Source organism: Dryas octopetala, chromosome 1 (assembly GCF_963921425.1).
Source record: "Dryas octopetala chromosome 1, drDryOcto1.1, whole genome shotgun sequence".
In the NCBI taxonomy this organism is placed as follows: domain Eukaryota; kingdom Viridiplantae; phylum Streptophyta; class Magnoliopsida; order Rosales; family Rosaceae; genus Dryas; species Dryas octopetala.
Window position 1 is genome coordinate 4,051,839 of NC_141366.1, and position 69,280 is coordinate 4,121,118.

The window sequence follows — 69,280 nt, forward strand, 5'->3', positions numbered from 1 at the left end:
ACTATGATTAATTTGAAAGAGATATCTATGATATTCACAACACAACAAGATAACATTCGAATTTAGGTTTTGCATTTTGCATGACATGAATGCATAAAAGAACTTCTTGTTTTTTTTTTGGTCCAAATAACCTACTTATCTCATCCCGGCCCATCTTCTAATTCCCTTCCATCGTCATACAGTCCAGCCCACTTCCATTGGCCAGCTAGCCCAACTGCTCTTAACAGTCCAAAACTCCAAATTTATTTATATTTTTGTTCTGCCTTATATATATAAACAAAAATCCCTAAATTAAGAAGTGCACAAATTTAAAGTGAAAATATTGCTACCCATTTTTTATAGTCTATTACCATTTTCTCTTTGGACGTAAGATAAAATATTTACAAAGTGTATAGTTCTTTTTTTTTTTTTTTGCCATGATTTACAAAGTGTATAGTTAGTTGTTAAAATTTAAGTAATTTTATTCATACATAAGTCTTCAACTAAGATTTTAGTAAATTTTTTAAAAGAGTTACAAATTTTATAGAATTTATCAAAATTTAAAGGGAGTGACTGAAATTCTCATAATAAAGGTTATGTGAATAAAATTCATTTATATTTACAAAATTCATAAATTTTTTAAAACACCTAAATTTATAAAAAAAATCTATTAAAATATGAATAGATGAATAGATCACACTTAAATTTCTATGAAATCCATTAAATTTTTAATTGAGAATACTTTGTTCTACTTTTAAAATTCATTAAAATTTGAGTCCATATTCCGACTCAATAGTCTGTTTGTGATTGAGTGAGTTGGGTCACCGGAGAAGCCCAGTTACTTCGGCATTTTTCTTCTTCTCATTCTTTTTTCTCTGCGCAGTTGCTTTCTTTTCCTTTTTTTCTCCGAGCTCTCTCCGCGGTTGAATTGCTGAATAACAATTACACAATTCCAGAACCAGGTACGAACCCTAGCTTCCCCACCATTTTTGCTTGTAGAATTTTAACTGTTAACACTCTCATTCATGAAATTATGCATGAATTTTACCATTTTTTCCTTCAACTGCAATTACGCGGGCTGAGAATACATGAATCCAATCAGTTACCAAAAAAACCCTAGAATACAATATATTTGTTTAATTGTAATCAATTTTGAACAGAGAGTTTGGGATTGTTCTTTTCGTACTTGATTTTTGATATTTGATTTTTTTTCGTAGAAATGGAAAATTGAATCCCCAGTAGCAATGTGGTAGCAAATGTAAAGTAGTATTCTTTTGGGTAATGGACGCCAAGGCTTTAGCAAAATCAAAGAGGGCTCACTCTCAGCAACATAGTAAAAAACATCACCCAAAGCAGAAAGCAAAAGCCCCAGTAGATGGGGGTAAGGCAAATGATGCTGGAAGTGGAAAGCAGCCATTGGGCAAGCAAGTTAATGAGAAAACTCCCCCTACTCAGAGTACATCTGGGCTGCCCTCGAATTGGGACCGTTACGAGGACGAATTCGATTTGGGTTCAGAAGATGCATCAGGTCATGGTCTGAATCCAGCCTCTGATGTTGTGCTGCCAAAGAGTAAAGGTTCAGACTATCGTCATCTGATTGCTGAGGCACAGTCTCAGTCTGAATTGGATGTTTATTCGGATTCATTTCCTTCTTTGGATGATGTTCTAGCTGGTATGCTCTTTTGTTCTTTGTGATTATTAGGTTTAGTTGTGTACAGCTGCATAATCTGGGACATTCATAGTTCTAATAGATAAGTTATGCAAGCATATTGGGTTGACCCTTGTTGATTTGTTTCTCATACTAATTTTGACTTGTACATTCAACTTGGTTTCTGTGTCCTTTATTAAAATTGCTCTTTGTCATGCTATCTGTGAAGAACATAGGGAGGCAATGGTGGAGGGTCCTCCATTCCAGAGTTGGTTAAAATAGTAGAAAATACCTTAACTTAAAGTTTGCTGAACCATCTAAGTACCCACTGTAGGATGTAACTAACGATTAGTATCCAATAATTCACTTGAATCACCTTTCAAGTTGTTTCCTGCACTTTTTTTTTTTTTTTTTTTTTCAGCTACATTGTTTTTTTTTTTTCCCCAGTTTTTTATACGCTTTAGTTCTGGGTGTGCAATTTTTTTTTATCAAGGTGAATGACATTATATTTTTTGCTCAGGTGTGTAATTTATAAAGTCTTAGTGTAGTGAAGCAATTGCTTATTGCTCATATGATCGCCAGGTTGCATGTCCAATTCCTACCTGAGTAGCATACAGCTTTCTGGAATTGTCATATGGGAATTGGAATATGAAGCAAAGCTGACAACATTATCATATGAAGCAAAGCTGACAACATTATCATATGTCTTTGTATTTGACAACAAGAAGCAAAGCTGACACCATTCCCAATTGTCACTCATTATCATATGTCTTTGTATTTGACAACAAGAAGCAAAGCTGACACATAACTTGCATAGTATTGTGTGTGTGTGTGCAGGGAAAATTCTACGGCCCTTCCAACTGGGCTACCCCTACAACTGTGTGTGTGTGTGTGTGTGTCTTTGTATGTTCATATATATAATATCAAACCAGCTTTGGTAATTAACTCATCCTAAACCATTAGATCCAAGATTAAAACACTCCCATTTAGAGTGTATTAATCCTGACCATAGAAAGAGATCTAACCACTCAGGATTAGTTACTTATATTACTACTTACTAGATTCTCTGTATGTGATATTGCATATTTATTGTTTACTCTCGAGAAAGATCCTTATAGTTCTAAATTCTAATATTACTTGAATTTTCATGCATTATAATCAGGGGACTGGAATAAGGGGATAGGGTCTATGCTTTCAGTGAGGGGACAGAGCATTCTATCATGGACTGGAGATGATAATTTTTTTGTGGAGGATAAGACTGCTGCACATCACGAGGTAATGCATATTTACATTCTTATTATCAACATGAAGTTAAGCCAACGTTATTGCACATCTAATATATATATGGAGAGAGAGAGAAGAGAAATTCTCTGATAAAGTTCTTAAACAAGGATTTGTTTCTCAGCTGCTAGATCATATATTAATGATCAACATGCATTAAGATACATCTCATCTACTGTGCATCTCACTTGTTTATATTTGATCTAATGGCTAAGAAACAGATCCTGTATTAAAGGACTTATTAGACAGTGATTATTTATTATATATGTATGTGTGTATGTACGTATGTGTGCATCTCAAAGCATCTAACGGCTGAGAAACATATTCTTATTGAGAGTCCTGATTAGACAATCATTATATATACACACTTATAAAATTTGATCTCCTGCTTACTGGTAGCAGGGAATCAATATTCACAACTGTGGAATCAAAATTGAACGGTTGATATTCAAATCTTACTGAACTACTTTTCTTTTGTAAATAAATGTAAGCTGTTAGATTTTGATCCAATGGTTGGCGAGTATGGATTTCATGTTCACCAATGAGGAACAGATCAGGACTGTATATATATATAAATGACAAACTGGTTGTATACTACTTGGTATGTAATTGTTACAATGAACTGTATTTAAGGTTCCACTCCTGTATGTGGTGAATATGCATTCAATTTGCATACGCAACTTGAATGTTGCATTTGTTTTTTTTATGATTATATCAAAGTACAAAGTAATACCATGGTGGTTGGCCTTGTAATTTATCATGCAGCTTATGGCTATGTCATTAATTGGAAACAAAGGTTTTATCCTGTGTAGAAACAAAAGGAATTCAAAAATTAATATTTGTGGGGTACCAGCACTGCATTTGGAGTTTTAACAAAATTTTAGTTACATTAACATTTTTCTTTATAATGGGATTGCCTTCCCAGTTCCCAGCCTTTTGCATGACACATGTGTTTTAGGCATTTGTGTCATTTATACTACTGAATTTTAACTGTAGCTGAGTGTGACATAAAGATAACAATCTTGACGTCCCCTCTTGGCCTGTGCACATATGATCAGGTTATGATGATTTTTCTTGTTTCTTGTTTCTTTTTGGGTTTCTAGTTTATGCTGGAACCAAGTATGGGAGAAGAATGATATTCCCTGTTTAATACCCACATTCCTCTTCTCTTTCCTTTTGTATGACTATAGCCTAGATTTACTTTTTCTGTTTTGTTTGATTTTTTTCTTTTTCTTTTTCTTTTTCTTTGTCTTTTTACAGTTTGTTAATCAACCTGAGTTGTCATGTTGGATGAAATACTTGCATCTGAAATTTTTTAGGTTTGGATGTTGCAAACGAAAATAGCCATCATACCTGTGTTGTGTAGTCATGATAGAATCTTGAAGTTTCTTGTTTGACATGAGGCAATATGGTTTGGGTTCTGGTTATCAAAGAGAGAAGAACTTACCTGCACCCCAGGTTTTACCACCTGTTATCCCCATCCCCCCCTCTCTCTCTATCTCTCTCCTCTCTCTATTTCTCTCTCTCTTTCTTTCTCTTTCTCTCTCTCTTGTGATACCACCTATCCCCCAACACAGGGATAGGTAAGTTATTCTCTATCAAAGAATGTGTCCTACATGCTTTCTGTCAAGAATGCAGTCCTTGTTCACCAAACTGCCTGAATACTTATTTGTTACTTTTTTTTCGCTCTCTCTTCCTCTCTTGAATAGATCAAACCAGCTAAGGTACCCTGCTGGGATTTTAATTATACATATAAAAATAATATATAATGTCCCATCAAACAATCTTGTGGGTTCAAATTGTAAATTAGTAGTAAGTAAAAACATATTCTTACTTGTAGCATGTTCTTAATTGTATATAATGTCCCATTAGACAAATGAACCTTTTTCTGTCTGGTTGTTTATTTAAGCTATGCACTATTTTTCCTTTTCTTATTATTTATTGGGGTTTTACTTCTGCTCCAACCCACCTCAGCTTTTATTTATATCTCTCATGCAGGTGTCATTTCTCTCCTTGAATTTGCATGCTCTTGCAGAACAACTGGAAAAAATAGACTTACCACAGAGGCTTTTCATTGAAGCAGATCTATTACCACCAGAGCTGGTATGTTTTCCTTTCCTCTCCCCCCACCTCCAAAAAAAAAAAAAAGTGCAGGTATACATGAGAATGCACGTACTGGGTTTGCACCACTTTTACTGAAGTTTTTACCTGTGAAATTCCAATGATATTTTTTTGATCCATCTTCTGGGATAATTACGAAATCTGTATTTTGGTCTTTCTGTATGAAATTTCTATATCATTTAAATTGCCATCTAAATTAAGCAGCTTCATGTAACAATTAAAATTTTGAAGCAGTTAATTGTAGACTGCAGTGGACTTCATTTGTATTGTTTGCTGGGTTTAGAGACAGAAATGCATTGCAAGGTCATGAGGGGCCCTCACATTGGTGACAACATAATGGTCAAAATTTGAAACTGCATGGCCTGTGGGTGCAAGTAATACTTTTGAGTAGTAGTGACTAATGGTTAAGATGTGGGATAGTTACAGTAGCAGATTATTTTTGCATGGCTGTGGGAGCTAGCAATAAGGAACTTCACATTAGCACATTGGCATCCTCATAACTTTTAGAACTTCTGTTAGATGTCCGTTAATAAATGTCTGTTCTTTGAATTTCAATGTTATATGCTACAGATAAGTGACAATGACATAACCTTGTTTATGCAACAGCATGTGGAGGGACTAGAGGCAACCTGCAGTCAGTCTTCTGACCACCAGATGCAAGCAACAAGCAATAATGGAGCAGCCCAAGGAATATCTGAAGAATCAACCTTGAGTGATTTTTCAGAGAAGGCTGAGGTTGCAGATCAAGATATTGAGATTCTGAAATCTGGTTCTCCTGGCAGTGGGCATCTAGACCCAACCTTGCCTAACCTAGGATCAGCTTCAGTACAGCAGGTTAATATTGATCCAAGTAAACTTGGCAAATCCGATCATCAAAGCAAACCACCAGAGTCCAAAACACAAACCAGTGTGCAATCTTTTGCAGACGTCCCAAAAGAGAAAGTCCCCACATTTGAGGCATCATCTGCAGAGGCAGAACTGGATATGCTTCTTGACTCATTTAGTGAGACCAAGATAAGCGATTCATCTGGTTTCAGGTTTGCTACTACTTCTGTTCAACAAGAAGCTTCTATGGATCCACGTCAATTTCCAAGAAAAGGTCCAGATTCATCATCAATACCCGTGACTGCCAACCTTGATGATGCGCTCAATGACTTAATCAATGAAACATCCATAATGATTAACCAAAGTGGTCCATCGCAGCCCCAGGAGGGAAGGGCTGTCCATGTTTTTCAGTCTTCCTCTCATTCTGGAACAAAGTCCAAAGAATTGGATGATTTTGATTCTTGGTTGGATACAATTTGATTTTTTGTAGCATAGAAACTGTAGCTGTAATCTTGTACTTGGTTTGTTGTCTCAATTGCTTTACATTTTCATTTCTTTTTTTGGTCATTTGTCCTAATTGGTGTTGAGGGTCAGTTTTATCCTTTCTTAATGCTTGGATTTCTAACAGATGACTTGGATTAAAAACTAAGGATTGGCAAGACAAAGATATCCCAAACTCTGAAAACAGAAAGTGAAGTAGCTAGTAAAAGAATTGAACTTGATTCACTACTACAACTTGTCTCGAAATCAGCATGGCAACAATTCCTATAAAATCTACACAAGAAAATAAATTGAGAGACAGAAAAATCAAAGCCACAAGGCCCCAGCTTGTTTCAAAATGGGAACCAATTCCCCAGAAATATGAGCAGCAATGACTGTTTCCAACCCCCCAAAGAAGGCACCACCAATGAACACAGCAGGAAACATGAGCAGCACCTCAGCCTTTGAAATGATCTGGAGTTCCTTCCCAACACCAACCTCGTCCTCCTCATCGACCTCGTACACTGTCGGGTTGACGCCGTGGCCGATAAGCAGGCGCCTCACCACGTGCCCCATGCAGCAGCCGCGCCTGGAAAAAACAATCACTGCGTTCTCCGACACCATGTTTTTGATCATCCTATTGGCTTTGGCTTCACTACCACTCACCACCGTTGTTGTTGTCGGACTACGCCTGAGCTGGGGTGCTACTGTTGCCGTCTCATGCGGGCCCCACGACTTGTATGGAATTGCTTGGTGCATTCTCGATCTTCTATATATATATATATATATGCTCAAGTTAACTTATAATTTAGAGAGAGAGAGAGTTTAGAGAGAGAGATCAGAGAGAGAGAGAGAGTTGGGTTGGAGTGGTATGTATCATATATGTAGCCTTGTAGGTAGTAGCTAGGTGTGTGCTGAAATATAATTATGAATATATGATATAAATGGGAATGGAAGGCAGACTTGAAAGAGTCTACGTCAACGGCAGTTAGGCATATTTGCTTACGGGCTGCATAAGTCATTAGGTGTTGCCTGACGTCCACATTCTGTCATTTTTTGCTTCTGCATACGCACCTCTACGTCATAAATTCGAATCATTTTTCTCCCTAACCTCAAAGTCTTTCACTCTGACTTTAGTAGTGTTTGTATAATATAGACTATAGTCACACATTTAATGGTAAAATTTTAGATATGTTATTTAATTTATAAGCAAGAGAAAAGTGAACACTGCCAAATCCACACTAAGGCAAAATGGGTCAATTCACCACATTAATTAACTTTCTTTCCCTTCATCTTAGATGCTTGCTCCCTTGAATTGGTTGTATTCCTTAAGAAATTGGGGCAATGTGTTTGGCAAAATGCCTCAAACAACTTGTCATAGTGTGTTTTTTATTTTATTTTATGTATTAAAAGTTTTGTGAATTAATAATTAAGAGCTTTTTGTTTAGAAAAAAAAATTTAAGAACTTCTTCATTTTGCTTCACATAATGAAATTTGTTTGGGTCCGCCACTAAAAGAGGCTAAAGAGCCGCACATAAGCATGAGGAGGATGATGCATTAAATCGCAAAACACATATTATATATATATATAAATGCTCTAGAGCTAACAAGTTAGTAAGATAATACGGTGCTAACTATCTTTTTGGGTCCACTACACAATGCAATCTCATAATCCAAACCGTTCATATTTTAGGTCTTCATTCAAAGATCAACTTTACAAAAAATCAACCAAATCAGAAATCATTTAGCCATTTGATTGTCATTACAATCATTTCATGTTTTATTGAAAAACTTATGTTCGTCTATTTACATGAGCACAATTAGCTTGCTAATAGTTGACTAAATGATTCTGATTTTGTTGATTTTTTACAAAGATGATCTTTGAATGAGAATCTAAAAAATACACGGTTTGGATTATGAAATTATATTGTGTAGTGGGCTAAAAATGATGTTTAGTGTCATATTATCTTACTAACTGGTTAGTTCTAGAGCACTCCTCTATATATATATAATAAAATTTTGCAATTCAATAATTTACATTTCTCATATTTATATATGTTCATTTTTCCATGCTTATAAAAGAATTAATGAAAAAATCTATACATTAATAAAAAATATAAACTCATCAATATCTAATGTGAAAAATGTTACTACACTATACGGTGACTGTATTATAAAATTTCTAAAAAAGATCATGCAATGATCTAACACTTTTTAGTGATTAATTGGTTTTTGAGGAATTATCTGAAAAGTAATTGTTTGAGTCATTAAATCATAATGTAGGTGTGACCTCATCAATCTGATCATTATTTGGATTAATATGAGGTGCATGAGATGGACTGTTTTTGTCCATTCCTTAATTTCTTTTTTCTTTTGTGTGAAGTCAGAAATGTATCATAACGCATATATACGTGTAACGGTATTGAATTGCATTCTGTCTCACTCAAAGCTCTCTCTCTCTCTCCCTCTCTTCTTGGTCCATTTATATATTGTCTAAATGGAAAGCATGTAGATCTGAGTTGTGATCGAAAACGATGATAATAATAATGTGATTCAAACAAGGTGAGGACCATAGAATTTATAAAGAAAACCGTGTTGTTGTAATAGTAGTACGTAGAATACCACTGAAATTCAACGCACCAAGTGTACACGGTGTGTCATAAAGCTGTCTTCATATTAAAGCAAATTAAGAAAAACTCTATTTTCTATTAGGTCGGTTGTCGGTGTGACAACAGAATTTTTTGCCTCCCTTCAATTTTTTAGATAAACTGACTCGTAATTTACACGTACGTGTTGCATCATCGTCATGTAATACAAAGTATGATTAGTAGGATAATGATTAATACACATAAAAATTTCACCAAAAAAAAAAAAGAAAAAAAGATTAATACACATAAATTTGATCCATATATGGTTGTGTGATGTCACGGGAGGGACCACCACGTGGCATGGAAAACGCATCTTGACGTCACGAAGTTCGACCATGTCCTTCCAAATCAATACTAGTCTGCCTTCATGCGCCACGTGGTTAAGCTGATGACCCCTCCCGCGTGTTGACGCATGTAATTACAAATTTTATCTCGCTCCCGCCACGTGTTTCAATAGCTAGTGGGGGCAATCGTCTGCTTCTTCATTGACCCGCACTAAAATGCCACGGTTCTGATCAGGGGTGTCGTCTTTTATCGTTTTTATTCACGTCATGGTAAATTGATTTTGGGCGGCTGCACATTGTGTTGTTTCCATTTTCTGTTAGGTTTTTTTTTACCGTCATTTTTATTTTGCAAATTTATATTGCCACATCATTTAATAGTATAATGATAAGTCACTTCGATCATCTTATTTGGAGATCCATAGATGTAATTAAATCCAAAAGACTAAAATCTTTGCAAAAATATTTGTAAAAGTATTTGTCTCATAACTTGGACCCATTAAATTGTCTCATAACTTGGACCCATTAAAATTATATATACAAACATATTATCATACGAGTGTTCATTAATATTAAACTATATATTACACAATTCAAATAGGCACTCACGACTTTGTGCAATTAATTACACACTTATGGATGACAATAGAGTAACTATACAAACTTATTCAAATTTTAAATTATGGCATTTCAAGGATTTTAGAATCTTTAATCTCAGGAATTTTAGGAGTTTTAACATGTTTGAGACGGTAAGGATGTTTAGGGCGTCTAGTACGTCTATTAGGAGGTTTAGGAATTCTAGTTTTTCCTTTCATGGCATTTATAATTCTAGGAATTTTAAGAGAATCGCCATAAGAAAATGATAAGTAAAGGTGAGAATGAGTGTTAGAAAGTAAGTGAGATGAAGAAAAGAAGGAGAAAAACTTGGGTGGGACTTGGGAGAGTCCTACCACATCATGAGTTTGTACTAATACGACCAAATGTATGATCAATACCATTATAATCTTCATAGCTAGCCTCCTTGTGCCAATTTCTTCGAAATACGTACGATTCCCTTTTGTCTAGCTCTGAAGATTCTGTGTCATTTATAGGGTTTGTAACTTATGCATGGGTAATGGGTTGGTGCGTGTTGTCACAAAGAAATTTTATTTATTTTTTTATTTTATTTTTTTATGTTGTTAACTGCTTGATTGTTCCAATGGCCAAAAAAAAAAACTGCTTGATTGTTCTATAAGAAGGTTGAGGAGGCAAAACCTGAAAAGCGAAATGAATGGGTGTCCAACGTACGTGAGTTACAATAAGAAGAGTCAAACTCCGATTTTTTTTTTTTGTAATCGAGAATTTTTAGGGCCAGCTTTCGCACACAAGACTAATCTCTTAGGCCGGTTAAATGCAGACAATCCACGCCGGGTCTAGAGGATTCACAAGAAATTTTACCTCCCTTACTGCCTGGCTTCAAGGGTTGAACTAGAGACTCGAACTTGGGTGCTTGGGTTTACAGCTACACCTTCGAACCAACTCCTCCAACACCTTGAAGGCTTGAAGTTAAAGTCAAAATCCATTTTAAGAAAAAATAATACATAAATTTCTTTCCCTGAGATTATGCTTGAAAGGGATTTTATTTTATTTTTTCTAAATAACGAGTCCTATTTGTAGCTAAAAAAAAAAAATTATGAGTAATATATTGGAAAAGGATGGCTATTTTATTTTATTATGATTAAGTCAATTGGCTCAAACAATTCGAGAAAAATAAAAAATGTCTTTCAAACTCAAGAGCTCCGGCGTGGACATACTCGGGCATAGAGCTGTCTAGTTAGTGTTATAAAGGTCCAGCTTTTCTCTCTAGGAATGACTTTTAATTGAATGAGTAAGGCTTAATTTGGGATTATTGTGAGAAAAAGCAGCTGTGAAGTAAATCAGTTGAATGTTTGGTAAACTATATTTTTCAAAAGTGTTGAGTACAAAAAGCAGTATGAAGGTGTTTGGTAAATTGTAATGTAAAACTGCTGTGGTTATTTATAATTAGGCCCCGTTTGGGATTGCGGTAGAGGACCCAAAAGCTGCTGTGGATGACAATTCTCAATCACCTACAGCAGTTTTGGTGTTTGGTAAAAAAATACAAAACTGCTTTTCCTCACAATTCTCAACTCCTCACAACAAAAGTAGAAAGCATGTTTCTAGGTGCTTTTGAAAGCTGCAGTGACTCACAGCAACAATGAATATTTTATTTTATCCATAATACCCTCATTGATTTATATGATTTTTATTTGTTTATTTTAAATTAAAAAATATGTCCATTGTTAGTTATATTTTATAGTGATAATTAGATATTTTATTTATAAGATTAAAATTATAATATACCTAAAAAAATAATAGGCATACTTATTTGATAATGTTGTTCTTAGAAAAATTAATGCTAATAAAAATTTGTAGTAAAAAAACATATTATTTTTATTAAACAAATAAGTGAAATGCACTTTCAGCATCATGTCCATTTTAGTAATTATACACAGTCACAGCATTTTTATATTAACATTTACCAAACACTTTGATACTGTTTTTTGCACTCACAACACTTTTGAAAACATAGTTTACCAAACACTCAACTGCTTTACTTTACAGCTGACTTTACTTCACAGCTGTTTTACTTCACAACTGTTTTTTCTCACAGCAATACTAAACTAGCCCTTACTAAAATAAGGATATTATGGGTAAAATAAAATTTTCATTATTGTTGTGATTCACTGCAGCTTTCAAAAGCACCTACAAACTTGCTTTCTATTTTTGCTGTGGGGAGTTGAAAATTGTGGGGTAAAACACTTTTTCATTTTTTTACCAAACACCAAAACTGTTGTGGGTGATTGAGAATTGTCATCCACAACATCTTTTGGGTCCTCCACAACAATCTCAAACGGGGCCTAAATACATTATTGGGTTAAATACACTGATGCTAGCACCTGACTTTTATCGATTTCCTATTCGGGTCTTTTAAACTTTAAAATTTTCTAATTGAGTCTTTAAATCTTGATCCCGTAATTCTAGCTTTGAGAAATTATAAGGATTTAGGTCCAATTAATAACCAGTAATACATAACACATTTTGGTCTTTCCGACTAGCAAAGCCCTATTTGGGTCAAATAAAATAATATTGAGGCCTCTATATTTTTGGCTCAAACACATAAATTTCTTATTTCATTTAAAAAAAAAAAAACACACTTACATTTCATATGCTAGATCCACCAAATATGGAAGGCCAAATAATATTAAAGCTACATCGCCCTTTATATAATAATATATTCGCATCTTATTGTTCTTTGGTTTTTTTTTTTTGGTACAAATATAGCAAGCACTCTATGCTCTTTTTTTTTGTAAAGCAAAGAAAGTGTATAGCACTCGATCTATGCTTTTTTTTTTTTTTTTTCCGCCAAAGAAATACTTCATATTAAAAGCAAAGTCACAAAGATAGAACACAACCAAAAGAAACCAACTAAATAACAAACTGACAAAGCACTAAAATAAAAGAAACAGAGATCAACTAGCTAGAGATATCAATCGATCTATGCTTTTAAATAAGTAAAAGCGACTAAAAATTTGTCTTCCAGATGCTGTTGCACGCCCAATACACCCTTGTATGTCATCAATATTATCTGCTGCAATAAGTATGCCAGAAGAATTAACCATACTAATTGAAAAATTGTGCATATATATAGTATCCTAAATAGAAAACCACAAAAAGTAAATTAATGTATCTTAAGATTAAATAAACAAAGAGTAAAATCACAAAAAGTAATTGTATTTGCACAAATTTAAACGAAATAGTTCAATGAAATGAGGCTCAAAAGATGATGATGACAAGAGAATTATTACTAATTTTTAATATTATATGACATTTTATGAGTGGTTGGTCTTACGGTAAGTATAATGATATGGTATGACTGTCTTACCTAAATATCTTTCAAACTATATATTTTACACAATTACCTTTGTAGATTATACATAAATTTTTTCTTATTGCTACGTACTCTACAAATTTTGTTTGCTGTAGCAACTAGCAAGTAACGAATTCTGATTTTTCACGTTCTATGCTATAATATTGGTGTTATATTTCAAATTAAATTTTTAAATATATGTCGAAACTTGAAAGAGCTCTGGAGTTCAAATCTCTCTTTCCAAATAAATATTTTTGTATCAGTTTTTAAATGTTTATTAGGGGGAAAAAACTTTGCATACTGCTACATCAGAAAAGCAATAATTTATGATCAATAATATTATTCAGAGAACTTCGATCTTTTTCAATTGTTACATATGAAATTTTAAAATATCCCTTTTAATTAAAGAAATTAAAAAATTAAGGATAGTAAGTCATTCCACATTAATTACCCCATTTTTAATTAATTGGCTCCTTCTTCTCCTCTTAATTTCTTCTTCCAACCCTCATCCCACATACCTCACATCCTCTCCTTCGACTCTAAACCCATTACATTGCACATCTCTTAAGTGAGCTCTAGAGGGTTCAGTTGTAGTTAACATGTTCATATTATGATTGTAATTTATCAACAATTAATTAGGTGGATTATGATGATAATGTAAAGCAGTAACTTTAATTTCATGAACTCAAAATGAATCTCATGCCACTTGTCTAAAAGCTGCAAGTGATCGAAATATAGATAGAACAAAAGTCTAGTAGTGAGGATGAATATATATATATTTTTCCATTGTGAGAAAGAGAGAGCCACTTACCCCTGATTCGAATAAACTTTGCACAATCAATTGCACACTCATAGATGACAACAGAATAGTCGTACAAAGTTATTGTCAACTTTACAACAAGCCCTTTCAGAAGATTTACGAGGAGTTTTAGGTTTAGGATGTGGTGGAGGACGTTTTTCATAAGGTGGAGGATTTCGTTGTCAGTCGTTTTCTAGGATTCATTTTTCTTCTTCTTCTATTGGCGGTGCCACCAAAAATTTTAGAAAATTGAAAAGAATCAGCATATGAAAGGGATGGATGAAGGTGAGAGTGAATTTCAGAGGTGAAGTGAGATGGAGGGAGTGGGAGAGAAGGAGACTCTTCCTCACTCGCTTGCAGTACTGTTGCCAACAAAAGTAAAACCAATACCATCATCATCTTCATTGCTAGCCTTCTTAGGCCAATATCTTCCATATATACTTCTCTTTTGTCTCACTCACATAAGTCTCTGTTAGACATGCATGGGTTGGTACTTGTTCTTATAGAAACAAATTTATTTATTTTATTTTATTTTGTTATGGCCGGAGTTGTTGCTTCTTGTTCTATAACAAGGTTGAGGAGGCAATTAATCTAGCTTATTCTATTTTACTTTATCTGCAGTTGAGTATACATATAATTATTTTTTTTAAGTTCAAAAAAAAAAAACAACTACTCCTATAGTCTTATCTAAGAAATGGATGATTTGTTTTATTATATTCTTTTATTTCTTAATTTATTTTTGTGAAAGGATTTATTGTTAAGTGACTCTTTGTTACTAAGAAAAGTAACTCTTTTTCATATCGATCTCTTGCATAAGTTGATTATGACCTTTTATTCATGTGGGTAAGTGCCTTTTTTTTTTTTTTTTTTTGTTGAATGGGTATGTGCCTATTTTATTCTTTTTTGGTCGAATGGGTATGTGCCTATTTCAATATATGAAAATTGGCATGATAGCACTTCATGTCAATTTCTTCTCAATCAAAGGTGTTAAAATCTATATGCATATTTTCCAATGACCATTTGGTCTAGTAGATGACACTCAGTCTTCTATGCGTGACAGAAAGTCGTGAGTACAAATCTCATAGACGACGATTGTATCCACACTACCTATTCAAAGAAAATTTTGGTCCATGTAGTTTGGATCTTTATTCACTTGAGTCCTTATACTTTATTTTTTTTACAATTAGGTTTATGTAGTTAGCCAGCTTTAACAATCAAGGTAAAATATTCAAGGATTCTTTTATTCACTAAATGGAATTTGAGAGAGAGAGAGAGAGAGAGAGGCCCTTAGAGGTGGAGTGGGGGAGCGAGGGGATGGGTGGCTGGAGTTGGTTTTTCTTAAATTTTTTAGTTTTGGTTTCTGGGAAAGAAAAAGAAATTGGAGAGTTGCAGACAAGGGAAGAAAAAAAAAGGGAAAGAAGAAGGAAGAAAAAGGAGAAAGAAAGAAGGAAAGGAGAAGGGGGAAAAAAAAAAATCCTTTTTTCATTTTTCAGTTTTTTTTCTTAAAATATTTTATTTAAAATGAACAAAAATTTTGTAATTTTTTATTATTTATTTGTCTACGTGTGCGCCATATGTGCGCTTCGTCATCGCCATGTCAGCAAGGCTAACATAGATTAAGACGGAATTAAGTCGAAGGGTCACATTGAAACACGAAGTATACTATCAGGTCACAAATTGAGACAATTGAAATGAGAGGGAGTTAATTGAGATTTCGTTACAATATCATGGTGCAAAAGTAGTAATAAGCCTTTTTTTTAAATAAGGCAGATCAAAAATATAATAAACTAATAACTGTTGGTCGATCAAGTAAAACCCCAAAATCGCATAAAAATATATTTATAGAAGCATACCTGTCTAAAATAGAAATATCTTTTCGTTAAATATACCTGTCTAAAATAGAAATACCAACACAAACACAAAAGTACAAACATAGGGAATCACATTCTCCCTTCGTTCCGTGACGGTTACAACGAGACCGACTCTATTACCAATCTTAGGTAATGAATCAATTGGCAAATGTATGTCAATCTATTACGAATGAAATGTACATATTCACTGTTACCATAAAACCAGAGAATTTATTCAACCTATATATACTAGGCACCAGTTTGAATGAAAGCCCAAGAAGCTACCAAAGAAAATCAGAACGGACAGCGATATTCATCAAGAAATAATGAAGTAACATTTAGGACCCGTTTGGCACTGCTTCTTAGAAGCACTTTTATTTAGTAGCGCTTTTATCAGAAGCGTTTATGTTAAGAAGCACATATAAATTTTTATAAAACTTCTAAGTTGTTCATGCAAAAGCACTTGAAAGTGCTTCTTGAGGAAGCACTTGTCAGGTGCTTCTCAAAAAATCCTTTAGAAGCGCTTTTATAACTCAGAAGCACTTCTAATTATTTTTGCCAAACGCTACCAAAAGCGCTTTTACTAATTTAAAAGCGCTTTTGACAATTTTAAAAACAGTACCAAACGGACCCTTAGAGACCAGGGCAATATGAACATCAGATATTATAATTATAACATCGGAAATACCTAACAGTAACTGCATCTTAAAAGTTTCAATCTTTGGATCTCCCACTGACAGCAGCTTGACATGCCAACTGGCAGTACATCAAAAGAGAGTAATATTTTAAGGTCCACTGCTCAACTCTTTTTAAGGAAATATTTCCACAATTTAACATCCCAAAATGAAATGATTACAAGTCCAACCTGCAGTGTTCTATTTCTTCCCCTTGCTCTCCAAATTCATCTTCTGAAGGTTCAGCAACAGATCCTCTGAATTCAAGAAAGCTTTGTTTGCTGAATTTGAGATGGTATGCGCAATTTCCCTAGCAGCTTCAATCTTCCTCAGTGTGATAAATGCCGGATTGTTTGCAATAGCTTCACCAATCAGCTTGGCACTTGTGGCCTCACCCTGGTCACCACGGAAAAAGGATTGAAGTAAATATCTAAGTTTAAAAGGGATGCCCATATTCATACATGCAATTGACCACTAGAAGGTAAAACCATCAAACATTGTCATTTTATGTTCATTTCATTCTGTAAACAGAGTACTACGACATATTTGCATAAACTCATTCTATAAACAGGGTTTTATGATTTATTTCTAAGGAAAATCATCCATGGGGTCTGCAATAAAAAATTGCTGATGTTATTGAGCTATGATTAGGATGCAAGGGCCACCATTATATTATGAACCAGAACTGAATCCATTAAAAATGCCAATCATTTCTTAATAGGGAAGAAATTTTAATTTATAGATATAAGGCAGTGGGTTCCCAGGGATTCTCCATAACTTTCCTCGGGCTATATCCATCAGAACCAACATTGTTGATATAATGGCTGGTAAACTTACATTGAGAACAGTAGATATTATCTAATTTTGAGAATTTGTTCTAACTCACCTCTGCTCTGATGATAGCACTTTTCTTGTCTTGTTCAGCCTTTTCCACAACAAATTTAGCTCTCTCAGCTTCTTGTGCAGCCACTTGTTTGGCCTCAATTGCAGCCGTGAACTCCCTTCCAAAGGTGAGGCTGGTAATTGACACATCATCCAGCGCAATGTTGAAATTGGCAGCCCTTTCAGTCAAAATCTTCCGTATTTCCCTACTAACAGACTAAACATGACAAGGAGAATCAACACCAAGGCAACACTTGGAGCAGTATTATCTTGAAAACCATCCAAGAATTGATGCACTAAAAAAAGGTATACAACTTCCAAGTAACTAGAAAGGAAAAGGAATAGCATATATAACCAGAACGCAAGGGCTAAGAACATGAATTGTTAGCACCTTAAATCCACATCATCATTAGTGTCATTGTGTTTAACTAATATACACTAAAATATACCCATCCAAATAAACAGTCAAACATCAAGCTTTGCTCCCTACCTCTCTCTGAGTAATGAGCTGGCTGGCATTATACTGTGCAACAACAGCTTTCAAAGTTTCATGAACGATAGAAGGAAGGACTCTCTCATTGTAATTCTCACCAAGAGTTCGATAAACTGTAGGCAGCTGGTCTGCTACAGGACGAGTAAGAACTCGAAGCCCAATTTTCACCTGTACAGCACAATGAGAACAGAAGGAATAACATTGAGGACAAGGATTCTGGACAACAGAAATGGAAACCATCTATAATTAGAAATTGATGCCAACTACTTGCTGATGAAAGGTCATGTTTTGAACACGGGATGCAGGTTTTAAATGTACAAGAGGAATACAGCTAATGCTAAAAGTGAAAAATTGGATCCCCCAAAAAAAGAGGACCAATATACTAGAATATTTTCCTTGAAACAAGAACAAAAAATTATCATTGCGCTTTGCATATATAAAAGCGAATACAGATTTTCTTATAGAAGAGCTGAAGTGCAAAATGATAGCAATATATATATATATATATAAATATCTAGGTGTATGTTTCTGCCACATAATTTCTGGTTTGAATTTCAAAAAGTTTGGCCTCAAAAAACCAATTATGACAAAAAATTATTAAAAACAAATTCGCACAATACAAAAATACACTTGCATTGAATCTTTTAAATTCTGATCAGAATAAACAAATATAACAAATTCCACTTTTGAAAAGAAACAAGAAAAGAAAAAATTCATGAGTAAAGCTCCTGCTCCCCAAATCCCAAACATGTTACCCCCACAAACATTGAGTTGCAAGGATGAAAGAAGAGTTCAAATGATGATTGAACCTAAGACAATAGAGCAATCAAAACATGATGAGTAAAGTTTAAATGTATAAAGATGCTTTATTGTTATACATCAGTCATTATCGCAGTTGCTGGAGATCACCTGGAAATGGTACTGACGTGTACTTGGTGATAGGAATGGTGTCTCCCAATATTCTATCACATTAAATATGTGCAACCACAGAATTGAACAAATTATTTGAACATATCTTACAAACAATGAAGGTGTCAAATTTCATGTTACAGAAACAAAAAGAAAATGTATCAACCATTTGGAGATCACGGCTCCCAGAAGTACTCTCCACCAGATGAGGTCGTGCACGGACATCGTAAATCACCGGCCTCTCAAACCATGGAATGATAATGTGTGTCCCCTCTGGATAAACCTGTGCATGCAATGCATTATTACACAATACTAATATATTACAAAGAATAAACAAGAAGGCAAAAGCAAAAATATTTTACAAGACATGGATGATAAATAGACAAATTTATTAACAGTAAATGAACAAATTGTTAGATCTAGGATATGTTTGACAAGACTTGAACAAAAACAAAAAGAAAAGGACATGTTTGACAATGAATTTTACAAATTGAATCATAAACCATATTGTCAAAGTTGGATACCCCAGTTGGTGAAAATTTTTCTTGATAAAGGATACCATCATCAAGGGAAGTTTCTCTTATCTGTTAAAGGATTATACAGGAGGTATCTTAAATATATTTCTGCCATCATTGCTGCAGGATCTCTGCTGTTACTATTGATAGGATTACTTATCTATGTTAGAGTCATCTCGATGGACAACATATAAGCCCATATAGAGTTATTGAACGCCAAAAGTTGATGTTATAAGGCTTTGAATCAGGCCTTTTTGAAAAAAATTAACCCAAAAAATACCTGCCTTTATGACCTTGCACTAACTGACTTCTAAAAGTTAAATCATTTAGGAATCAACAAAAGTACGGACTAAAGCCAATCATGGAATAAATAAATATATGAATTAAATTAATCATCATCCAGAAAACAAAAATTTGAGAGTCCAGATAGAGTGAAAGTGACCTTTTATAAGTATCAAATTCAAAATTGAATGCACATGCACCATAAGTATATACGTTTCTACCTAGACAATTGTTAGGAAGAAAAAAGAACCACCCAAATGTACAGGATAAATAAATTAATACAGCAAAACTCTTCTTATATATATCATGCACATCCAACTAATAGAAGATAAGAAATTTGCGGTCTACAAAAGTCATATTATATGGAATAATAGGAGACAAGAAAGTTGCACCAATAACCTTATCTTTGATACCCGTTATACGGTTGAAAACAATGGCTCGATGTCCTCCCTCAACATTGTAGAGACTGTTGGCAGCTGCATACAAGCCAAGCCCACCAATAATTCCCACCTTAAGCAATGTAGGACTTGCACCACCTCCTGGCACCTTGGGAACCTTAACGTTTTTGAAATTCATATTCCTCCTTGCTGAGAACATATTAAGAAGCAATGTCGTAAATGAAAATGCACCGAAACTAAGAAAATTAAGCCAAATATTCATTCATTGGCAAAGAAGTCTAAAGGATGGGGCAAGCACATATTAGTCAAACCAATGAATTACTAGAAGGGAACCACTACATAAACAAAGCAGATAAACTGAAAGCCTTCAAACTCTACTCCTTGAAAGCAGTTCCATCAAAACAAATTCATGGAAGAAAAAAAAGAATAAAAAAAATCCTGTTTACTTCAAGCCTTTGTAAGTGCTAGAGATGAAGAATAAACGAACAAATTCCGCTCATCATCCAAAGATTACAACAAAACTTCGTTTGATTTAAATAGTCAAAAAAGAGACTAGGAAATATGACTATCTTCCTCTTATGACACATTTTACTTGCCACTGCACGGTAAGATATTGCAACATTGAAAAAGAAACTGAAAAATAGCAAATTACGATTTCCATTTGATTTCTCAAGTCACAAATCATAAATACAATTACAATATATATTTCCCAGAACTCTCATCCACCCAGATGACAATTTCTAAGTTCAGCACTTCAGCTCCCTACTGTTTATATATTCCCTGGAATTATCATCCCACTAATTTATTTTCAGTCACTTGAAATTTAATCCAACGTTTTCAGATGTCTTGAGGCGCAACCCTTTTCAGATTTGAATTATTATAAATTAAGAAACATAAAAATATATATTAGCTGCTAATTCTAAACCAAATCTACAGCAAGCATGGAGAGCCCACTAACTAAAGAGGTCCGGCAGGCGTGGGTTTAGACTCATGGTTATAAATTTTATAACAAATAAACAAGTATAAGAAATGAAACCCTTTTAGTCAATCCTGCTCCACATTGTTTCCTTTTAACAGATCACGCTAAAGCTAGCTACACCCCCCACACAAACATGAAAATGGCGACAAACCAACCACCACACACCAAAACCCAAGAATCGCAGAGCACGAAAGGTTTTGCAGAATCGCCAAAAACGAAAGCAAAAGAATCAAAAATCAAAACAAGGAATCGTGGAATCGTAGTTATACCTGAGCGATAGGGCTGCCGAAGATAAACAATCGACGCTGTGCGCAGAGAGAAAATGGAGCTTTTATGGCGTTAGAGAATGACTTGTTGGACCCAATTTTCCCAAGGGTTTAGGGTTTACCGACTACGAACGGGAAAGCAAGAGGTTTAGGGCTTTACGGGATATAAAGCGTAAGGACCAATCAAGATTATGGGCCAAGCTCTGCCCTTGTTAGAGTGACTTCACGGGCCAAGTTTTAGGCCCATTATCTATTTTCTTGGATTAATTGTTTTTTCTTAGGGACTCCTATAGCTATAAGCACCCGAGTGTTTGTTTATCGCCTGTATACATAATTACGTTTATCGCCTATTATAATCTTAAGAGTTAATTATATTTACATCCCTTGAGGTTTATTGTCTTTTCACATACATTCTCTGAGGTTTCAATAATTATACATACACCCCTTGATGTTTTAAAACTGTTGCATATAACCCCCTACAAGAAAAATAAATAAATAAATAAAAAATATTTGTATTTAAGTTGGACTTTACATCTTGAATAATTTTATTAGGCTATTTAATCTCTTAACATACTTTTTTGCATAATTTTTCATCATTTTCGTCTCACTATAGGGGGTTATATGTAACAGTTTTAAAACCTCATGGGGTGTATGTGTAATTATTGAAACCCCAGGGGGTGTATGTGAAAAGACGATAAACCTCAAGGGGTATAAGTGTAATTAACTCTAATCTTAATTAATACCTCACTTACTGGAGAATTTTTACACTAGGTGATCCTCACCACTTAAGCGAATTATAATGGCCCTTATGCACATATTTTCATTTTATAACATTTACTCACCACAGACACAACCATTTTTTTTTTAGAGGTACTCAACCAAATTTTCCAATATCCTAAACCGAATCTTATTAAGAAAATAACTTTTCATTTTGTTAGACCAAAACCCAGTGTAGTTCAAAGTGGTTTTGATTTTTTTATTATTATTATTTTGGCTTAATTAAATTATATTTAATGGTCATATCGAAACTAATATTTTCACCCAAATCGATTTTGGTTGGGTTGGGTTGGTGCGAATGTTCTTTCAGTCGGCTTTGAGTACTAACACATTCAACCCAACTAGGTCGACTTGGTCTTCAAGTTGAGCTCTAACTCTATCCAATCCAACTCATGCTTGACGGTACAATATATACGTCATGACAACTTGTAACACTCTAATTTTTATTTTTTTATCTAAAAGAAGGAGAATCTGAACTTTTGAGACCTCTCTCAATATTAGAGAGAGAGAAATACCATTAAACTAACTGCTAGTTGGTTCCAACACTCCAACTTATAGGATTAAAGTCATTAAATGAGTTCAAGTAAAGTTCTTTTAGGATTTAGTATTGATTTTGCATGTTCAAAGTTTTACTTGTGTTTTTCTACTACAAAGGCCTTAGTTTTGTTCAAGTTTAGTTATATGATCTATTTAATTTAAACCATAGCTCATATTTAGTTATGTGCAACTATTATTTTCAAGGTTACATGGTTTACTTTTGAGAAAAATATACATACACGTGAAATGTTTAGTAGGGGTGCAATTCGAGCAGAGTAAGGGTTGGAATGTCAACCTGTGCTCAACGCATGCTTTATATTTGGATTCGGGTTCGAGGTCAAGTTTAGTCAAGTTGACAATAAATGAACCCAACCCATAAATACCATATTTGAACACAAGTTAAGGCTTGGATTAGACTTAAGGTCAACTTTCAAAATTAAGTCATGGGTTGAACATTATAGTCACATGTTTTTTAAAAATATCACTCTTTGTTTTTTCTTACAACCTTTTAAAAAAATGACCAAATAATACCATAACAATACCACAGTTATGGAATTCAGGCTTGGACAGACATGATCTCTAGTTCTCTACCCATGCTCAATCAAAAAATGATTGGGTATGCATTCAGGTTCTGGCGCGCATTTCCTTTCTCAAACCTACCCACATAGGTTCAAAATTTGAGTTGGGTTCGAGCGGGTTCAAGCTGACTCGACCCTAGCTGCAATAAATTCGATATTGCTCAATGCTCATGCACTCATGCACTCATGCACTCATGCACTCATGCACTCATGCCCATGTGTTTAAGTGTTTTTCATTAACAAGAAAAACAAAAAAAAAAAAAGGAAAGAAAAGAGTTACATTTCTTCCTGTCTTAAATTCCACCACATCAGTGGCCACATCAGCAGGCACTCAGAAGTCAAAAGCCACCACCACCGCTAACATTAGAGATTCTTATTAAAGTATTAAACAACATAAAACGGCGTCGTCTGCCATGAAACACATCCCCCAGACAAAAATAAATAAATAAAAAAATAAAACCATAACCATAACCACAAACAAACACAAACACAAACCATCCTAATCTGCTCTTCTTCTTCTTCTTCTTTCTTCCTCTGTTTTTTTTTTGGTCCCTGAAGATCTCATTTTCGTTTTCGACAAAAACAAACCCACAGAAAACCAAACAGAGAGAGAGAAGTGGGTAGTAGGTGGGTGGTGGTGGATGGCAAAGACCAATAAGTTCACGTCCATAAACTTCAACCACATCTACGAGAAATCCACCAATTCCAATCCCAACAGCACCAATCGAAGCCCCAACAACCCAATCAAAACCCCATCTTCTTCTTCTTCTTCCTTCTCATACTCCGCGATTTCTTCACCCAACAACAAGACCCATGGCCGCATGCTCGTCCTGACCCGACCGACACCCAAATCCATCTCCATCCCACCACCCATTTCACCCCAACCCCAACCTCAGTCTCAACCTCAGCCTCAGCCTCAACCCCAGCTTCAATCGCAGCCTCAGCAGACCCGACAAGATCCGATCCGGTCCGACCAAGTTTCCGATGCCATCTCGCTTCGTCCGTTAGGCCGGACCGGCTCCAGTCCGCCCATTTTGTCTCCTGTTCCGGGTCACGAGAGGGACAAGGAGGCTACAGGCTTGGTCACGTCGCCGAAACCGGACAAGTTTGTTCCCCCGCATCTTAGACCAGGTTTTGTGGCCAAGGAGGACCGGTCCAGACTGGATGTGATCCGCGGGGCGGGGCAGAGGCATTCTGGGCCTCCGATTCGGTATGGGGAAGATGGGCGGCCCAAGTCGGGTGGTGGGAATGAGAGGATGATGAGGGGTGGCGGTGACTCGGATTTGGCAATGATGACTCGGCCGAGAACGAGTGGGAGCCGGCCGAGTTCCACTGGATGGTAATGGCTCTCTTCCTTATTTCTGTCATTTCTGGCTTTTCTAAATTTATTACATCTGTCATCTTATTATTATTATTTTTTTTGTCTTTCATGGTTGGGTATGTTTCATACTTTGCTTCTGAGAATTTGTTTGCATTTATGTGAACATGGATTTATTACTAGTACTGATTATAGAGGTTCTTAAGGGACATGTGGACTTAGGCACTTAGCCATCATTTGTTCTGTTTAATAAATGTGAGGTTAGGAGAATGATATAGAAAATAGTAATAATAATAATACACCAAAAATATGTCAAAAACAATAAATAATAATACAGCAAAAGAAAAGGAGAGAAATTAGTAATAAAAATAGTTGTAGTTTGATAGGTTATGCATGATTCAATGATAAGAACTCCGTATAATGGAGTACCCTAGATCTGATTCCATTAGCTTTAGGATGCAAGCTTGTTTGATGTTTGAGAAATTTATGTAATGGAGAAAAAACATCATGCCGAGGTTTCTCAATTTGTGTTTTCTTGTTTACTTAAGATAATAACCTGAGAAATTTGGTGAAAGAATATTTCAAATATTACAAGATCAGCTGATCATGCCTTTACAATCTTATTTTTGGGGGTGTCAAGGGCTCTTGAAGGCATGGATGGCTAGGCCTACGGGTGAAATTGAGTAACTTTCTCCCTTAACGAGAAGCATTCTGACATATACTGTTGGTTTAAAAATAATGTCCGGTTGTTAATACTGGTACTAAGAAATTTGAGAGGTTAAGAATCTCTCTCTTCAGACCAAAAAAGAAATTTTTTTTTTTGAGATTTTAATGCTTTTGCTAAATTTGGAGAAAGGTCAATGCAATATTAAATACTTCCCATTTTTCAGTGTTAAAGAAGTAAATGTTGGCTATCTCCCTGTGAAAACTATTTATAGGAAAACTAAATGTACCAAGCATTTAATCAAAAAGTAAGGAGCTATTACTCTAGCCGTCAAGTTTAAGCAGCTGGGCTTTGAGTTTTGAGGTTCAAATGTGTATATAAAAATGCTGAAGGTCAGAACTGGATGCAGAACAACCTTCCGAAACCCTGTTTCGGGTGGGGACCATTGAATTATGGTCTGGTATGCAATCATAACTAGCTTGAGCTAAATGCTACCCCAATTTTTCAAAATTTTAAATACGTTTCTTTTCTTGTTTTTGATTTGGAAAATAGTTGTTTGATGCTTTGATTTGGAAATTAGCATTCTAGGTTAAAGATAACTCCATTTTTTTCAATTAGCGTTTAGTGATGATTGCTTGTAGAGGAGCTTATTTTGCCCTAGAAAATTGTTAGTTAATGCGTTGCACTGCACTTTCCCCTTCTCTTTTGATTCCTCGGGTACTTACATGAAAGAAATAGCCGTCATTTTCGGGGAAGTACATGAGTTTCCCATGGCTTTATGTGAAGTAATGCTGTTAACATAGCTTATTCTATCTTAATTTGATTTGGGCTTTTCTGTTGAGTGATTGGCTGAAGATATAAATATTGCCTTTTTACAGATTTTCCTACAAGATTGAATTCTTTCCTGAGGACAAAGATGGAACTCTCAAGGATATGACAATGGGATTTCCATAGTGTCTAGCTGCTTTTGTTCCTCTGGAATTTGTACTGACTTTCCAAAGATTCATCAGAATTTCAGTTAGCAAACAATAGGATTCAACCACGCTGCATCGTGCCTTTTGACCCCGGATAACATCAATCGTTTTGAAAATTGATGTGTTGTACAAAAAAGGAAAGGCTTGAGCACCCAAGCCCCTTTTTTTTTTTTTTCTGCTTGGTAGTTGGCTCTGTTTTACAATTAAAGAAGAGACCAAAGTGTGTATGGGATATGTATAATCTACATGTGTGTTATTTATTATTAACTGCTTTTGAAGGTGAGCATCATGTTTGGTTGCTGCCATTGCATTATTCTTTGCCTTGTACTTTAAACACCAAATTTTGTGAAAATTTTGTTTGTTGCCATATCTTGTTTGGATTTCATTTTGCAGCTATCATGGTTTGGCATTACCGCATTTTCATATATTGAAAATAAGTGCTTCTCAGGATATGGTTTGGCATTCAATGAAAAGCTATTTTTGCTGTCTGTTCCCTTTTCCTTAGAAACTTGAAAAAAATCAATTTCAATGCTGTGGTAGTCTTTACATCAGCTAGATATTTTGATATGTAGGCAGGTCCAAGGAATTTGTGTCACCTTCTAACTAGCTCTTTTCGATGAAGCTAGACATTGTTGTTGCATTGGCTATCACGGTGGAGTTGGTTTGTTCCATGTGGGTCTGGGGATTTATGGAAAAAAAAAACTTTCTTATATCACGGGTGTATACACTCCAACACAATAGGTGTATATAGCAGTTGTAGGTTTTACTAGTCTGTCATATGATCTTAGGACTATGAGGAAGCTCTTGTTATAAGTATGGAATTAATTATGAGTGCAATTCCATATCCTTAAGCGGTAAAATAGGGATTAATCAATAGATTAAGAAAATGTAGGACAATAATTATAAAACATTCAAACTTGCACGAAAAAATCTTGAAAATCAATACACACCAAAAGAAAGGAGTCCCATGCCACATGGTGCATTGAATACCATTATGGTTTAGTGTTTTCATCTAGGGGTAAAGCTCAATAAGAGACCTGAGACCCAGCGTGTGAGCTATGTTATAGTGAGTGAAGCCAGCAGCCAAAAAGAGCTTCTCCCAATCAGATTCAGTACGCTCTTTGCCAGTGAGGCAGACCATCATCAACATATCCCACATCAGTTGGGTTTCACTTGACTTCTTGTCTATCTTCTTCTTCTTGTTATCAACACACACAACTATATCTACGATGATAACCTTGCCATCTGACCCTCCATTTTTGCTCACAATTGCTTCTCTACACCTCTTCAATATCTTCACACTTTCTTCATCACTCCAGTCATGCAGAATCCACTGATCAATATTAATTGTCATACATTAATTAATTAGACACCCATGTGTCAGTATATATATTATATAATGATAAATACACACATTTACACTTTTACTTATGAGTTATGGCTCTAGAAAAGAAAAGGTGATTATGATATACGGTACTTACTTTAATTTCTGCAAAAACCCATATGAAATTGTGCTGGACAATATTGTACTATACTACTGTAATAAACCCTATTAGATGGGATTGTATTGCATTTTGCCGAGTTTTTAAGACGCTTTAGCACAACTTAAAAATGTCGTAATTTAGATCCATATATGCGGGGAATACAAATAGAGTCTAATCTAGTACAATTAAATATAGTCCAGTCTAGTCTGGAAATAATTAATTCATTCAGTGATACGTACCTTGAGGAAAATTGCATTAGCTGGAGGTATTTCATCAAACATGTCTCCTCCAACAAAATCCAAGTTGTGAGTCCCTTGCATGTCAGCAACAACATGTGGGAGATCAAACACAGTGCAATTTATGTTTGGGAATGCATTGGCAATGGCCTTGGCCATGGTTCCAGTACCACCTCCTACATCAACCAGAGAATCGAAACCCTCAAACACTCCTCTACACTCTTTGATCATGGCCTTTGCAAGCAAGTGTGAGTCAGCCTCCATTGCCTCATTGAACAAGTTACCAAACCTTGGCTCATTAGCAGCCAACTCCCAAAAGGGCCTCCCATGTTCCATCTCAAATGCGGTACTGGCAGCAGGAATGTCAGTACCATTCTGGAGCCAAGTGCTCATTAAATGCCATGGGGCAATCACTACCGGGTCGAGTATCATGAGCAAAAACGGCGTCGTGCTTAGTGGCCCGCCCTTGAGGAGAAGCCTTGACGCGGGAGTGAGGGTATACAAATCTTGCTGTTTTGCAAAGAAGTCGGAGTGGACTAGGATGCGCATGAGGCGTTGGACCAAGTGAGCTTTGGAAGGGTGGAGATTTAGGGCAGCAACAAGGTTGGAGAGAGTTATGGGTTGGCCATGGTTGTGAATCACATCTGGGATGCCTAATTGGACTGCACATTTTAGTGACATGGAGTTTATAAAGTTGAATATGTGATTCCACACATGAGCTTGAGCTTGAAGAAGCTCATAATCACTTGTAGCACCCACTTGATCACCATTACTCAAACCCATGTGTATATATATGTAGCTCAAGATCAAGAGTGTATCGATGTTGTTTGATATATTCTTGTAAATATTCTGAGAACATGGATACGAGGATCGGTTTATATAGCTGTTGCACAACCCAGACAAAGTAAGAAAATAGTAGGGTAAATTACAATTTAATATCTCAACTTTACCTAGAATTTCAAGTTAGTATCTCAAGTTTAAAAAATTACAATTTCATGCTTCAACTTTCATTTTGTTTCAAGTTAATACCTCCGTTAGTCTTGCCGTCAAAAATGCCGTTATCTGATGACGTGGCACACCATTAAAGATTTCATTTCAATTTAGTACTTCAACTTACCATGTTTTTCAAGTTCATACCTCAAGTTAAAAAACTTGCAAATAAATAAATATTTTTCAGTTTTTATCTCAACTTCACCCCAATTTTGACCCATCAAATCTTCATCAAAATCAACAATTTTATACTCATTTTGAAGCTATGAATCTCCTCTTTATAACCATATAGAAATAATTCAAAAAGAAGCTATGAAACGTGAAAGAAGTAGTCACAAATTAGGCTACCCGAAATTGTCAATTTGTTTGGAAAATTTGGCACTTTCGAGTAGCCTACTTTGTGACCAATTATATTGGATTTCATAGCTCTTTTTTGCATGATTTTTATATGGTTGTAAAGAGGAGATTCATAGCTTCAAAATGAGTATAAGATTGATAATTTTTGTAGAGATTTGATGAGTAAAAAACTAGGGTGAAGTTGAGATAAAAACTGAAAAACATTTATTTATTTACAAGTTTTTGAACTTGAGGTATGAACTTAAAAAATATGATAAAGTTGAGGTACTAAATTGAAATAAAATCTTTTAGTAGTGTGACACGTCATCAGATAACGGCTTTTTTGACGGCAAGACTAACGAAGGTATTAACTTGAAACAAAATGAAAGTTGAGGCATGAAATTGCAACTTTTTGAACTTGAGGTACTAACTTGAATTCCAAGATAAAGTTGAAGTATTAAATTATAATTTACCTAAAATAGTATTATACTTTATACTATATTAATTTCATGCATTTTAAGAATGTTCCTAATTTGAGATTGATAATGATGGGATGGATCCTGAAGGAATTGGTTTGATTTAGTCAAGTTGAAATAACTAAAGGTGGGTGCTATTCGCACTTTCAGACAACTTCATTTCTTTAGAGGAGCGCAAATGAAATTTTTTTGGGTAAGACGAATTCCGTCACTTGGTATAACAATGATGAAGGGTGTGTCCATATTTTTAGACCATAGTATTAATAAATATACATATGTTATATAATTGTTGAACAATCTAGTTAGAAGGATCCTAGAATTAGGAACAATACCATGAGCTATTATTATTTACTCTGGAAAACGTTAAGGTTTAAGGCCTGACAATACTGCAGGAGGCCATGGACGGAGCCAAGGGGGTCTTTAATTTGTCCACGTGCATATATAATTACATATAATCAACTAAAGAAAAAGCAAAGGGATTGTATAATTCACACAATAATTCACATGAATCATGCAAAAGTCATCGATCTATATCTGGCCAAAAGGTGATTAATAAAATACATATATTCAGATCCAAATAGATTTTTTTTTTACATAAAAGGAAAGCGAGTAGTGCAGGCCAAATCAGCAAACTAGCAAAGCATGTTTTTCTTTTTAGGTTTATTCAAAGTAGAGCAATGAGCGCAAGTGTGTTACTGTAGTACGTTTAGTGTTTTTTTTTTTTTTTTTTTTTGAAAAAAATGCATTTTTAGTTATTTTATTTTACCTTATAATCAATTTTGATGTTTGTGTTTTCAAAATTATTAATTTGGTTCTTGTGTTTATATTTGTAAGTAATTTTAGTTCATCATCACCAAAATCATTTTTTTATTGGGCATAATATGTGAAATCTACCACAAATTTGCTACCACAATTATTAATAGTGGACTAAAATGACTTGCAAACATAAATACAAAAACTAAATTAATAATTTTGAAAATACAAAGACGAAAATTGATTGTAAAATAAAACAAAAGAACTAAAAATGCTTTTTTTTTTTTTTTTTTTTTCGGCCAGTAGTACCGTAGTACGTTTAGTTTAAATAACTAAAATCAATAAGAACTATTGTTCCCGACAGTTTTACTATTTATTGGAATAATAAAGCTTATCTTCTTTTTTTTGGGTATTGTGGCGGGCCTAAGCCCAGAAACAAAGACAGCTACACAAAGCTAGATAGCCCTGGCAGTGGCTACATGAGTAGCGTCATCAGCCAGAAGACTTAACAAAAGGGAAGGGGGGAATCAAGGACATGAAAGCCCAAACTCAAATCAAAACTGATAATGATATAAGTTTATAGTATATTATATAATTAAGCAAGTGTTGGGTCATTAATGGAGTTACTATAACCGTCGTTTATGTTGTGAGATAAGAATAAGATATATGATTTCTAGATTCGATCAGATGAGATGAAGCAGAGCCAAAACATCTTTTGGGTTATAATATTTATGATGGGAATCGTGAATTGTGTGATACCCATGATGACAATTAAATTTTGGGGGATAAAAACGTTTTTAGTTGCTGTGTTGTACTTTGAAAACATATTTGGTCGGTTATAAAACTTCTTATTTGATTCATGTATTTTATGTTATTTGTAATATGAGAACAATTTTAACAAATTCAAAATTTACAATTTTTTTTGAAAATCAAATTAAAAGTTATATACATGAATTTTTGTCAATTTTAAGTAATATTGCGAGTTTATACAAGTCATTAGTTTTAGTTTGAGAAATATTTTATGGATCAAATATGAAATTTTGAAACTACATAAACCAAATTTGTTTGGGTAAAACACAAAAACCAAACTTCTTTTTAAGAAAAATGATAGCAAGTAAATTGGTTTCCTATTGATCAGATTTTGGATAAGCTAACTACAATTAGTGCATGTAGACAACAAAACTCTCATAAAAATTAAGTAGATCTTTGGCCGGCCTGCCCAATTTTTTGTTGCATATGAATGCAAAAATTTAGATTGACGGAATTTAAGGAAATATAATTTATAGAATATCATATTTGGTCAACCAAGTAAGCTAGCGTACATGATGGGATTTAGATGCATAATTTATACCCCCTTCTTTTTTTTCTGTTTTTTCAATGCATCAATCTATATTCTATAAATGACTAATGGTTGTGGTGGTGGTAGTAGCAGTAGTGGTGGTAATGGTGTGGTAGTGGCAGTGAGGTGTGGGTGGTATGGTGAGGGCGGTGATGGTGGCAATGATGGTGGTGGTAGTGGTTATAACTTCTCAATCATTATCTTGAACGAATTTGAGGGCCGGGTAACAAGTTATGTGCAATACGAGATTAAATTTTAGGTGGCATAGTGAGACGTACATATAAACTTTCATGATATAAAGTGAAAAATTAATAACCCTAGTTGAAATCAAAAGGCATCAGTAATAATTAATAACCCTAGTTGAAATCAAAAGTTGAGATTTATGACCTTGCAAAAAAAAAATTTCCTATGGTGAATTAAAGAATTAATTTACTTGTTATATAAACCCAAACAAGAAAATTAGCATGTGTTTTTGACTTGTTTCTTAAATCTTATTTAGGAATTTAGATTATTTGCTTGTTTTTTTTTTATTATCTTAACCATGTAAAATAAATTCAATGACTAATGTAATTTCACTCACACCCAAAAATACTACGTACGAATATATTTCATCTTTTGTTTCATACCATTGAATAATAAATATCATGACTAAAATTAAAAATCAAAGAAAGCCAAATTGAGGATCTAGATCTTGTACTTAAATACTAAGTTTAATTTATCTATCTAAACACCTAAATCATGGGGATTAACTAATAAATGCATTAAACAGTTTTAATTTATTCTTTAATTTGCATGCATAGATTTAAAATTTGAAGGACAATTTTATGACACACACAAAGATTACATTGAGTATATATACAGGCCCCTTTCGTTGAAACATACCTCAATTTAGTGAAACTATTCAATTAAACATCCAAACCGTTATGGGAAAATTAGCCAAGAATGACCCTCCTCTAACCATAAAAACATATCCCTACTAGCACATGCAATTACTCTCGTGGACGGTAACCAAGCATTGATCTTGAAAAACCCCCAAGAGTCCTATAATTAAGTACATCAACAAGAACTCCTTCTGCAGCTAGACAAAAACTTGTGACATTATCAAAGGCAACTGCCTCCAAGAAATGTAAATTGCATTAACTTGATTAATGAACATGAGTACAAAGGACTCGATCATTACAAGATTCTAGATTGTAGGATCCCAATCCGGCAACAAGAAAGCAAAAAATATTATAATTATAAACCATGCATGTATTATTAATGCGACAACCAACTAAACGAGAACAAAAATACAGTAATGCTTAATAAATGAGGTAATTAATCAAGGATAAACCTCAATGAGAGACCTTAAACCCAAACTAGGAGTTATCTTATAGTTACTGAAGCCTGCATCAGAAAAGAGTTTAGCCCATTCTTTCTCATTCCTTTCTTTCCCTGTGGCCAACACCATCATCTCCATATCGAAGAAAAGTTGTGTCTCAGTTGATTTCTTATCTCCTTTCTGGCCCTCCACTATCATGTCTATGATAATCACCTTCCCTCTCTTGTCCTTTCTTGTAATTGCCTCTTTACATCGCTTCAGTATTTTCACACATTCTTCATCATTCCAATCATGCAATATCCACTGCTTGTCATACACAACCACCAATAATTTGAGACGTTAGAATACATGCAAATATCTTATTTATTGAAATATTGAGATTTATAATAGACTAAAATTTAAATAAATGAAATACAGTCACATTATTTAGGAAATTAACTAGTTTAATTTAAATAATAGATGCTCTAATACTTCTTACATTAACTATATAACTTTTCTATAGCGTGCTGTAAGTATTTTATCCAATTACCAACTAGTTTTTTATTTAGTGTATTTCTAGTTTGTTGAAAGAGATTTTACATTCAAATCTCCTATTTGGATAAAAAAACGTGGTACCTAAGCCGTTAATACTATAAACCCCTTCTCTTATTATTGAAATGGAAAATATTTAACTTACGAAATAATAATGGAAATATATTTAGATTGTTAGGGCAACAATTAATGAGTTAATTACACTTACACCCCCTGAGGTTTATCACTTTTTCACATACACCCCCTGGGGTTTCAATAATTACACATACACCCCCTGAGGTTTTAAAACTGTTGCATATAACTCCTACAAGAAAAATAAATAAATAAATAAAAAAGAAAATATTTGTATTCAGGTTAGACCTTACACCTTGAATAATCTTATTAGGCTATTTAATCCCTTAGCATGCTTTTTTGTATAAATTCTCATCATTTTCGTCTCACTATAGGGGGTTATATGCAACAGTTTTAAAACCTCAAGGGGTGTATGTGTAATTATTGAAACTCTAGGGAGTGTATGTGAAAATACGATAACTTCAGGGGGTGTAAGTGTAATTAACTCAACAATTAATATATGAGATTTACCTTCAACAAAATTGCATCCGCATGAGGAATTGCTTGAAACATGTCCCCTCCAACAAATTTCAAGTTGTGAGTTGCTTGCAGGTCAGCAACGACATGGGGGAGATCAAGTACGGTGCACTCCACAGTAGGAAATGCACCGGCAATGGCCTTGGCCACGGTTCCCGTACCACCCCCAACATCAACCAACGACTCCAACCCCTCAAACATCCCCTTGCACTCATCACCAACCACAAGGCTCGCCACCAGCCGCGCATCACTGGCCATGGCATCGTTGAAAAAACGTGCAACACTCGGCTTGTGGGTCCCGTAGTCCCAAAACGACATCCCGTTCGCCATGTGAAATGGCGAGGGATGATCCTCGTTTTGGAACCAAGTGCTCAAATGGTGCCATGGTTTGGTCAAGATGGGATTGAGAATGGCAAGCAAAAAGGGTCTTGCACTTAAGGGATGGTCCTTAAGGAGGAGCCTGGAAGCATGAGTGAGTACATATCCTTCTTGTTCCTCATTGTCAACACCAATTTGACTTTGAGTCAGCTTTTGCTGGCCAAAGAAGCCGGAGTGGACCAAGATTCGCATGAGGCGATGGACAAAACTGGCTTTTGATGGGTGGATTGGTAGTGAAGATATGAGCTGAGAAAGAGTGATGGGTTGTGTGCCATGTTTTTCAATGATATCGGGTATGCCGAGTTCAATTGCACACTTGAGAGACATGGAGTTTATGAAGCTGAAAATGTGGTTCCATAAGTGGGATTGAGCTTCGAGTAGCTCAGCAGCTGTACTCACTTCATTACTCAAACCCATGTTAATCAGTTTGTGCTTGGCTCAAGATATATTGCTGAAGATAATTAAACATGGATGAAGGTCGGTCTGTTTATATAGGCGTGAATCGAACGTACTGCCAAAAAGGAGAGAGATGGAAACTGAGGCAGCATGTTTTTAATTTCATATTAAACAAGATATATAGTGGTGGACATATTAATCCTTTCCCTAAATCTCTCACATGTTAGACGTGCACCTCCTGAAATGTTTGATTCGTTTGAATATTCATTCTTGTTTAGTTGTTTACATGGAAATAAAGTGGTGAAATAATTAAAAAAATATATATGATGTCTACCTCTGAGACCAGATTAATAGAATGGGTCAAATGATTCAGCATATATGACTATTGTGAATTGTGTGATGCGCATGCTTTTCATTTTTCCCGTTTACTTTTTTATAAACGTTTTTCTTTTTTTTGACCTTTTCTATGCTTTTATGTAAAACGTTTTTTTCCCCTTGCAAACCTTATGCATTGGTATGATAAATTTTTTGTTATTAAGGAAAATAGAAAGAGTAATGCTTATAGATTGTGTACATACCAAAATAAATTCCAAAATTTTGGATAATATCTTTTTTTTTTTTATTATTCAGGGAGGAGAGATCAAACTTGGGTGCAGTGAGGCAAATTCTCACAGTTAGATAATCAAATGGTTCCCGATTTAATTGTTTTTTTTTTTTTTTGCAAGAATCAAAGAACATCTTTGGTGGGGTCTTAATGAAAAATAGACAATTCAGCTATTGAGATTATACTGTGTGATGAGTCCAAAAGAGTGATTACTTTTTTGTCAACTTATTATACTAAAGTATCGACCGATCTACCTCCCTCGTGAATCGATCAACGAGGTTCTCTCAATTGTTGATAGTCACTTTGGATCATATCTTCTATGTATATACCAAATAATATTTGAGCACCTCCATATGTATGTATATACATATGCATACACAAAAAAATATGATCTAAAGCGGCTCTCAACTATGCAAATAAACTCATCAATCGATCCATAAGGAGATAGATTGATCGACACTTTAGATTTTCAACTACTAGATATAAGGGTATATTTTTTTTCTTCCACAATTTGATCTCATTGTAGAATCACACCTTGGAGTTAAATTTTAAATTTAACTCTTGAGTTTTATATGATAATCCAAAATTTGAGAATTAAAGCTTAAAATCTAGTGAAGATCGATCAATCTTTGCATGAAAAATACACAAAATTTAATCCCAAACCACTACCCCAAATTAAATATATATTTTTTCATTTTTAATTAATATTATTAATATAAAAAATATATATATATATTATAATATTTTTATAATGTTTTATATTATTACTATATAAAATATAGACAGCTAGTTTTGGACTATCTTCCCCTTTAGGTCAAATAAAACTTTTTAATCTTTAGCTATATTATGTGCTTTTAAATTAAAATTTATTTGTTAAATGACTTATAAGTATTAGGTTAACACATGAAATATTAGATAAAAAGTTGGCATTATTTTATATGAAAAACTTGTGTGCATGATTGTCTATCATGTAATTATAATATAGATAAATGATGAATTGATACTTTTAAAATATAATATTGATAAAAATATGCATATTATAATATAAATATAGAATTAATTACAATATGGTGCATGTTATGCATCCTATTTAATCTCTAGTGCACCAATTAATTTTATTTAATAACAAGGTAACTATCAGTTGCATTGCAGGAACGGGTGCCAGCTGACTTATTTTGAAATATGGTCAATTGCCATTGTATTTCTTATTTTTTTGTCTTTCTCTCTCTCTCTCTCTCCCCCTCCCCCCGCTATGTCTCTCTTCTCTTTCCTTTTCATCATCTTCTTGTTCTTCTTCTTCGCATACCTAGAACTTTTTTTTTTTGTCAAAAGATTTAGAACTCAGATCCATAAAAATTTAAAATTATGAACTGAAATTGCAAAATAAAAATGCAGACTAAAACTGTGACTTTTTGAGTTTGTTAACTGTGTCAGACAACTAAAACTGCGACTTTATAAGAGTGTTATCCATAATTGAAACTGCGAATAAAAAAATGAAACTGTGGTGAAAACTGAAACTGCATGTGAAAACTGAAACTTTTTACAATTAAATTTGTTTGCATAGTGCTGAAACTGTTTTGGGTTGGAGGTGAATTTATGTTATCTGAAAATTAAATTTATGATTTTGGGTGCGTTGATGTTACCTTAAAATTAAATTTGTAAAATTGAGTACTTTTAGCTAACTTTTTCAGGTGTGAGAACCTTAAAGTTAATGAACTCATAACTATATTAATAATACAATGTAGCATTATGAGAGTTATCCCAACAAAAAAACGTGTAAATTCGTACTATCGAGACTACATAGTAGTGGCGTTATTAAGAAAAGGAAGGTAAGAGTCGGACTTTGGCAGTAGGGTAATTAAGTTGTCCTACTACTGGAACTCTATAAAGTAGTGGATGATATTATTGGCAGACACGTCCCTAATGCATAATTTAAATAAGTACTTGTGGGGTAGCATATTCTCGAATAATTGCTTTTCATTTTTCCCGTTTACTTTTTTATAAACGTTTTTCTTTTTTTTTGACCTTTTCTATGCTTTTATATAAAACGTTTTTTTCCCCTTGCAAACCTTATGCATTGGTATGATAAATTTTTGTTAATAAGGAAAATACAAAGAGTAATGCTTATAGATTGTGTACATACCAAAATAAATTCCAAAATTTTGGATAATATTTTTTTTTATTATTATTATTCAGGAAGGAGATATCAAACTTGGGTGCAGTGAGGCAAATTCTCACAGTTAGATAATCAAATGGTTTCCGATTTAATTGTTTTTTCTTTTGCAAGAATCAAAGAACATCTTTGGTGGGGATATGATCGATTCACGAGGGAGGTAGATCGGTCGATACTTTAGTATAATAAGTTGACAAAAAAGTAACCACTCTTTTGGGCTCATCACACAGTATAATCTCAATAGTTGAATTTTCTATTTTTCATTTGTTGATAGTCACTTTGGATCATATCTTCTATGTATATACCAAATAATATTTGAGCACCTCCATATGTATATACATATGTATACACAAAAAAAATATGATCTAAAGCGGCTCTCAACTATGCAAATAAACTCATCAATCGATCCATAAGGAGATAGATTGATTGACACTTTAGATTTTCAACTACTAGATATAAGGGTATTTTTTTTAAGATAATGATTTTAAAGTCCAAATTTGGGTAGCCATTCGTTTTTTGGTCCAGCCATTTAAATTCAATTCTAAATAAGCCCATACACTACTTACCCGGTCCACATTATAACTTTTCCATCTATCTCCGTCTCTCTCCCAGTACTCCCTATCTAATTTCTCTCTCCTCACTTACGTACAGTACATCCTTCATTAATTCACTAAGCACTAGCTTTATATCACATTCATAAAATGGCTCACGAAGCCTTAACCATCGCTATTATATATCCTCTTTTTCTTTCTTCTTAATTATTTTCTCATGCACTATTTTCTGGCCCTTCAAAAGCCAGCTGCTAGCTACTCAGTTCCATCCAACTTACTAAGTACTTTTATTCACTAATCATCAGACCCCCCATTATAACTATAAAAGACACGTACATTTGGTACTTTTCTTCCTGGAGCCATAAATTCCCCTGTGTCTATGACTTTTCATGGTTCATATATCTATCTATTTTTTACCCTGTGTCTGTGAGTTTTCATGGTTTAGAAAATAGATATATATATATATATCTATCTATTTTCTGGTGCCCCTTTGGTGGTTGTTATATCATTTTCTGTTTTCTTGAATTTATATGATAGTTGTTGTTACTGTTTTCTTTCGCTGAACAAACTTTTTTTTTTTTTTTTTCCAGCTGGATCTCACTTTGAGGATGGGGAACTAATACAACTTGAATTCTGCTTCGAGTTTATACATTGCATGTGTTATTCAAGTATTACTGTTTGTCAATAACAATATATAAGTGAGGGTTATAGTTGTTACTGTTTATCAGTAACAATATATAAGTGATGACTATGGTTGTTACTGACAAACAATAACAATATGTAAGTAGGGCTATGGTTATTACGTACTAACAAGCAATAACAATATATAAGTAAGACTATGATTGTTACTGACAAGCAGTAACAATATATAAGTGGGGCTATAGTTGTTACTACTTGTCAGTAACAATATATAAGTGAGGGTTATGGTTGTCACTTTTTTTAATAACAATGCGTAAGTGGAGACTATGATTGTTAATGTTTGTCAGTACGTAACAATATGTAAGTGAGACTATGATTGTATATTTGTATATGTAAGTGGGGTTATGATTTGTATAAGTTGTCTTGTTTTTAAGTTTTTTTGCAAAGTAAAAAATTGAAAATAGCTATGTATTGTTTGACAGTGGCAATAAATAATAATTGTCACTGTTGATTTTTTTTTTAAAAGATGTGAAAAAGGTAACCCAAAAAAAAAAAAAAAAACAGTAGCGCTACAGTAACGCCGCTACTGTTGTTTTGTTAAAGTGGGCTGCTACAGTATTTCACTGTAGCGGTGGGTCTTAAAACAGTCTATTTTATGAAATGGACTTAAATAAACCCTTTTTTTTTTCTTCCACATTTTGATCTCATTGTAGAATCACTCTTTAGAGTTAAATTTTAAATTTAACTCTTGAGTTTTATATGATATGATAATCCAAAATTTGAGAATTAAAGCTTAAAATCTAGTTAAAATCGATCAATCTTTGCATGAAAAATACACAAAATTTAATCCTGAACCCTTTACCCCAAATTAAATATATATTTTTTCATTTTAAATTAATATTATTAATATAAAATATATATTATAATATTTTTATAATGTTTTATATTATTACTATATAAAATATAGAATTATAGATAACTAGTTTTGGACTATCTTTCCCTTTAGGTCAAATAAAACTTTTTTATCTTTAGCTATATTATGTGCTTTTAAATTAAAATTTATTTGTTAAATAACTTATAAATTATAATTTTTTTTTTAGTAATAAGGCAAATTCAGGAATTGGGATGGGGATAGGGATCCCATTCCCTATGTGTACCGATATAGGGATTAATATTTCTCGACTTGAACAAGCCAAGGATTGTGCGGCTATGGGGACTAAAAATAAATTTGGTTATGAGTATAGAGGTGGAAATTCATCTCTTCCCGTCCCATTGTCATCCGTAGGAGAATTTTTTCTATATAACCGGTACACCGTTATGTGGTATAATCAGTATATGTGTCATAATATAAATGAATATTATTAATATTATACCCTAAGAGATGGATATTTTGGATTAATATTATTAAGAAATGGATATTTTTGGATTCTCAAAAGTTATACCAAAAATTGAAGTTCACCTCATGGGAGTTAGCCGCACCCACCCAAAAAAAAAAAAAAAATGTATATATATATATAGATCATACAGATACGTATAATATATATTGATAGATGACTTAATGACAAGAAAACGTACATCACTATATAATAAAGTAACCATCACTAGCTGGAAGCATTATTTAGCTTAACCAATATATATGACACACGTACTAGTACAGTAGTACGTAATTAAGCTTGATAAACGATTCCAAATTATTGATACCAGAATAAAGTGCCTGCATGCACGAAACAGTTTATTCTTTACATGCTGCGCCATATGCAGAAGCAGATATATCATATATCCGATCAATTAATCAAGGATAAACCTCAATTAGAGACCTTAAACCCAAAATGGGAGTTATCTTATAGTCACTGAAACCTGCATCAGAAAACAGCTTTGCCCATTCTTTCTTGTTCCTCTCTTTTCCTTCCAGCACAACCATCATCAGCATATCGAAGAAAAGTTGTGTCTCAATTGATTCCTCATCTCCTTTCTGGTTCTCCATCATCATATCTATGATTATCACCTTCCCTTTCTTGTCCTTTCTACTCGTAATTGCCTCTTTACATCGCTTCAGTATTTTCACGCATTTTTCATCACTCCAGTCATGCAATATCCACTGCAATTTGTGAAGCTTATAACATCAAAAATCTCCTTCTGACTTTATAATAGTACGTATAGATACGAATATATATTAAAAAGATTTACCTTCAATAAAATTGCATCGGCAGGAGGAACAGCCTCAAACATGTCCCCTCCAACAAATTTCAAGTTGTCACTGCCTTGCAGATCAGCAACCACATGGGGGAGATCAAGTACAGTGCAGTCCACATGAGGGAATGCATCAGCAATGGCCTTGGCCACGGTCCCCGTACCACCCCCAACATCAACCAATGACTCCAAACCCTCAAACACCCCCTTGCACTCATCAATCACCACGCTCGCCACCAACCGAGCATCACTCGCCATGGCATCGTTGAAGAAATTGGCAAGACCCAGCTCATGGTTCCCGTAGTCCCAAAACGTCATACCATGCGCCGTGTCAAACGGCGTAGGGTCTTCGTTTTGGAACCAAGGGGTCAAATGATGCCACGGTTTGGTCAAAATGGGGTCGAGCATGGCAAGTAAGAAGGGCCTTACGGTCATGGGATGATCCTTAAGGAGGAGCCTGGAAGCATCAGTGAGAACATAGCCCTCTTCTTCCTCATCATCATCATCATCATCAATTCCACTCAGCTTTTGTTGGCCGAAGAAGCCGGAGTGGACCAAGATTCGCATGAGGCGGTAGACACAGCGAGCTTTTGATGGGTGGATTGGTAATGAAGATATGAGATGAGAGAGAGTGATGGGTTTGCCATGTTTTTTGATGATATCGGGTATGCCTAGTTGAATTGCACAATTGAGAGACATGGAGTTTATGAAGCTGAAAATGTGGTTCCATATGTGGGCTTGAGCTTGGAGTAGCTCGGTTGCGTGCTCTTTTCCAAACGAGTTTTGGTTGAGGAGTCTAAAGCTACTTAATCTTTCCATGTTCACTCTTAATGTGGCTTAAATCATAGAACAGAGAACCACCAGCTATATATAGGAGTAATGCTTGGGCTATGAGGAATGGGGGTTGAGGACCTTCGTATATATCCTCACAATGACCTTCCTATATCCTCACAATCTGATGTGACCACCAGTATTAATTCGACTGTGGCTTTTTTTTAAAGGAAAAATTTTAGTAAAAGAACTCCAACTATATTTATATTTTCAGTATCTTATTTTCACTTTTATTTAATTAAGGACTATAACTAACGAAGTGTTTCAATTAATGATATTTCGTCAATTCTGTCAAGTTCCGTTAAAAATTGATTATGTACTTGGCACATGACCAATTTTAAGGGTAAAAGTGTCTATTCTTATAAAAAAATAAAACTAAATAATTACAAAAAATAAAACTAAACTAATTAAACAAATAAAACTAAAACAATTATAATAAAATAAAATTAATTAATTAATAAACTAAACTAAACTAATTAAACCCCTCCCCATCCTCGTCGTGCTCCCCCACCCATCGGCCGACAATCCCTCACTCCACTGATAACGGAGGTGGCAGCAGCGGTAGCAACGAGACTGGTGGGTCAGCATGGTGCAGGGGTGGCGGTGATGGGAGATGAAGGGAATATCTTTTTTTTTTTACTTTTTAAAATTTATTTAGTTTTTTTTTAGGAGAAAAGACTTTTTTGTCCTTATAAATTGGTCACATGATCATTTTTAACAAAAATTTTGACAGAATTGATGAAATGCCTTTAATTGAAACAGTATTTCATTAATTATAGTCTTTAATTGAATCAAAATGAAAACAAGATCTTCCACTAAAAATAGGGGTATAGTTAGAGTCATTTTACTACAATTTTTCCTTTTTTAAAAATAAAATTCCAATTTAGTAGCTAAATAACATTAGGTTAACACATGAAATATTAGATAAAAAGTTGGCATTTTTTTATATGAAAAATTTGTGTGCATGATTGTCTGTCATGTAATTATAATATAGAGAGATGACGATTTGATACTTTTAAAATATAATATTGATAAAAATATGCGTATTATAATATAAATATATTAATAATACAATGTAGCATTATGAGAGTTATCCCAACAAAAAAACGTGTAAATTGTCGCACTATCGAGACTATATAGTAGTGGCGATATTAAGAAAAGGAAGGTAATTAAGAGTCGGACTTTGGCAGCAGGGTAATCAAGTTGTCCTACTACTGGAACTCTGTAAAGCAGTGGATGATATTATTGGGAGACACGTCAATAATGCATATAAGTACTTGTAGGGTAGCATATTCTCGAATAATTGCATGCAGTAGAAAGATAAAGACCCCAAACAATTATAGTTTCAGTTTTGTTGGCCATATATTATAATTTAAAAAGTAAAGTAAATTATCTAGCTAGATCACATGTTTCATGCTGATCACGAAGTACTACTATTTAAGGATCCAGATCCTCTCTTAAATATTATTTATTAATTATTTTCCTAATTTTTTAACTATGAGCATCTATTTTAATATGTATTGTGGCAAAAAAAAAAAAAGTTCTTATTTTTTTATTATCTTGCATCAAAATTATGTGGTTTTGGTGTAAGTCTAACATTCACACTTCCATCTTTCTCAAACAGTCAATCCTCCTGTAACCTCTCTTCTTTAACAGCATGTGAAAGTTTTGGATGCGTAGTGAGCAAACGGCCACTAGCAACGCCACCAGAAACTGGCGACCGAAGAAGCCGCCGATCGATTTGGAAAATGATGAACCCAATCTTATATAATCTTGTAAAATATGCTACAAAAGAGATGGATCAAGTTTTTGAGAGGACTGCAAAGTCCAGATTTTGAATACTTGATCATGCTTTCTTGTTCAACAATACTCATTACAAGAGATCTAGTAGCATTGCCATCAACAATTAGGCATAGAATTGTATGTCCCCAAATAAAAGCTTAAGTGACACACACATGAGTACATGACACAACCTCCTTAACTCATTTTTCGGAGCTCTTCACCTCTGGAACTAATAATAATTTCAATAGAATAAAGGGAAATTTTATAAAGATGATTATGCCAACACACATGTACAACTGCGTTATACACACTACACAGCTGGGTTAGACACATCAATATTTTGTATACCTCAACCTCCAACGTACTGAAACCTCTTCAATATTCCTTTGTATATACCTTGCATATATAGTTGCACTTCAAAGTTCCATTAATTTGTTATCAATTCAAAACTTGAATTTCTTGAAACCAGATCAGCCACCCGGCCACCTCTTTCATCCCCGTGGCCGGTCTTTGGTTGCATCGTTGGTGGTCATAGTTTTGCAAGAGAGAAACATTGGATAGGAGGATGACTATGTGAGAAAGATGAAATTAAAGTCTGAATGTTAAGTTTCTATCAAAACGATGTAGTTTCGGTCCAAATATTTAATATTTTTACTTCTTAAGAAGCCACAAGTTTTAGATAGATGGTCAGAATTAAAAGATTAGACAAATGATTAGGAGCGAATTAGGGGATCCAGATCCACTATTTATAATATATATGCTATATGTCAATCTATTGATCTTGCCTACAAAAGACCAATGTTGATCCTAATTAAGTTTCCAATAGTTATTAAGATTTGCTTAATCCAGCTTCTTTCCCAATCAGAGATTAAAATAATGCAAAAGATGCAAATGATTGAGATTAGAAATAATTCAATGACGCAAGAGGTTTTTATTTTGAAAAGTTAGGATAGGATAAATATCAAATGATGATAATTTTCAACAAAATAGATTGGACAAGTTTTTTTAGTGATTACACTATAAATCTCTCACATATTTAATATATGATTTTTTTTTTTTTTTGAATACAATGGAGGCCAATTTGTATAAGTTTTTGTACAAATAATTTTTAAATTGAGACTTAAAAAATATAAATTTGATCATTAAAATATAGCGTGAAGGAAGTCGGAAGTCCTATAAATAATACCTCATTATGCTTATATATACGAAATAATTTTAGTACGTGTTCAAAAGAAAAAAAGGTGTTAATAAAATATATGATTTAATTTTAATGTCTGGGGCCAGATTCAAATAGATTGGGTCAAAAAAGCACCATTGTGATTTGTGTGATACAGATACTCGTGCTTTCCATTTTTCCAATTTCTCTTTTTATAAATGTGTTTTAATTTCCCTTTTGCAAACCTATGTCACTATGGGCTCGTTTGGTACGTCGGACTGTATTGACTAATTTTTGTCGGATAGTATTAATCTGTTCCGGAGAGTACTGACTGTTTATCCAGAATATTATCAGGCGTTTGATACTGTTCCGGATAAACAGTTTAACTAAGTTATACTGCGTTTGGTGCTCTGTCAGATAGCAGCGGATCATACTATTTTTTTTAATTCTTTGATAACTTAGTGAAAATTAAAATTTATATGACACAAATTATTTTTGGCAAGATTCATACGACAAGATTTTTTTTTCTTTTGTTTTTGCCAAGATCTATAGGACAAGAGGACATGAGGAAATTCATTCTCATAATTGTAGAACTTAGGATCATACGTTTTACATAGTATATAAGCACATCTTTATTGAAGAAAAAATCATAACTTAATTCCCAAAAAAATGTAATAAAATGATCTATTGAATAAATTTAAAAGAAAAAATAAGAAGAGATAATTAGACATCATACATAGAAGATGAAATATATAAAGAAAGAGAAGAACAGAGAAGAAGCATATTGGAGAGAGTATAAGAGAGAGAGAGTGAGAGATGGATACCTGGAGAAAAGTGAAGAGAAGAACCTGTGGAGAAGATAGCAGAGAAAACCCTAGGGAGAAGAAGATGAAAATAACGCCTGTTGATTTTTAGCGTGTTTTTGTTTTCCCAATTTAAGCGTATATTATCTAATCCTAGGTGTGTGTGTTGTATTAGTTAGTCAGGTAAGGAGAGTATTAAAAGCCCAATTCGGTTTACATAGTCAGGTAATTAAATAATACAAGTGAACACCAAACAACTGACATAGACTATTTATTCCTATCCAGAGTCTAATACGATGTACCAAACATGCCCATGTGTTATAATAAATTTTCGGTTAATAAGAAAAATTAATAGAAATTATAGAGTGTATTTAATAGAAAGTTTTATGGACTTTTTTGGACTTTTGCTAGGTGATAAATTTTAATTGACTTTTATAGACTTTATATAGAATTTCATAGACTTCACATCAACTTTCTAGAATTTTATAATTAATTGGTAGACTTTCCTAAAATTTTGTAGAGTCTGGTAGAATTTAACAAACTTCTTTTAAAACAAATGCCTGAAAATAATATAATATCGATGAAAACAACATTGTTTGAAAAAATCGCACAATTGGGTTCGCATCTCCGATCTCTCTCTCTTCATCTTCCTGACGTGTAGCACGTCATGATGGTGCCAACAATCTGTGGTCATTGAGATCCCTGGCTTTGCTGAGGGAGGGAGGGAGAGAAGGAGAGAGAGATGAGTTGTGGCCATGGAACATTGAAAAGATGGGGAGAACCGAAGAACGGGGGTCGGGGATTGTTGCCAACATGGATGAAAATATCTGCTGAGATCTCCACAATTCAATCAAGGACATTTAAATGGGTCGTATACTATTTCTCTAAAATGAGTATAAGACGACATAATATTGATATAAATCGGCATAATTGAATAAAAATTTTCAAAATTATAAAAGAAAAAGAGGAAGAAAATAAAATGAAATAAAATTCAATTCTAAGGGCCAGTTTGGTATTGCTGTGGAGTAAAATAGCTGTGAAGTAAAGTCAGCTGTAAAGTAAAGCAGTTGAGTGTTTGGTAAACTATATTTTCAAAAGTGCTGTGAGTGCAAAAAACAGTATCAAAGTGTTTGGTAAATGTCAATATAAAAATAATGTGACTGTGTATAATTACTAAAATGGACATGATGCTGAAAGTGCATTTCACTTATTTGTTTGGTAAAAATAAAATGTTTTTTTACTTGTTTTTGAAATTTTTGACTACAAATTTTATTAGCATTAATTTTTTTAAGAACAACATTATTAAATAAGTATGCCTATTATTTTTTTAGGTATATTATAATTTTAATCGTATAAATAAAATATTATAATTAACAGTAATGCTACACTTACCACATTTTTATACCACAATTTCATACCATCTTACATGACATTCATACATTGGACACTACAAATTAAAAAATAAAACCTAAAAAAGAAAAATGAAATACCCTTCAAGTAAAATAATGACAAATCAGGTGGGATACAAATGTGAGAAAAAAATGTGGGACAATTAGCAATATTGTATAATTAATTATCACAATATAAAATATAACTAACAATGGATATATTTTTTAATTTAAAATAAACAAATAAAAATTATAAAAATCAATGAGGGTATTATGGGTAAAATAAAATATTCATTGTTGTTGTGAATCACTGCAGCTTTCAAAAGCACCTAGAAACCTGCTTTCTGTTTTTGCTGTGAAGAGTTGAGAATTGTGGGGAAAAACTGTTTTTTATTTTTTTACCAAACACCAAAACTGCTGTAGGTGATTGAGAATTGTCATCCACAGCAGCTTTTGGGTCCTTCACCGCAATCCCAAACGAGGCCTAATTAGACCAAAACTCATCAACTAACCCTAATTAATCAACAATCAACTAACAAAAGAACCGAATTTGACTAAACTTGTTTTTCACCGATACCCACTAAAATTGATATATCTATAAATTTGAAAATCAATACTTACAAAGTTTTCGATATTTTCATCATAGGTTGCCAAATGGGGTACAAGGCAATAGCGTTTGGCAATTAAATAAAAATACGTGTATAAAATGAATAATAGAAGGACTATAACATATTAAGGTATCCCTAAAAAAAGGGAAAACCAAAAAAAGGCCAAATGAAAAATTTTTTTTGGCCAAACTTTAATTCCTATGTAGTTTGTTGGGTTTTCATTAGGGTTTTTTTTTGTAAGTCCAAAGCAAAAAATACTTTGATTGGCTGGCGCACCTGCCAAAATACGGTGACTGACCGATCCACTTTAATGAGTCAAGCGCTCGGCACCATCACCGAGCACTCGGTACAACCCATTGAGCGCTTGGCATGGTCACCGAACACTCGACAAAATGCCACTATCATATGTAATTATCATATGTTGCAACTGAATGACAATTTCAGGGCTCTGTCTATGTTTTGGTTAAATTAACTAATTTTATGTCATATTTATCACTTAAGAGTACTCTCCTTTCAACATGTAATGAGTCGAACTTAAATAACAACTAATTTAAGTATTCAAAATAATGTAAAAGTGCACAACACATAGTCCAAATAACTAAAAAATAAACAATACATAAAATCGTCCTCGAATTGCAACATAAAGAAAACTACAATGCTATTATTGTTAAAAATGAAAACACATAGACCAAAGTGAAAACCCTTACAAACAATCAAACTAGAGGAGCAAAGTTGTGATTTGGCAAAACAAAACCACAACCTTTTCGGACGCAACGTCGCAGCCTTGTCGAAGAAGAGTGGAAGCGCATCAGAAATGAAATGACTACACGACTACACTACAGTCACTACTCCACTGACCATTTACCACCCACAATCACATCGACATCGTCTACTCTGCAAATTACAATTCAATCAGTCCGTACAATTCCATGAGCCCAAAGCCCTGGTCCCAGTTCTTAGTCCCATAACCATCAAAACACACAAATTTGGTACTCGGTGGGTTAGGTATGATCATTCCGGCGGTTAAGTTAGGAGCCCTTGCCCTCAAAACCCTCTGCAAACCCATTGCCAATCGGCTCAAGAAAGAGGCTGGCAGGCACCCCAGGTTCAGGCATTTCATCATCAACATTGCCCAGGTTCTCTCTTTTCCTCTCTTTTACCAGCTTCTTATTTTTTTCTCTTTTTGCCATAATACCTCTTTATTTATATGCTTATATTTTTTCTTTCCACTTTGATATTGGATCAGGCAAATCATCGATTTACAATAAATGTGCAAAGAAGGATTTATGGTCACGCAACTGATGTTGCAATCCGCCCACTGAATGAGGAGAAAGCTGTACAAGCTGCTGCAGATCTTCTTGGCGAGCTCTTCGTGTTCACGGTACTATGAACTCCCCATTTCATTCCTGGTCTAAGAATGTTCTCTGCACGTAAGTGGCTTACAAATTTAAAATGATTGGACTTATTTTGTTGCATGTTTATGGGTAAAATAACTATTGTTAAAAGAAAACAAGCATACCATTTCCAGTAGGCAGTAGCATACAAACATTTATGAATGTAAATAACAAAAATAATTCAACAACATAATGAACAAGTGCTTGATTAAAAATGCTAAGTCAGCAAACACACACAACTCTCCATCCATGAAAATGAAATTGGGTCAATTTGGTGTGCATAATTTGGGTCGATGTTGTACTGAATTCTTTTCAGTAGCACATGAATTACAATGCACTGATACTACACAGCAGTACTAACAATTGTGTTCCATCTGTGTGACCCTGCTAGTGTTCATGCTGCAGTTTCAGTAAATTAGGATGTACACAAGACGTGGTGCTTAGATCCATGGATGCTTGCTGAAATGTGACATCTAATGGACAATGTCCCACTTGCATTTGTATGTAAATAAGTTGTGAATCACCATTGTACCTCTGTAGGTTGCGGGAGGTGCAGTTATTTTTGAAGTGCAACGAAGTTCAAGGTCAGAAGCAAAGAAGGAGGAGCTGCGTAGACAGGAATTAGAGGTATGCCTTCATACTATTGTAGCATTAAGAAACAGCCATTGTTGAATCATTAAGATATTTGTTCTGTTGCTTTTATAATGCACTTTCAAATGTAATTCACTTTTTCAGCCCTCTTTTTCCATGGGAGGGGGAGTTTTAACTTTCTATTCTGAGGGAAGGTTCCTAGGGGTAAATTTAAGGAAACAGCAGCTGAAAGAAGCTAGTAGTTACAGCTTGGTTAGAGGAAGTATCCTCTTTGGAATCCCAAGACTAAGTTCATTGGCTCAAATATAACAATAAGGCCTTTTGGGACTAAAATGAAGTGCCAATGGTAGTGCAAGAATCAGAAAATAATAAATAAATAAATAATAAGTCAAAGAGGCAATCAAAGAATTACGGTCAAGTTTTATTAAGGAGTATATATTTGGGTCTAGTGTTATTAAGAGTTCGATCTTAGGAAAATACAATGTCGTTAAGTATTAATGAGTCTTTTGGTATTGTTAGGAGTCTTTGGCAGATGTATTTGAAGCCGATAAATAGGTCTATCTTCTGTACACCAAATCAGATTTGAATGAATGCAAATTTAGTGTTGTTGAAGCCTTGGTGCAATGGTGCCTTCAGCTCTCCTCCTTCTCTCATCTCCTTGTTATTATTCTCCATCTTGCTTATTTCTCTAAAGTTACAGCAGTCGTAAACCTTCTTTGTTCTCTAAAAATATTTTATTTCTTAAAATTTCTTTCATCCTAATCCCACCATAATTATACCAACACCCACCTTGTGTTGTCCTGCATCAGCAGTGCTGTAGGCCACTAGGCCCCTTTTACTCTATGGGTTGAAAAAATAAGAATTTTAATGAGCATTCTCTTCTGAATATATTACTAGTAAGCTTTTGGTTGCTTGGTGTTATGACTGATTTAATAAGCATGAAAATATATTGCAGCTGACAGTACAAGAAGGTATCTGCTTGTTATGCATGATCATGTCCTGCTAATATAATGAAGGAATGCCATATTTGCTTTAAGTGCTAGTTTCAAAAGTGTGGTGCAGTAATTTTTACTTTTAAAAATCAGTTTCCATCCTGCCTTAAAAGTAACCACTGATTATAAGAAATGGTGACTAATTGGTGGAAACATTCAAATAAAAGGATAAGGTGGAGGGGGGGGGGGGGGGGGGGGAATGGATTCCTCCTAAAACTCATGTTTTTATAAGCGTTCTAAAAACTGGATGGGATAGGCTGGTCAGACTGGATTAATTAGGCTATTACCACATTTGATGTCCTAATGTTACACTTTTTCATGGCCAAAAAAAAAAAATGTTACACTTTTTAAATTCATCTCACAAAGGACAATAAAATAAATATAATTCTTAATAGTGAGAAAATTTACATCTATTTGACAATGTAAATTTTTATGTTCTCTTTATCATATAATTTTTTTAATATTTTATGTATAATAACTAGATTGATATTTTTTGTATATTTACTGCAGCATTATGGTTAGACTCTTGGTTTGACTTTGGTCACTCAGGCCTCTCTGACCTTGACCTTCTCCTTTCGATTTGATGATTGGTTCATTTTTCAGAACATTGATTTGTAGTAAAGATGTAGACTTGCTCAAATTTTATTTATCATACAGTCATTCTTTTATTGGAATTATTTTAGCAATTGTGTACTGATTAGTCATGAACTCACGATTCACAAAAGAGAATTGTTTGAGTGGTCATTGTCATATTCTGATAAGATGATAACAGCACTGATTGTTTGTATATATATGTAGGGGCTTCAAGATAATAATGGGCTGTATTATCCACTTACAGCTACCTTATGCTTTTTTTTTTTTTTCTAGAAAATGAGACAAAGAGATGAAGAGTTGGCAAGAGAAGTTGAGCTGCTTAAGAAAAAAATTGAAGAGCTGGAACAGCTTGCCAAAGGACAGGGAATTGCTGGCCTTTTCAAATTCAGGCACGCTCAACCCCCTGAGAATGAAAAGGAAAATCCTAGTTTGGTCGCAGTGCCGAAAACCAAGTAGAGCACATAGTATTACTGTAAGAACCAACCTCTTTTCAGCCTATTCTATTCCTCTTGGCCAACTAGGAGATCTTATCATATTGCACTATTTGGTTTTGATTTATATTGGCTGATCCTCTTCTGGCATGGCCTGGCCAGTTGCATTTGTCAGTATTGAGTTATTGAATTAACCAATGCTTTCTCTCCTTTTGTTCCTCAAACCTCTGCATACAATCTTTTTGCAGAGAATCAGCAAGATGCAGAAAACTCAAGACAAGCTCACATATCGGAATTCTAACACCCTTCAGCAAAGAAACACTTCCAGGATTTAATGATATAATTTTTGCATTCATCTGAGACTTGTTAGTGGTTGTGATGAACATTATTCAATCCCTTCTCAGTTTGTTCAAATGTAGACCACATCTGGGTATATGGCAAACGCAATTTTACATTGGCCTTTGAGGTTGTGTGCATGAACAATGTAAGGCCACCGCCCCCGTTTGGGCATTTACATTTAAATACAATTGTAATCATGGTACTAGTTTTCATTAAATTGAAATCTTATAAATGAACAGTCTTTCCATTCTCAAAGTTTAGTCATCCAAATGTTGGTTCACCGGGTATTGCTAGCATTCTCGTTTTCTAGGCTTGGTTAAGTTTAAAAAGCTAAAAAATAAAAATAAAAATTCACGTGTGTTTTGGAATTGAACAGTACTTTCCTAAGTTCGTAGTTGGATGAGCTCCTCTGGCTCTAACCCTTCTCACAAGAACATGTCTTTTTGGATCTTTTTATTTTAAATAAATAAAAAATTATTTCATAAATTGAGTGAAAAACAAAAAGGACATGCCTTGTGAGAGGGTAAAAAGGACATGCATATGTGCAAGGCATTGGAGGAATTACTTCAACAAAGGACTGAGAGTCTGAGACCAAGTATTGTCATTTGGAAATATGCTACGCTATAAGGAGCGAAAATTTCATTTTCTAAAATCAATAGTAAACGACACTCAATGTAATAGCTTATTACATATTTACATCGGATGTTTCTCATAAAATAACTCTTTTTCTACCCCATCCCAAAAATAAATGACTTCGCACTTGAAATTATTTAAATATGATTAACGTCTGATTAAGATCTCCTATTCCCATCTCAATCCCAATCTTTAGTCTTGACTATCCATGTCTTCAAAATAGTCCAAAAGTATATTTTAAATTTGATAAAAAGTACAAAGGAAAACTTCAAAAAAAAAAAAAAAAAAAACTTTGACGTGTTCATATACCGTCAGCGGGATTTATTTGGACTATACGACTTAGGGCATATTTGGTACATCGTATTAGACTCTGGATAAGAATAAATAGTTTATGTCAGTTGTTTGGTGTCCACTTGTATTATTTAATTACCTGACTATGTAAACCGGACTGGGCTTTTAATACTTTCCTTACCTGACTAACTAATACAACACACATACCTAAGATTAAATAATACACGCTTAAATTGGGAAAACAAAAACACGCTAAAAATCAACAGACGTTATTTTCATCTTCTTCTCCCTAGGGTTTTCTCTGCTATCTTCTCCACAGGTTCTTCTCTTCACTTTTCTCCAAGTATCCATCTCTCACTCTCTCTCTCTCTCATACTCTCTTCAATATGCTTCTTCTATGTTCTTCTCTTTCTTTATATATTTCTTCTTCTATGTATGATGTCTAATTATCTCTTCTTATTTTTTCTTTTAAATTTATTTAATAGATCATTTTATTACATTTTTTTGGGAATTAGGTTATGATTTTTTCTTCAATAAAGATGTGCTTATATACTATGTAAAACGTATGATCCTAAGTTCTACAATTATGAGAATGAATTTCCTCATGTCCTCTTGTCCTATAGATCTTGGCAAAAACAAAAGAAAAAAAAAATCTTGTCGTATGAATCTTGCCAAAAATAATTTGTGTCATATGAATTTTAATTTTCACTAAGTTATCAAAGAATTAAAAAAATAGTCTGATTCACTGCTATTCGACGGAGCACCAAACGCAGTATAACTTAGTTAGACTGTTTATCCGAAACAGTACCAAACGCCTGATAATATTCTGGATAAACAGTCAGTACTCTTCGGAACAGATTAATACTATCCGACAGAAATTAGTCAATACAATCCGACGTACCAAACGAGCCTTAAGAGTGAAGACATAAAATAAATGATAATAATTTAAGGGATATCATTTAGATTAATATATTTGTATCAATTTAATTTTTAGACTTTAATTTACAAAAATAAAAATTTTAACTTTTTTAATTTTGTCAATTAATATTATTTATCATCTAAATTTAGCGAAAAATAAAAAAAAGAAAAATAATGCATGAGAGAGAAAAAAAAAATAAAGGAAAGATCTAAATAAAAGGGTCATAAAAAATGTCTTCTCGTGATTGGCATACGGTAAAATAAAAAAAAAAAACCAAAATTCACACACACACACACATACATATATATATATAATATTTAGGCATAAATTCAATTTAGACATATAAGTATATAAGCTATTTCAACGGGGTCCATGAATTTTAAAATATTTTAAATATACACCCGATCTATTATCTAAATTGAAAAATGAATTTCTGTTCATTGATTCGTTGAGAGATCAGTTAAATGACAGCTTGGCTTTTGCTGACCGGGATTACTTGACGACGTGGCGCTATCTCAGCAAACATTTCTCGCCAAATGAGCGACACGGGCCCACAATTTAATAATAATAGAGAGAGTGGGAGTTTGTGGGCCCGTGCCAGGGGTTAGGTGGACCCGTGTCGCTCATTTCCCGCCAAATGAGCGACACAGGTCCACCTAACCCCTGACATGGGTCCACAAAGTCATCATCTCTTTCCCGCTTGTTGAACACATGTGAGAGATTTATATTTGAATTTGGGAGAAACGTGATGTTTTTTGGAGACTAAATGGTCAGGAGAGCGTTCAACGAGCGGAAAAGAGGTGATGAGTGTGTGGGCCCGTGTCAAGTGGACATGTGTTGCTCATTTGGCATGAAATGTATGCTGAGTTGGTGCCACGTCTTCAATTAATCACCGTTAGCAAAAGCCAAATTGACATTTAACTGATCTCTCAATAAATTGATGGACGAAATTTCATTTTTCAATTTACATAATAAATTAGGTGTATATTTGAAATATTTGAAAGTTCGTGGACCCCGTTGAAATAACATGTATAGATATATGCTAAATATTTACTTTCCATTCTTGTTAATTCTCATTCTTCTCCCTCTGTCCGTCTCTGGACTCTCTTCCAGAGTCCCAGTCTCCAGCCCAAATCCCGGAACCCGAAAATCTGCAAAACATTCAGGTAAAATCTCGGCCTTGTGTTCTGTGTTTTCTCTGCTTTTCTGTGTTTCCATTGTGGCAATTAGCCCAAACCCCGCATTCTCTTTTGTGGGTTTTAGGGTATTGCTCCGATCCCAACACCCCCATCAATTTCAGTCACTCAGCCTTCGATCTACAATTTTATTTTATTTTATGATTAGTGAAGTAGATTTGGCATCATCTGTATCCTCCGTTGGTTGCGTAGAAAATAGAAGAAAAAAATAAAGGAAGATAAAGAGCAGTTCTTCAACGCCATATAAGGCTTGTTTCAGGGGAACCATTAAACCTAAAATTCTTGACTTCAGACTCTGAATTTTGACCTGGAGCTTGTGATAGACTAGTTAATCATATCTGGGTTTGAATTTGTTTTCTATTTGTGTTCTTATTTAGTTGGGGTTTTGGGGAGGGATTGAACAGAGGTTTGCAGTTTCTCAGTATCACTCTTTTGGCTGAAATTAATGCTGTTTCAGTGCTGATAATGGAATGGAATATTGGGGAATTTTAAATTAATGTATTCTGGGTTTTTTTAGGGGTTTGAGGAGAGGGAAGCAATGCTCAAGGGCTCCAAGGGCAAGTGTGAGTCTCCATCTCACAAGTTCTTGAAGGAAAAAGCAAAGACTCGGGTCGAAGACCTTCAAGGGATGTTCACCAGTCTTCAGACCGCAAGGAAAGAGAGTCGAACTGATGACATTGCAACCTTGGAGGAACAAGTGCACCTGATGCTCAGGGAGTGGAATGCCGAGCTCAATGAGCTATCCCCAGCATCCTCTCTACTTGTGCGTAGTTGTAAATTGGTGGTTGCACTAATTTACTACCATGTGTATTTTGTATTATCTGTCCTTTACTATGAAGTAATGTTTGGTAGGTATATAATGTGAATTGTGTAGGGCGGTAGTCTTGGATCGTTTTCAGAGGAGATAGCCCGTCTCTTGAAACAGTGTGATGAGGAAGATGACGCAACAAGTCCATTAAAGGAATTTCCACCACCTAAGCCAGAGCCTGATCTTCAAAACCTTCATTCAAGTAATTTGATGACATTTAGAGAGGTGGGTATTCTTCTTTGGTGTCAATGTTATGTTTGCATGACTGTTGCGCTACACTAGCTAACTTTTCATATGACATTCTTGTTTAGATGTTCTCATTTACTTCAACATGATTTTCCGATGCTGTTGTGGAAATCTTTGGGAAAAGAAATTCCGAGTTAGATTTGACAATGTTTGCTTGTTTGAGTTATTAAAATAATGTTGCCACTTCCTTCATATACCTTTCTCAACAAGACCAAGGTTTCATCCTTCTATTTTCTTGGATTCTAATTGTTCATCATTAATTTTTTATAACATATTTTGTGCTCCACTCATTTGCCTATGGTATTTGAGACATAGAGCTTTTTTAACATTCCTATGTTTTAGATTCCAGGATATAGGTTGCAATTCTCCAATAGTTTATACAGTCCAGTTTGGTTCCTCTCTTTAGATTGATATTTTTCATTCATTGACTTGCATTTCTTTTATTCATTTCAATTTAGTATTAACTAAAAGTGGTTTGTTTGTACGTATGTATATAATATATATTCTAATTCTAATAGGTGATGCTCTAATGACAGTGACATATAGTTCATTGAACAACAATTTGTAAGATTTCAGGATATGTGACTTATTTTGATCTTGCCATATTGATTGTATATGTGACTTATTTTAGAGATTGGTAATTGACCCAAGACATCTGGGCAGCTAAAACCTGGAAGAGAAAGGAAGATAAAAACCATGAATTTGGGACTTAAGCATAAGGTTTTCTTTAGTTTCATTATATAATATAATTGTATCATTGACAGTTTTCATTGTTCTTGTATGCTGTGCTTTCATAATGTAAGGATAAGTATACTTGGTTGTGATTGTTTACTGATGAGCTCAAAGCTTCACCAACTTTTTAGGACTTTTTTGTTTCTAAGGAACCTCAAGAAGTTAGCTTTCAAGGATTTGATCAATGCAAAGGCACTGCTTCAGATTTTCAGAATACACTGGTTGATAACTCTGATTTGACTACTCAATTAAAATATCATCACTTTGAATTTGATCAAGACTTCAATGAAGGGATTTTCATTGGGGGCAACGACATTAAACAGTCTGAGGAGGATGCCATGCCAAATGTTCTGCCAGATATCTGTCCTCCAGTATCTGCTTTTTTGGGGCCAAAATGTGCTCTTTGGGATTGTTCCAGGCCTGCTCAAGGATTGAAATGCCAGGACTATTGCAGTAGCGATCATGCTGTTCTAGCATTAAATGAAGGTCTTTCTAAAACTCCAGTTTTGCGACCTGGAGGCATTGCGTTAAAGGATAGTTCACTTTTTGCTGCACTTAATGCTAAGACTCAGGGGAAGGCTGTGGGCATCCCCAATTGTGAAGGGGCTGCTACTCTAAAATCTCCATGGAATGCTCCTGGTAAGCCAGAATTCTCTCTTTTCTTTCTCAATATTTGTTTTTGTTTTATGGTTTTAGCTTGTTCAGTTGTTATTTCCCATGTCCATTTTAAGGCATTGCTCACTGCATTCAACTTATTTTTATTTTCTGTTTGGTTTCCTTTTCCTATTGGCTTGTCATTCATTGCTTCAGGATGATGTAGGCTGTTTTCTCTATTGTCTTATTATTTACCAACTCACTTTCAATATGCAGAGCTGTTTGATCTTCGTTTCCTTGAGGGTGAAACAATTAGGGAGTGGCTCTTTTTTGGTAAGCCTAGAAGGGCCTTTGAGAGTGGAAATAGAAAGCAGAGGTCATTGCCAGACTACAGTGGACGTGGTTGGCATGAATCGAGAAAGCAGGTTATGAAGGAATTTGGGGGACATAAAAGGTCCTATTATATGGACCCACAGCCTTCAAACTGTCATGAGTGGCATTTGTTTGAATATGAGGCTAACAACTCAGATGCCTGTGCACTATATAGGTTGGAGTTCAAGTTTGGCTGTGCAAAGAAAAGTCCAAAAGGAAAAGTATCAAATGATCCACTTTCTGACCTGCAGAAGAAGATGGGAAGGCTCACTGCTGAGGTTCCAACAGATGATGCAAACCATACTAAAGGGAAAGCTAACGAAAAAGCTGATGCTGCAAATATTTTTTCTTCTCAAAATCAGATGGCTTCAACTACTTAAACCCTGAGCTATGTTGGAAATGTTAATTCTGCTCAAAATCAGAAGACAACATTCACCAAAACCTTGAGCTATGGTTCAAGTGGTTCATACAATCTTATTTCCACTAGTATGACTGACTAGTATGGTACTTAGTTGAGAAAACTTGCCTGCATGTGAAAAGGATCGAACAACCTGACGTGGCCATGTTTTGACATTATGTGTGTTATTTTTCAGTGTTATTAGTCTACCTATCTCTGGAGTTTTTTGCCCTAGAGTATTTTGACGCGGGCAGGTTCTCTGCATTATGCTAGATGGTTGCAATAACTGACTGAACTTCTGAAAGCGCCTGTAGGGGTAATATTGACAATGACGTCAAGAATTTATTCTAGGAACAAATATTTCTATGTTTTCTTCTCACATCTGCTAGTCCGTTTTGTGGAAATGTACAGCCTGCTGAAGGAACACTAAATCTGTGATAGATATATCTGTTTTCCTTCTGTCTTTAGTGATGGTAGCCTGTGTTTAGTCATGTGCTTGCATTAGTATGTTTGTTGCATTTAATGGAGGGATCATGGTTCTGATGAGTCCATGAGTTGTATGCCTTGAGTTTTGTATTTTTGTATATTTGCGTTTGGTTTTTTCTAGGCAACTTCAGTGACCATTGGACTCGAACTTAGGTTAGGCACTTTGAAGAGGGTGTATTTGCCCTCCAGGATGTTCCCGTAGGAATGCTTTTTTATGTAATCGTTTGTTTTCAGATCATATGACCTGCAATTGAGAAGGATATGCTTGCTTTCTTGTAATGTATGAATCTTAACCGTCTCCGTTGCATGAACTCTACATGCATTTACGTATGAGATTGGTGCAATCCCTACAATCAATTGTAAGGAATATGTTTTATGAGTAATGTTATATGGACAAATTTATAGACTGCAATTAAAGATGGGCGCCTGTACAGGTGAGGTTCATCTCGATTAGAGATCATCCATAATAACAAGTGAGGTTCACTTATCATCTTTCTTTAGGACGGTGGTATGGGTTGTAATATTAATAAAACCTAACCCAACCAATTTGACAATTTGTTACTACAACTTCTAAGCACATATATACTACTCGAGTATTTTCACCTGAGAGGTGGATTGAGAAAATTTAATTTATATTTCAAATGGCATAAATACCACAATGCATTCACCATATTGTTTCAAATGATAATTTTACAGATTTGCAGTCAAATGATAATTTCACAGAACATTCATTATTGCATAATTTTACAGATTTGCAGTCAAAGGACCTTTTGAGACAGCCTTGGTCCGATGGATGCTCCAAGAATTTAATGTCGATAATTTTCAACACCACAACTATAGTCAGCCCTGCGGATGGAGGGCCAACCAAAACCCTCCAACAATTTAAACTCAAGGGCTATATCCTCCGTAATATCACATGCCATTATGCCTTCTCTAACTGCCTTGACCCACACTCTCTTTGAGGTTTTGCTAGTCCATGTAAGTGTTCATTGAAGTCTGGAATGTAGCTGCAGTCAATGAAATTATCATGTCAGTGCAGATGCAATCTGGGAAGGTTTTGGGCTTTTTGGCAACAAGGGTTCTTCCTGCATAACTTGAGACTCGAGTGCATTCTCAAAAAGTTGCTTCTGAACAACACCATGCAAACGCCCAAAAAGCTGCTGCTTTAATGAGTCAAAAGCCAGGTCCAACCTCTGTAGCTGCTCCATTGCGATTATATTGTACACGAACAAGCCGTAGTAAAGATCAAAGCTATCTCCTGCTGTATTCTCCACCAAATTCAACAAAGTATTGTAACTTTTTGTGTTGATTGGTGTAGATTCCAAACCAAACTTTTCCAAAATCCTTCCCACAGTGTGTGTAATGAATTGTGACGCTGCTGCATGCCTATCATGTTCTGCACAAGACATTTCAACCATTAGGCACCCTTCTCTTGCAAAGATATCAAGAAATTGGTCACACCGTGATACTCTTGATTCATCGTTTCCAACCCTGACCTTTTCATACACAAAACGAAGACCATTCCACCCATTTTTACCACTTTTTGGTCCAAACATAGGATGCGTACAGAGAACATCAAAATCCAGTGGCAAATTTTGAAGAAACAGACTTCTTGGAAATTCTTTCACTGAAAGAACATCAACAAACAAAGTATTTCTCTTCAACCTCTGAACGGGCAATGACCTGAGAACTTTCTCAGTTGAAAGAATGGATGTACAGAGAAGTATCACTTCTGGATGCTCTTTGCAAAGATTGTCTGCATCGGAGAAGTAAGAAACCCCTAACTTTTGAGCCACATCAGAGTAGTCTGATCGAGAATAGGCTAGAACTGTATGGCCTTGGCGTACAATGGTTTTAGCAAGGAACTGACCAAAGTTTCCAAAACCAACAATTGCAATCTTGAGCCTTGAGCTGTCATCAAAGCTATCAGATATCTGTGCTTTGTGGTCATGTGACTGAGCAATATTCAGCGATCTGAAGGTTAAAATTAATTTTTTTTAATGAGAAACATATTAAAAAGGTACAATCACAGTGGACAAGCTGTCCAGTAACAGCAGAACAGGAATACAATGACTAGTTGCAAAATACCGTACATTGTAGTTGTGTACTTGTGTTACATCCATGCATCCAAAACTGAATTTTAAACAGTAGTGCTCCAATCCACAAAACCAATGTAACTACACACCGAAGAGGAGGATCATAGATTTTTCTTCACCCCCTCCTACAAAATATTATCTTATAATGATACTGATCATTATTTGTTTCTCCATACCATTTTAGCCAACTGAGGGCATAAATGGCTAATCAGTAAACATTAAACTGATGTTCCCAGATTTTTCTCTAACTGTTTTTTCCAGTCAAGATGTGAGTTCCACTAGCTAAAGAGTGCATATATCAGAAAAGCAAGCAAAAGCTGAAATATCCATCAAACTAGAAAAACTAACAAATTCATTTCTACAACAAAAACAGGAAAAACAAATGCAATGCATTGGGACTTTACCTCGTAGCTTCTGAAGGTACCAATGCAGCTCCATTCTGAGCTTCATAATACTCCTGCAAAGTTGTTCCCTTCTCTGCATTCCCGAACAATTGCTTTCTCGCAACACCGTGCAAATACCCGAAAAGCTGTTTCTTTAAAGCCTCAAAAGCCAATCCCAACCTCTCCAACATCTCCAACGCATTCTTATTGTACACAAACAACTCGTAATACGAATCAAAGCTTTTCTCATCAGCTGTGTTTTCCACCAACTCCAACAATGTCTCATACCCTTTTGTATTTATCAATGTAGACTCCAATTTCAACATCCCCAACACTCTCCCAACTGTGTGGGTCAAAAACTCCGAACCCGCCGCGTACTTATCGTGCTCAGCGCAGCTCAACTCCACCATATCAAACCCTTCTCTCTCAAAAATGTTCAAGAACTTGTCGCACCACGAAGCCCCCAACCCCCCGGACCCAATTCGGACCTTTTTGTACACAAACAAAAACCCATTCGACCCGTTTTCACAGCTGTCGGGTCCGAACATCGGGTGGGCACAAACGACATCGAAATAGCTAGGCAAGCACTTGAGTAATAACGCTTTCGAAAACTCTTTGACGGGAAGCGCGTCGACGAACAACGTGTCGCGCGTGAGGAGGTGAAGAGGCAGCGATTTGAGTACGGCTTCGGCCGAGGTTACGGAGGTGCAGAGCAAAACGACTTGTGGGTTTTGGTCGACGAGGTCGTGTGGGTCGGAGAAGAAGGAAACGGAGAGGTCTTGTGCCGTTTTGGAGTGGTCACAGTCGCATTGAGAATGGGTGAGAACGGTGTGGCCTTGGTTGACGAGGGTCTTGGCGAGGAGTTGGCCCAAGTTGCTGGAGCCAATGATGGCGATTTTGAGCATTTGGGTTGTGGAGGTTGAAAGAGGAGCTCTTCCAAGTTCCAACCCTCTACCAATGATTGCTGATCTCTTCAACTTAACGACTTTACTGGGGTTGCTGGGCCTTGGGCCGCGTGTATAGGCCCTCTGAGCTAGTTCTGTTGGTTTGGTTTTGTTGTTGGGCCTCTGGCCCCATTTCAACCAACAAACGCCATCTCTGTTAATTTAGCTGCTTTGATTGTTTTCTGGGAAAGTTTACGTTTGGTTTTGTGGGATAGTTGAAGGAGGAAAAGAACACTACTTCTGCACCAGGTAAACCTTAATCCTTCCCCGAAGCTTTGGACTAATGCATCGAATTTCAGTGTGTGCTTCCCTTTTCTTCTCGATTTTTCTTATGGACGAAATTTTTTCATCTATTATTGGATATTACCTTGTTGAGAGCTGTGTGAATTTAAGTGATTGTTTTTGTTCTTTTCAATATCTCGTTCTGTGTGGATCTTTAAATAAAAACTTGTTCAAAACTTCGCTTGATTGCTTTTCTGAGAAAGCTGGTGAAAGCTAGCGTTGCATATGCTTTTATTTTTTCTCTTAGATGCTTCAATAGTTCAATTTTTTATTTTTCAGATTCATTTTCTTTTGGGGAAACAGAGTATTATTGGCAAGAAGTTAAATGTGCACTTTCTGGTAATATGATGTTATTGTTGTTTGAGTAAGGATGGATGTTATGTTGATTGTACTGAGTGTTGAAGATGTGAAGCTGATTATGTTGTATTTATCCTTAAGAATAATTTAATAGATATAACGGAGATGAATTTTGCAGTTGCTTTAATTATATATTTATTGCACAGGGTCTATATGAATGCCCAACTGTTATTGGTTTTATATGAATACTTAACTTATTCTGAATGGAAAGTTGAAAAGCTTAAAACTACTTTCACTTGGTTACAATGCTGAGAAATTTCAATTTTTCTGACATAAATTTAAAGTGCACAAGAGGTCGAGAGCTGCTTGTGGACATGCTTCAACTAGATTTCAAAACATAAACAGGAGTTGTCGCATAGATGCCAGGCATTGAAGCATTGTCTCTTCTCCTTCAAAGTTCCCAAAGTTCTTTCGGGTTTAAACCCAATTACCAAGCATTATCAGCCATTCTCAAATCCTGTGCTGCCCTCTTAGCCATCAACTTTGGGAAGGCTCTTCATAGTTATGTTGTCAAACAGGGCCATCTTTCCTGCCACTCTGTCTCTAAAGCACTGCTTAACATGTATGCCAAATGTGGCGCGTTGGGTGACTGCAAAACACTGTTTGGTCAAATTGATTACTCAGATCCTGTCATTTGGAACATCGTCTTATCTGGGTTTTCTGCTTCTCGAAAATGTGATGCTAAGGTGATGAGCTTGTTTCATGAAATGCATGTAGGTGGGAAGGCTAAGCCCACTTCTGTTACCATTGCTACCATACTCCCTGTGTGCGTTCGCTTAGGAGATTTAGATGCGGGGAAGAGCGTGCACTCTTATGTGATTAAGTCTGGATTGAAAACAGATGTTCTTGTGGGAAATGCTCTTATATCAATGTATGCGAAATTTGGGCTAGTTTCTAATGATGCATATGCTGTGTTTAATAGCATTACTGATAAAGATGTTGTTTCATGGAATGCAATGATTGCGGGGTTTTCAGAGAATAGATTGATAAATGATGCATACAAGTTATTCAGTTGGATGCTCAAAGGACCAGTGGAACCAAATTATGCAACTATTGCGAATGTTCTCCCCATTTGTGTTTCTTTAGATAGAAACATTGCCTATTGCTCTGGGAAGGAGATCCATTGTTATGTGCTGCGCCGGAATGGATTGGCAGAAGATGTTTCTGTGTGCAATGCTTTGGTAAGTTTCTATTTACAACTTGGACAAATGGAAGAAGCGGAAGCCTTGTTCGACAGGATGGAATCAAGAGATTTGGTTTCATGGAATGCAATTATTGCAGGATATACATCAAATGGTGAATGGTCGAGAGCATTGGATTTGTTTCACAAATTACTATCTTTGCAGATGATTGAGCCAGATTCTGTAACTATTGTTAGCATTCTTCCTGCTTGTGCACATTCACAAAACTTGCAGATGGGGAAAAAGATTCATGGTTATGTTCTTCGACATCCTAGCTTATGTGAGGCTACAGCAGTTGGAAATGCCATGGTTAGTTTCTACGCGAAATGTGGCAAAATAGAAGCAGCTTTTGAGACATATTTGATGATGTCTAGGAGGGATTTGATTTCATGGAATACTATGCTAGTTGCCTTTGCAGAGATTGGGTATAGTACCAAGTTTCTATACCTGTTAGACTGGATGCTAAGGGAAGGTATGAGGCCTGACCATATAACCATCTTGACCACAATTCAATTTTGTATTGCAGTTTTGAGAGTAGAAAAGGTTAAAGAAACTCATGCCTATTCAATTAAGGCTGGATTTTTGCTAGATGATATTGAGCCTACTATTGGAAATGCAATACTTGATGCATATTCCAAATGTGGCAACATGGAGTATGCATTCAAGATATTTCAGAGTTTATTGGGGAAAAGGAATTTGGTTACTTGCAATTCAATGATTTCAGCTTATGTGAATTGCGGGTCACATGATGATGCATATGTGATATTTAACAGCATGTCTCGAAAGGATCTTACCACTTGGAATCTAATGGTTCGAGCTTATGCTGAAAATGATTGTCCTGCTCAAGCTCTCAGTCTGTTCCATGAGTTACAAGCTGAAGGAATGAAGCCTGATGCAATGACCATTATGAGCCTTCTTCCAGTATCTGCTCAAATGGCCTCAGTCAACTTGTTGAGACAGTGTCATGGATATGTGCTGAGAGCTTGCCTTGATGATTTTTGCTTGAAGGGAGCTATGCTAGATATGTATGCAAAATGTGGTGCCATATTATGTGCTTATAAGCTATTTCAGTCAAGCCTGCATAAGGATCTGGTTATGTTTACAGCTATGGTTGGTGGGTTTGCTATGCATGGTATGGGAGAGGAAGCACTTGGGGTCTTCTCTCATATGCTTGACTTGGGTGTACAGCCAGATAATGTTATTATTATTGCTGTTTTATCTGCTTGCAGTCATGCTGGTCTCGTGAATGAAGGGTTGCAGATATTTAATTCAATAGAAGAGGTTCATGGGGTCAAACCAACCATGGAACAGTATGCTTGTGTGGTGGATCTCCTTGCTAGAGGTGGACGGATTGAGGATGCATTTTCTTTTGTGTCCAGGATGCCTATTGAAGCTAATGCTAACATATGGGGGACACTACTAGGTGCTTGTAGGACTCATCATGAAGTGGAATTGGGCCGTGTTGTGGCAGATCGTCTTTTTGAAATTGAAGCTAATAATATTGGGAACTATGTGGTGATGTCAAACCTCTATGCAGCAGAAGCTAGATGGGATGGGGTCATGGAGGTAAGAAGGTTGATGAAGACTAGAGATCTAAAAAAGCCAGCGGGATGCAGCTGGATTGAAGTGGAGAGGAGGAAAAACCTTTTTATAGCTGGAGACTGGTCCCATCCACAAAGAAGCATTATTTACAGTACATTAAGTACATTGGACCAACAATTAAAAGAGCCAGTTTATGTACATTAAAACAAGACGTAGTCAATGCGTCAAATGTTTTGAATGCAGTCTACGCAGCTCCTCCTTACAACTTTCACTTGACTCGTTGCTTTCTACCAGTCCTCAATGGGAGAAGCTTAGGGAGAGGCGTGTGTATTAATTTGCTGGTAAATTTCATTATGCCCACATGCTACAGAAAGCAGACACATCTGCAAAGGTTCTTAAGGTACATGAACAAGGGACTGTCTCAATGTTCAACACTACGCTAAGGTCAAGTTCCCTAGTGCAGACATACACTCCCTAGCAAGGACCTATCCGAGAGCGGAAGGACTTGCCAAAGCGAATATGTTCTTCAGAGGGTGCTGCCACCGAAAGAATGCTCAAACTGGCGATGGCGCCAACTTCCCTCCATGATCAGTTAGAACTCAAATCATCTTCCATATCTGGAAGATAATGGGTCCCCACAATCAAGGATGACAATGCTCAATTATTCTAAAGATCCTCCTATATATGACGATTGATCTTCGTACCTAGGATTCTTAATCCTTATATAAACAATATCCAGCTGTCTTTTATGAGGCAAATGCTCGGTTGAAGAAAGTATTTCAAATTTTCAATTTTCTGAAGTGGCTGAAAGATGTGGTGGGAATGGTAATATTAAATAAAGGTGATGAGTAGTGCTAGGGTGCCTCACTATGGCAATCGACAATAGGTACCTCAATGACATGGCATTTGTGTTGGTTTTTGGAGGTCATCACTAATACTAGAGAAGATGCTGTATTGTGTTTTGCTAAGTACTTAGAAAATGTTCCTAATTTGCTTTTGTTCTTTGGTTGATTGCAAATTTTGTTCTAGTGACGAATAGATGGTTGGGTAGCTTTGCTAGGACTGCCAGCCATTATCAGCTCTCTCTTTGTTCATGTATATTTGATTTTGGTATTCATGTTTTGGTTGTATGTTATGTGGCAGGCATTTCATGTTCTTTGAACTAATGGAGTGCATGTTCAGATGATCTCCTAGGGTGCATCCAAGGTCTCTCCTAACAACACTATTATAGTTCATATGTGTCTTTTCTTGTTAGTGGTGGGAGAAAAAATATCAGCCAAATCTTGATGTGCTTAAAAATGTTGTGGATATCTGTGTTGTTTTCATTTACTTCTGTGCCCTAGTTACTCATCTGTTAGGCATGATTCATGAATGCATAGGGTGCTAGCCGATGGTTTAGTATTAAGTGTTCATAAATTTGATCCTTATGTAGATAGACTCACTGTATCTGTTTTACCACTGGCCAGGTTAATATCTTTTTTATTTTAGAAGACAATGAAGCTTAGTGTGCTTGGGCTCTCCACCAGGCATTCTTTGAGAGTGATCTCTCTGAAGTCTGAAGTAGAATGTGGATCCAAGAATGGTTCTGCCTTAACGTTAGCAGAGGGACATTGATACAGATTCGGCCGGCGCTACACAATCCTATCCCTAAAAGGAAAAAAGAAAAAGCTTGCATCACAAGAACAAAAAAAAAAAAATAAAGAAAATATCACCACTACAAGCTTTTTCCAATACTCAACGGATTCCTAGTTGATTAGAGGAAGTCTTACTCCAAAAAATTTCGCTTTTTTAGTTTACACAAATTATTGGGATAATATATATTTCACCAGATCGACATCAGTTGGTTCTCCAAGTTTGTGCCGCCATGACCATGAGAGGTGGTGAGAGTGCCTCTATTGATCACAAAAAAGTTATGAGATCATCAAGATCATCACCGTCAAAATCCATGATCAATATTGATGATCTCTCTGACGTCCTATTGGTTGAAATCCTTTGTCGACTTCCTTGCAAATCCATTGTTCAATGCAAGTGCGTGTCCAAGCATTGGTTCAGTATCATCTCCGATCCTGGTTTTGTCTCTCGCTTTCTATGTCCTACTTTCTTCTTATATGCCAGAAGCATGAGTCATTTAACCAAAAACAAAGGGGAATTGTTTACCATGTCCTCGGAGCCTCATTCGGGACCGTTTTTAACAGTAGGACGCAGGTTTTCTCTGCTGAGTTTCCTCCCTTTGGATGAAGAACCAGAAGTTGTAGTGACCTACAATGACCTAGTCTTGTGCTGCACAACCAGGCTTCATCAACGTGATTACTACATCTGCAATCCGTACACGAAGCAATGGCTTGCTCTTCCTCCCCCTCCAAAATACCACAAGTTTGTAATGGTGGGATTCATCTGCGACGAGCCCTACCATAATAAGTACATGAGGTGCAAGGTTGTGCGAATTCCTAAAAAGGGAGACAAATCCTTGCATTTTGAGATGGAGATCTTCTCTTTGGAGACTGGTGAATGGCGTGAGTTCGTTGTATCATCTCAAGGATTACCATTTAATTTTGAAAGGGGTCGGGAGGTTGGCGTGGCATACAATGGAATGTTGTATTGGTCAGATTATGGTGGTCGTCTTTTTGGGTTGGACCCGTCGATCAACAATAGTGTTGGTGATCATATTATAGATCATAAATATCATTGTTGCTTTATTGATAAGCCTGTAGATGGCAGTGCAAGGGGTGGCATGGTTAAGTTGTTTGGTGTGTTTCAAGGGTGTCTGCGGGTGTGCCAGTACTTCTCATTCAAAGTCGAAGGTGGTAGCTACATCCGGCACAACACTCTTCGTGTTTGGGAGTTGAGAGAAGAGGAGGTTGATGGAGGCGAATTGAAATTGAAATGGTGTTTGATACAGAGTCTATGTTTAGACCAACTGGCTTCGGAAAATCCATTTGTTGGTGAATGGGTAAAGGCACGTCACTGGACCTTTGGGGTGCTAGGTTTCGACTTTGAGGATAACCACTTGTATCTTGGTATAGATGGAGACATTGTCATGTGGAACATTCCTACAAACACCTCAATAAAGATATATCAAAGGAAGAGGCCAGATTGTGATGTCTACCACCAGCATTGGATACAAGTCTTCCCATTTGTACTCCCTTGGTGTCCCACACCACTTCCTTCAGTGCTGCCTTTTTTTTCTGGCCAAGGTCCTTCAGTGCTGACTTAATTACGCACGTACTGCAATTGTTTCTTTCTCTTTTCTCCTTTTTTCTCAGTTGTTGTACTTCAACTTTGCCTGTTATCCAATCTATGTAGTCAAACTATTATTCACCTCAACTTATAATAATAATGCTATTATTTGTCCCCATCCCTCTCTTAACCCTGATTTATTTTCAAAGACAGTGGCTTGGGGCCGGCCTGTGGCACATGACCAAATTTGTTAATATTAAGGAAGCTAGCTTACGACAACTGTCAAAGACAGTGGCTGTGGGTTGTCCTTCTGGTGGTTGTGGAAGCTAGTTCGAGTTCTATGAGAAACACCTAACATTCTGAGGAAGCACTTCAAAGAGCTTTTACATAAAGTGTTTAAATTTTAATAAAAATTGTAGAGATAAATGTCATTTTGCTCTCCAAATTATTACACTTGTATCAGTTTGCTTCACAGACTTTTAATTGAAAAAATTAAGGCACTTGACTTTTCAATTTTGCCAATTGAGATAATTTTGTGAAGTTGCACGCTTTTCATCCAAAGCTTCGTTTACACAAAGTCAAATCCTCTTCACGAAAAGTCTTTATTGAAGAAAAAATGGTAGTCACATGCCAATCACTTGTATCAATTTACTGAATAAATTGG

General features: G+C 35.2%; 10 protein-coding genes and 2 pseudogenes across 12 annotated transcripts; 6 read left to right on the top strand and 6 right to left on the bottom strand.

Annotated features, from left to right (window-relative positions):
• The first annotated feature begins 767 nt into the window (after positions 1–767).
• Positions 768–6,394, top strand: LOC147296647 (phosphorelay protein). Its single transcript, XM_086228714.1, has 5 exons — positions 768–941; positions 1,197–1,651; positions 2,790–2,902; positions 4,907–5,011; positions 5,636–6,394. Exons 2-5 carry the CDS (start codon positions 1,261–1,263, stop codon positions 6,332–6,334), a joined length of 1,308 nt encoding a protein of 435 aa, XP_086084840.1. The 5' UTR covers positions 768–941; positions 1,197–1,260; the 3' UTR covers positions 6,335–6,394.
• Positions 6,395–6,541: 147 nt separating this feature from the next.
• On the bottom strand, positions 6,542–7,223 carry LOC147296648 (monothiol glutaredoxin-S5 pseudogene; annotated as a pseudogene).
• A 9,264-nt stretch (positions 7,224–16,487) lies between these two features.
• LOC147296649 (prohibitin-1, mitochondrial) lies at positions 16,488–21,381 on the bottom strand. Its single transcript, XM_086248961.1, has 6 exons — positions 21,242–21,381; positions 19,995–20,182; positions 18,965–19,081; positions 17,887–18,057; positions 17,401–17,613; positions 16,488–16,910 (listed from the first exon to the last, which is right to left on the bottom strand). The coding sequence occupies exons 2-6, from the start codon at positions 20,169–20,171 to the stop codon at positions 16,716–16,718; spliced, it is 873 nt and encodes a 290-aa protein (XP_086105087.1). The 5' UTR covers positions 20,172–20,182; positions 21,242–21,381; the 3' UTR covers positions 16,488–16,715.
• A 2,239-nt stretch (positions 21,382–23,620) lies between these two features.
• On the top strand, positions 23,621–26,453 carry LOC147296650 (proteophosphoglycan-like protein). The gene is made up of 2 exons (XM_086252752.1): positions 23,621–24,469; positions 25,991–26,453. Coding segments are annotated over exons 1-2 (699 nt in total). The 5' UTR covers positions 23,621–23,771; the 3' UTR covers positions 25,992–26,453.
• A 645-nt stretch (positions 26,454–27,098) lies between these two features.
• Positions 27,099–28,601, bottom strand: LOC147296651 (trans-resveratrol di-O-methyltransferase-like). Its single transcript, XM_086238984.1, has 2 exons — positions 27,810–28,601; positions 27,099–27,419 (listed from the first exon to the last, which is right to left on the bottom strand). Exons 1-2 carry the CDS (start codon positions 28,587–28,589, stop codon positions 27,099–27,101), a joined length of 1,101 nt encoding a protein of 366 aa, XP_086095110.1. The 5' UTR covers positions 28,590–28,601.
• Positions 28,602–32,798: 4,197 nt separating this feature from the next.
• LOC147296652 (putative O-methyltransferase 3) lies at positions 32,799–35,060 on the bottom strand. The gene is made up of 2 exons (XM_086239290.1): positions 34,135–35,060; positions 32,799–33,324 (listed from the first exon to the last, which is right to left on the bottom strand). The coding sequence occupies exons 1-2, from the start codon at positions 34,933–34,935 to the stop codon at positions 33,022–33,024; spliced, it is 1,104 nt and encodes a 367-aa protein (XP_086095416.1). The 5' UTR covers positions 34,936–35,060; the 3' UTR covers positions 32,799–33,021.
• A 5,380-nt stretch (positions 35,061–40,440) lies between these two features.
• LOC147296653 (putative O-methyltransferase 3) lies at positions 40,441–41,950 on the bottom strand. Its single transcript, XM_086234203.1, has 2 exons — positions 41,069–41,950; positions 40,441–40,979 (listed from the first exon to the last, which is right to left on the bottom strand). Exons 1-2 carry the CDS (start codon positions 41,888–41,890, stop codon positions 40,674–40,676), a joined length of 1,128 nt encoding a protein of 375 aa, XP_086090329.1. The 5' UTR covers positions 41,891–41,950; the 3' UTR covers positions 40,441–40,673.
• Positions 41,951–48,401: 6,451 nt separating this feature from the next.
• LOC147296654 (uncharacterized) lies at positions 48,402–52,208 on the top strand. The gene is made up of 5 exons (XM_086255895.1): positions 48,402–48,775; positions 48,886–49,020; positions 49,574–49,660; positions 51,484–51,682; positions 51,890–52,208. Exons 1-4 carry the CDS (start codon positions 48,647–48,649, stop codon positions 51,664–51,666), a joined length of 534 nt encoding a protein of 177 aa, XP_086112021.1. The 5' UTR covers positions 48,402–48,646; the 3' UTR covers positions 51,667–51,682; positions 51,890–52,208.
• A 2,689-nt stretch (positions 52,209–54,897) lies between these two features.
• Positions 54,898–58,730, top strand: LOC147296655 (transcription factor VOZ1-like; annotated as a pseudogene). The gene is made up of 5 exons (XR_015124157.1): positions 54,898–54,989; positions 55,537–55,782; positions 55,894–56,052; positions 56,937–57,444; positions 57,676–58,730. The product of XR_015124157.1 is annotated as a transcription factor VOZ1-like (transcript).
• Positions 58,731–59,269: 539 nt separating this feature from the next.
• On the bottom strand, positions 59,270–62,094 carry LOC147296656 (arogenate dehydrogenase 1, chloroplastic-like). Its single transcript, XM_086240116.1, has 2 exons — positions 61,155–62,094; positions 59,270–60,628 (listed from the first exon to the last, which is right to left on the bottom strand). The coding sequence occupies exons 1-2, from the start codon at positions 62,036–62,038 to the stop codon at positions 59,680–59,682; spliced, it is 1,833 nt and encodes a 610-aa protein (XP_086096242.1). The 5' UTR covers positions 62,039–62,094; the 3' UTR covers positions 59,270–59,679.
• Positions 62,095–62,133: 39 nt separating this feature from the next.
• SLG1 (Tetratricopeptide repeat (TPR)-like superfamily protein) lies at positions 62,134–66,817 on the top strand. 2 transcript variants are annotated; one of them, XM_086240105.1, is made up of 3 exons: positions 62,309–62,326; positions 62,639–62,698; positions 63,001–66,817. In XM_086240105.1, the coding sequence occupies exon 3, from the start codon at positions 63,076–63,078 to the stop codon at positions 65,641–65,643; it is 2,568 nt and encodes an 855-aa protein (XP_086096231.1). In that variant the 5' UTR covers positions 62,309–62,326; positions 62,639–62,698; positions 63,001–63,075; the 3' UTR covers positions 65,644–66,817. The 2 variants fall into 2 exon arrangements, with proteins under 2 accessions (XP_086096223.1, XP_086096231.1); XM_086240097.1 differs by lacking the exon at positions 62,639–62,698 and having other exon boundaries at positions 62,134–62,326.
• Positions 66,552–68,755, top strand: LOC147296658 (F-box protein At3g28330-like). The gene is made up of 2 exons (XM_086240128.1): positions 66,552–66,645; positions 66,906–68,755. The coding sequence occupies exon 2, from the start codon at positions 67,304–67,306 to the stop codon at positions 68,651–68,653; it is 1,350 nt and encodes a 449-aa protein (XP_086096254.1). The 5' UTR covers positions 66,552–66,645; positions 66,906–67,303; the 3' UTR covers positions 68,654–68,755.
• The last annotated feature ends 525 nt before the right edge of the window (positions 68,756–69,280 follow it).

Excerpts from the sequence above, each read along its gene's own strand:
- LOC147296649 (XM_086248961.1), bottom strand. The coding sequence starts at position 20,171 with ATGAATTTCAAAAACGTTAAGGTTCCCAAGGTGCCAGGAGGTGGTGCA. Across the intron at positions 18,058-18,964 it reads GGAGCCGTGATCTCCAAATG|GTGAAAATTGGGCTTCGAGT; the intron begins GTTGATACATTT and ends TGTGCTGTACAG. Across the intron at positions 17,614-17,886 it reads AGCTCATTACTCAGAGAGAG|TCTGTTAGTAGGGAAATACG; the intron begins GTAGGGAGCAAA and ends TGTCATGTTTAG.
- LOC147296656 (XM_086240116.1), bottom strand. The coding sequence starts at position 62,038 with ATGCTCAAAATCGCCATCATTGGCTCCAGCAACTTGGGCCAACTCCTC. Across the intron at positions 60,629-61,154 it reads GTACCTTCAGAAGCTACGAG|ATCGCTGAATATTGCTCAGT; the intron begins GTAAAGTCCCAA and ends TTTAACCTTCAG.
- SLG1 (XM_086240097.1), top strand. The coding sequence starts at position 63,076 with ATGCCAGGCATTGAAGCATTGTCTCTTCTCCTTCAAAGTTCCCAAAGT.
- LOC147296652 (XM_086239290.1), bottom strand. The coding sequence starts at position 34,935 with ATGGGTTTGAGTAATGAAGTGAGTACAGCTGCTGAGCTACTCGAAGCT. Across the intron at positions 33,325-34,134 it reads CGGATGCAATTTTGTTGAAG|TGGATATTGCATGATTGGAA; the intron begins GTAAATCTCATA and ends TATGACAAGCAG.
- LOC147296654 (XM_086255895.1), top strand. The coding sequence starts at position 48,647 with ATGATCATTCCGGCGGTTAAGTTAGGAGCCCTTGCCCTCAAAACCCTC. Across the intron at positions 49,021-49,573 it reads GCGAGCTCTTCGTGTTCACG|GTTGCGGGAGGTGCAGTTAT; the intron begins GTACTATGAACT and ends GTACCTCTGTAG. Across the intron at positions 49,661-51,483 it reads TGCGTAGACAGGAATTAGAG|AAAATGAGACAAAGAGATGA; the intron begins GTATGCCTTCAT and ends TTTTTTTTCTAG.
- LOC147296650 (XM_086252752.1), top strand. The coding sequence starts at position 23,772 with ATGGCAAAGACCAATAAGTTCACGTCCATAAACTTCAACCACATCTAC.
- LOC147296658 (XM_086240128.1), top strand. The coding sequence starts at position 67,304 with ATGACCATGAGAGGTGGTGAGAGTGCCTCTATTGATCACAAAAAAGTT.
- LOC147296651 (XM_086238984.1), bottom strand. The coding sequence starts at position 28,589 with ATGGGTTTGAGTAATGGTGATCAAGTGGGTGCTACAAGTGATTATGAG. Across the intron at positions 27,420-27,809 it reads CTAATGCAATTTTCCTCAAG|TGGATTCTGCATGACTGGAG; the intron begins GTACGTATCACT and ends AATATTGATCAG.
- LOC147296647 (XM_086228714.1), top strand. The coding sequence starts at position 1,261 with ATGGACGCCAAGGCTTTAGCAAAATCAAAGAGGGCTCACTCTCAGCAA. Across the intron at positions 1,652-2,789 it reads TTTGGATGATGTTCTAGCTG|GGGACTGGAATAAGGGGATA; the intron begins GTATGCTCTTTT and ends CATTATAATCAG. Across the intron at positions 2,903-4,906 it reads AGACTGCTGCACATCACGAG|GTGTCATTTCTCTCCTTGAA; the intron begins GTAATGCATATT and ends TCTCTCATGCAG.
- LOC147296653 (XM_086234203.1), bottom strand. The coding sequence starts at position 41,890 with ATGGAAAGATTAAGTAGCTTTAGACTCCTCAACCAAAACTCGTTTGGA. Across the intron at positions 40,980-41,068 it reads CCGATGCAATTTTATTGAAG|TGGATATTGCATGACTGGAG; the intron begins GTAAATCTTTTT and ends CACAAATTGCAG.